This window comes from Callorhinus ursinus, unplaced genomic scaffold, assembly GCF_003265705.2.
Source record: "Callorhinus ursinus isolate GAN/ISIS: 27379988/994484 unplaced genomic scaffold, GSC_fseal_2.0 scaffold10, whole genome shotgun sequence".
In the NCBI taxonomy this organism is placed as follows: domain Eukaryota; kingdom Metazoa; phylum Chordata; class Mammalia; order Carnivora; family Otariidae; genus Callorhinus; species Callorhinus ursinus.
The window spans coordinates 77356242-77419144 of NW_027397072.1; the positions used below are offsets into that span (position 1 = coordinate 77356242).

General features: G+C 46.1%; 4 protein-coding genes across 4 annotated transcripts; 2 read left to right on the plus strand and 2 right to left on the minus strand.

Annotated features, from left to right (window-relative positions):
- The first annotated feature begins 6278 nt into the window (after window positions 1-6278).
- On the plus strand, window positions 6279-8100 carry COX5B (cytochrome c oxidase subunit 5B). Its single transcript, XM_025868952.2, has 4 exons — window positions 6279-6435; window positions 6981-7054; window positions 7227-7326; window positions 7902-8100. The coding sequence occupies exons 1-4, from the start codon at window positions 6333-6335 to the stop codon at window positions 8012-8014; spliced, it is 390 nt and encodes a 129-aa protein (XP_025724737.1). The 5' UTR covers window positions 6279-6332; the 3' UTR covers window positions 8015-8100.
- Window positions 8101-14680: 6580 nt separating this feature from the next.
- On the minus strand, window positions 14681-23537 carry ACTR1B (actin related protein 1B). The gene is made up of 11 exons (XM_025868954.2): window positions 23323-23537; window positions 21172-21236; window positions 19824-19899; window positions 18629-18754; window positions 18160-18284; window positions 17710-17926; window positions 17481-17573; window positions 17218-17392; window positions 16152-16213; window positions 15856-15896; window positions 14681-15694 (listed from the first exon to the last, which is right to left on the minus strand). The coding sequence occupies exons 1-11, from the start codon at window positions 23368-23370 to the stop codon at window positions 15592-15594; spliced, it is 1131 nt and encodes a 376-aa protein (XP_025724739.1). The 5' UTR covers window positions 23371-23537; the 3' UTR covers window positions 14681-15591.
- Window positions 23538-34592: 11055 nt separating this feature from the next.
- Window positions 34593-34974, minus strand: LOC112821495 (large ribosomal subunit protein eL43). The gene has a single exon (XM_025868764.2). The coding sequence runs from the start codon at window positions 34945-34947 to the stop codon at window positions 34669-34671; it is 279 nt and encodes a 92-aa protein (XP_025724549.1). The 5' UTR covers window positions 34948-34974; the 3' UTR covers window positions 34593-34668.
- Window positions 34975-39076: 4102 nt separating this feature from the next.
- On the plus strand, window positions 39077-59744 carry CUNH2orf92 (chromosome unknown C2orf92 homolog). Its single transcript, XM_025868958.2, has 7 exons — window positions 39077-39170; window positions 41873-41956; window positions 47125-47229; window positions 48166-48249; window positions 56115-56219; window positions 57508-57658; window positions 59317-59744. Exons 1-7 carry the CDS (start codon window positions 39110-39112, stop codon window positions 59450-59452), a joined length of 726 nt encoding a protein of 241 aa, XP_025724743.2. The 5' UTR covers window positions 39077-39109; the 3' UTR covers window positions 59453-59744.
- Window positions 59745-62903: the final 3159 nt, after the last annotated feature.

A 62903-nucleotide genomic window follows, 5' to 3' on the forward strand; every position in this document is an offset into this window, starting at 1 on the left:
GCAAAAGATAGATAAACAGTTGTCCTGGGTAATGCATCCATCCATTCGGTAGTCATTCAACAAACACTGAGCAGCTATCACGCATTGGCTGCCTAGATGCAAAACACACACAAAAAGGTAATTACGCTGTGTAATCAATCCCCTAATGGAACCAGGCCCAGTACTCTAGCAGCACACACAAGTGGGATAACAACCCCATGGGTAGAAGTCTGATGACCTCACAGGCAAGATAACATTTGCCCACAGTCTTGGAGTTGGAGTTGGAATACCAACTCATTTCCAAAAGAAGGAGAAGCATTCAAGGAAAAGGGAAGAGAATGTGCGAAGGCATGAATGTAAATGGTGTGTTTGAAGACTGGATTGTCAGTGATCAGTGGGGAAGGACAGAACTCGTAGGTGACAGCCAGGCTGAGGAGAACCTTGAGGGCCATACAAAGCGTTTTCTTGGCAGGATAGCTGATTGAGTACTGAAGGAACAGAGAGAGGTGGAGATGGGGGTAGGCAGTTTAGCTGGGGAGGGCGGGCTGGGAGTGGAACGAGAGGGCTCTGGTAAGGCCTGAATGACAGAAATGTCCCTGGAGATCAACCTCCAGTGGAGGAAGAAGAGCCAAGAGACTGAAAGGCAAAGTAGAGGAAGCTTAGTTTGAGTGAAGGCAAGGACAAGGCAGCTAACAACAGGAAGATGTCTAAAAGAATGAGGTTATAAATAGAGTCTGGGGGTTGACAAATGGGGGGCCAAGGGTGAACTTAGCAACAGAATTTCAGGGCACAGTGGGGTCAAACAGTAGGTTGGGTGACATCGTAAGTGGTCACTGAAGAGGTAGACACAGGGAGGGAGCCATTCTTCCAGAAGTCTGGAAGTGGACGGAAGAGGCACTGACCTGAGGAAAGACTTGGGTCTCAGCATCCTTGAAGCCAAGGGAAGGGGCCTGATGCAGGGAGAGGGTGAAGAGCCCAGCAGGTGAAGGGGCAGCCTTGGGGAGGAGAGACCCCGTTCCTCCAAGACCAGGGGGAAGGGGATGAAGGGAACGGAGGAGGAGGGTGAAGAAGAGGAGGGAAGGGAGGCTGACTCTCGGTGAAATACAAGATGGGCAGGGCTGGGGCTCAAGGACAGTGAAGGAAAGAACCAAGCTCCCAACATGGAGGGTTCAGCCAAGAGTGACAGTCACAAGCCTCTCGTGGTGTACGATTTTCTCTGGCAGTGCTTGCCAACTTGGAAGAAGGGACCCAGAAAACAGATGGTTGGGCATATTTAGCATTGGGTACCATGGACAATGGAGCAAGGACCTGGGAATGACAGTGTAGTTGAACCATTGAGCAGGACATCATCCCAGGCAGAGACCCATGCTGATCACTCTCTGTGTGCCCCTCTGGATCCCCCTCCACCCCTGCTCTTCGCCTGGTGGGCTGTCATCCATGGGCGGCATCAAGGGGCTCCCTTGCCCTCTGGTTGCCAGTTAGGGTCACTTTGCTCCTCACCTCCACCCTACCCTCTCTGCCAAGGCTCTAGCAGCTCCTCCTGCTGCTCAGCACTCCCCAGGTGCAAATACCATCGGGCCCAGGGTGGCCGTCCCTGGTTCTCAAGATCGCTGGGGGCTGCCTAAACTCTGCCACCCCTCTGCAAACAGCCCTTTACTCATTTCTTCTGTGGGGGTCATTGGGGCCTGACTGACCCAGGAAGAACAGATCCCATGGGCCTGCCCAGCAGGATGGTGATGGAGGGAGATGGAAGGAAGAGGGGAAAGGAAGAGATGGCATGGTGGGGGAGAGGAAGATGAGGATTTCCCAGGTGGAGCTTATGTTCCTCTCTGGAAGAATAAAGGGGGCTCCACGGAATGGGGCAGAGGGTTATGGGATGAGAGAAGGGTTCTGGGAAAGGAAGGGTGGCAATTCACATTTGAGCCTGGACGGCCCCACTGGTTGACCACAACCAGTGCTTTTGTTTCTTACAAAAAAAACCCATCCCCCCCACGCCCCCCCACACGCATGCACACACACACACACACACACACACACACACTTAAAGAATAATCCTCCTTTGATCCCTCTGAGCCCCAGCGACCGCCAGGCCTCCTGCTGACTGCAGTTCCAGGTGACCCATTTCGGATTTGTGGCATCTGCACAAAAACGTTTCATTTGTTCTGACCTGGCTTTGCTGCCAGAAGAGTCCTAGCTCCCAGCAGGCTGCAGGAGGTTCAGCCACTTTATCACACCTTCCTCAGGCCTCCCTAGGTGGCCCTTGAGGTCTGGGCTGTCCCTGGCTGAAGCAGGATCCCAGCAGGCCTGCACACAGCAACTGTCTCCCCCTTACCCCACTTGTTATAATTAAAAATTGGCCCTACACATGCCTTTGTAAGTGGTCAGGGTCTCTGTGGCCCAGCTAGAGCAACAGAAATGCAGATTAAGTCCCTTTTATGACCCCATTCTTTCAGGCTTGTGAGCACTCTGCCCAAACCAAGAACAAGTCCTCACCCCTTCCACTTTGTTGTGATCGATTCGAAGCAGCAGCCACGTTTTACTCCCTCTGAATAGGGACCAACCTTGGCCCATGGAACGGACTCAATACAACCTCCTTAACATTCAAAGAGTCTCTGCAAGTCAATTAAGATAAAGGACCTCCTCTAATAAGAATATGAATAGCCAATTAAAAAATGTTTTCTTCATTTCTGGATAGGTGATACATTTTATGGTAATATATATTTTTGTAATTGATATTCACTTATATATCTGTATATTTTAAGAAACATCCCTTAGGGGGCACCTGGGTGGTCAGTCGGTTAAGTGTCTGCCTTCGGCTCAGGTCATGATCCCAGGGTCCTGGGATCGAGCCCCACGTCGGGCTCCCAGCTGAGCAGGGAGCCTGCTTCTCCCTCTGCCCCTTCGCCCTACTCATGCTCTTGCTTGCTCTCTCTCTCAAATGAATAAATAAAAAATCTTTAAAAAAAAGAAACATCCCTTATACATGCATTTGTTTGAATATGTCTATATGAGCATGGAGCAGTGATTCTCAATCAGGGTGATTTTGCCCTCCAGGGGACACATGGCAATGGCTGAAGACACTTTTGGTTGTCACCACTGGGGAATGCTAATGGCAGAAATGCTAAAAATCCTACAATGCACACAGGACTGCACCCTACCCTGGAAAGAATTATCCAATCCAAAATATCAATAGTGTTGAAGTTGAGAAACCCTGGCATAGAGAAAGGAAAAAAAAAAAAAAGGAAAAACAAACCATTAATATTGAACCTTTTCCTTACTCATCATACGTTTGACTTATTACAATCTGTATTTTGACCACTAAAAATTATCCTATAAAAGTAAAAATATAATACTCAGTGAACGTTTCTTATTTTGGCAAAGACAATGATAGAGCCAGAGTAAGGGAGACTTTCCCAAGGAGACATTAGGGGGCAGGGGTGTGAGCAGAGGGTGGTGGGAGCTGGAGGCAGCAGGGCGTGGGTGGGGATGCTTAAAGACTGGTCCGACATAGGAGCTCACCTGCAAAGTCTGAAGAATCCCAGGTCTTTTGTGAGCTGAATAAGGACTTGCAAAAATGTCCTATGATTAGGCATAAATACCTTATTTCCATTTCATAGACTGGAGTGAACCAGTCTTGTGGTCAGGCAGCAGGGAATCATAACTCATCACAACTGCATTTCTCACTGGCCTGCTGAGAGTTGGGTTAGGTGCTTCTCAGCAAAGAGGGGTCAATGAAGATGGAAAAACTCTGGCTTAAACCACAGGTGAATTAAACAGGATTCTTTGCCGCAGGCCTAATCAGAGCCTTTAATGTGCTAGAATGTGCATCTCCAAGAGGGAATTCAGTAAATGCAGGACTTCCCAAGTCCTTTTTACTGACAACATCTCCTGAGACTAGGTTTCTGGGAAATACTGATCTAGTCTAATCAATTTTACTGATGAGGAAATGGGTGGCCAAAAGAAAAGTAACTGGCCAGGCTAACTGGTGTGGTTCCATCCCAGGACACCTGTATTTCAGACCAATGCTTTTTCCCTAGCATTAAACATTTAACCACAGGTACAAATCAACTCTAGATTCTTGGGGAACGTTCCTAAGATTTATGGAATTTTTTTTTTTCCCAATTTAATTTGGAGCGGTTGCACTGGAGGTTAAAAGAGAAGGGAGTAACACTGGAAGCCATTCAAGGCAAAACCCACCTTTCAAGAGGATCAAGAGATTCTTTGCGTCAGAAGAGGGACCATTTCTTGCTTGGTGGAGGGGGCACCCATGAAGACCAAATGTGCTCCTGTGAAGGAATGCTCCACCAGGTCCTTTTGAAAATATAACCTGCATGGTACAGATGGAAACACCTGGGACTTCAACCCTCCCCAGTGTACCTCAAATTGACCTCACTGGGCCAGGAGAAGTCCTAGAAAACTTATTCTATATAATCTCTCCAAGAAGTAAAGTGACTAAAATTTACTTGCTCCTGTTACATGCCGGGCCTCTAGAAGGCACTTGAGGATTCAAAGATGAATAGAGCATAATTCTTGCTCTGAAGGGAATCTCCATCTGGTAGGGAAACATATTCCATGGAGTCAGACTGAGATAGGGCTATACTGACAATGTAAACAAAGTCCTAGCAGCCGATGAGGGGCAGTGTTTACAGTTTTTAATGCCCACCCTTCTAAGAAGCTTGCACACCTCAGCTTGCGGGCAATGGGAGCTATGGAAGATGTTTTCAGTTTTAACCAAAGAACTCTGGCCCAGGTACCTTTGGTGACTCCATTTCCCATTATCAACTTCCCTTCTTGCTCCCCTATTTTGTTTGGGGCAAATTATGCTCAGAGACTGAGACTGTCTTTACTAATGATTTATTTAATACAGGTTCATTGAGGGAATTAAAATTTATAATATTTCACAAGCCAATAGCATAAGGATGTCTCTTTATAAGCTAATAAAGAAATAACATACTTCAAACCAGCGACAGGTTAATTACGCTATTGTTCCAGGCAAAGGGGAGATGAAAGTCCAAATTTAGTTGAGGTATACCTTTCCACACTGGGTAGGGTCAATCCTTCCAACTAAAAGCTGGATAAAGCTTCCAGCTTAGGTTCCTCACTCCTGGAGCACCAGTGTTGGCAGGAAGGTGTGCTGCTTCGAAGAGATCACTAAACGGATTGTGTCACTGCCTAGGAGTGCCAAGGCTGGGACAGATGCCCCTTCTCTAAGACTGCTGCAGGGTTTAACACCACAGCTGACCAAAAGTAGCCTCGCTAGGGCAGGAGAAAGTGTCTCAAGATCTTCAGAGAACTATTTAGATCAAGAAAGAGTAGCCTTGAACACTCTCGAGGTGTCGGTCAAACCTCTTAGTTTTTAATATTTAAAAGTCTGTTACATGATGGACCCACTGCTGTTACAATGGTGTCAAGGACATAATAGTCCTCTCCACGCCAGGGGCGAGAGTTCATTAAATCCTAATACCCAACTTTTGAAACAAGTTCAAACCACAAACAACTTTGTCCAAAACAAGCTTTCAAAACATGGATCGGAAATCATAACAAGTCAGGACACAACAGCGTCCCTTAACTTGTTTCTTGGTTAATAACCTCCGGGTGTAGCCCACCCCCTCACTCCACATCACCAAAGGTCTTGGTCCTGGGAGAGGCCCTAAACCTGGCCCAATCCTCCTTCCCCTCCCCGGTCCCACCTCAAGCCTGGACCTCATCACCCACAACGACTTCATCATCTCAGCGCCACTGTAACAGGAAACTGATGCTAGGACTGCGGGTAGGTCCTGCTCAAGTTCTTACAGACTGGGCCAATGCAGCAAGTTCGCGATGCCTCACACTGCCCGGCGAACCCGCGTAACAGTTAACACAGTGGCCTTCAGGAGCCCGCTCCTACATGTAAGTCATCTGGGGGAAAAAGAATAAAATAAATTTAAATCATTTGGGGGTCCAGCAAGTCTCTTGACAGACTCGGGCTTAACAAGTTCCATCAGGATGCCTCCTAGCAGGAAAGCCGCACAGGAACTCCACTGTGGTCGCCTCATTCTATGGAGGAGGCCACGGAGTCCCAAGGGCGCAAAACGAGCTGCCCTCGCGTTAGTAAAGGGCAAAGCCTCAGAAGCCTACGTTTCATACCGAGAGGGCCCCGGGGCCTCTGGGACCGAGCAGCGGAGGATGGCAGCGAGAATCAGGCACGCGCTGACTCTCCCGGCCTCCTGCCAGAGTCACGTGACTGGGGCGGGCTCGAGGCCCGGAGGAAGCGGAAGTCCGACACCCGGTTGGGGGGGGGTAAGCCCTCCCCCGGAAATCACGCCTCTTTCCGGAGCCTGCTCCCGGAAGTGCTGCTGTTTGTAGCGGGCGTGATGGCTTCAAGGTTACTTCGCGGAGTTGGAGCGCTGGCCGCGCAGGCCCTTAGGCCCCGCGGTCCCAATGGAGTCGCCGCGGTGCGCACCATGGCATCTGGAGGTACTCGGCCCGCTCGGCGCGTCAGGGACCGGCGCCTCTGCCCTCCCGGGGTAGTGCCAGGGCAGCGAAGCGGGGCGGGCCGTTCAGCTCCTCGGGGCCCCAGTGACTGCTCCGGGTCCCTGAGTGCCTCAGGCTCGGCGGGCGTCTCCCTGTTATTCCTGGCCGCTTGTGCTGCCGCCCACCGAACTGACCCCCGCTGCGGAAGAATCCTCAACTGAGGTGCCGGGTGACCTTGGGGGACAGGGGTTGCAAGCGGGATGCGGAGAGGCCAAGCTGCGCTTCAGACCCGCGCTCACATCAAGTTGGATGAACCCCACTAGGACTCTGACTTACTTTTAGAAAAAATGTGTAGAAATATTGGTCTCCGTGGTTGAAGGAAGAAAAGATTACTCTGTGCTGCCACTTTGGAGATCATGACAGTGGTTCTTAGGAGAGTGTGTTTGAGTAGCCCTTAGGAGCTTGTAAACTGTATGTAAACATTCGTGTATATGCATTTTTCGTCTTGATAATTCAGACAACATCATAATTCACGTTTTTTCCTTTAGGTGGTGTTCCTACTGATGATGACCAGGCGACTGGGCTGGAGAGGGAGGTCATGATAGCTGCACGGAAAGGACTGGTGAGAAACTCCTTTCTGCGCCTTCTCGGGAGTTCATGGTCTTGGATGATGGAATCAGGACGGTCTCCTCTCTGGTAGCATTTGAGATAGGGAACCTGACTTGTGTGGGAACGGTACCACTAGCCTTTGGAGGGTAGGGATCATTTGGCATAATGGCTTAATTCTTTTTCAGGACCCATACAATATGCTAGCCCCAAAGGCAGCTGCAGGCACCAAGGAAGACCCTAACTTAGTCCCATCTATCACCAACAAACGAATAGTGGGCTGCATCTGTAAGTACCTCACCACTATTTTTTTGTCCATTTGTTGAATATATTCTATACAGGATGTCAGTAAGATGTTTCAGATCTTTTGTGTGTATGGGGGGTGTGTGTGTGTAAAGGGGATATATGTGTAAATGAGTTATTCTCAGGGTCCCCTGGCCCTTTCAGACTTCATTAACCTTCATTAATTAAGTAGGTTGTCCTTACTGTAAAGAGGCATAGAACATCAGTAATACCAGCTCACTGGGGATGCAGCATGAAGGAGTATTCATCCAGAAGATATTTATTGTACTTCCTCTTTGCCAGATACCATTTTAGGCACTAGGGCTATATATCAGAATGGACTATGCTTTGGGATTCTACATAGACAGAGGAACTGCTAGAACCTAATAGTGACTCTGATGTGAGCCCATAAGTAAACTCAGGGCCTCATTTCTTCATCTGAAAAGTGGGGAAGGAGAGAGCTTGAATTGATCTCTTTTAAGATGTCAGCCATAACTGTGTCTTAGAGGTGTCTGAGGAGGTTAATATTGGAAGTCTCCACTTGTAGGTTGGATGGCCTTCAACCACCTTTTCCCTTTCAGGTGAAGAGGACAATAGTACCGTCATCTGGTTCTGGCTGCACAAAGGCGAGGCCCAGCGATGCCCTAGCTGTGGAACCCATTACAAGCTGGTGCCTCACCAGCTGGCCCACTGAGCCTTTGCACTAACTTACTCAAAATGTGCTGTGAAGTTTCTTCTTTCCAATAAAGACTAGCCATTGTGTTGGCTCCTTCTCCCATAGTTGGCTGGTCTTATTTCTATCCTTTATTTTTTGGGAGGCATGGATTCTTACGTTGGGAATAGCTATCTGTTAATATTATTTTGCCATCCACGTGCTTGTGTATGCTGAGATTGACAATCCCATAATACAATGATTGGGACCATCTGCCATAGCACATAGCACATAGCACTTTCCCATAGGGAAAGCATGGGCTATGGTGTCAGGCCGACTGCACTTGTAATATTGGCTCCATCATTTAGCTTTGTCACTGGGAGCATGCCCTCTGAGGGTAGGTTACATTTTCAAAAAAACCAAACCTTGTGAGGTGTTAGAAGTAATAAATATAAAGAGCCTGGCAGATGGCTCACAGTATTGTTATAAAATAGGGTGACCTTGTGACCAGAATCTTGGGGGCTTTGAAGACTTGAGGTTCAAGGTATGGTTCATGGGGATACCATCAGCAAAATCCAGAATATGAGACAATTCCAGAAACCAATGACCAGTTTCTTCAAATAAATTGCTGTGAGGAGGGGCACCTGGCTGGCTCAGTTGGTAGAGCATGCTACTCTTGAACTCAGGGTCATGAGTTCAAGTTCCACAGTGGGTGTGGAGCCTACTTTATTTTTTTTTTTAATATTTTATTTATTTATTTGACAGCGCGAGCAGGAACACAAGCAGGGGGAGTGGGAGAGGGAGAAGCAGGCTTCCCGCTGAGCAGGGAGCCCGGGGCTTGATCCCAGGACCCTGGGATCGTGACCTGAGCCGAAGGCAGACACTTAATGACTGAGCCACCCAGGCGCCCCTGGAGCCTACTTTAAAAAAATAGTTTAAAATTAAAAAATTGCAATGAGTGAAAAAAGAGTAGGGAGAACCTATCAAGTGAAATGGATGTGAGGGAGAGAACAAGAGCAAAGCGTGGACCTTGTTTGGATCTTTATTTGAAGAAATGCATCTGTAAAGAAAACAAATTGAATAATTTGCACTTTGGGTATTTGACATTTAGGGATTTATTAAATTTTAGATGTTAATGGAATTAACTTATGCGTTAGAGATTCTTGGTGAGGTCCTTAGGGGTGAAGTATGTCTGGGATTAGCTTTAAAACAGTGGGAAGAAAAGGAAGAGGAGTTTGGGGTAGGAATGAGCCATTGTAGCCAGGTAGAAGAATGGTCATTATTCTACTCTTGTGTATGTTTGAACTTTATCATAATAAAAAAAATAAGAGTTGAAAGAAATTTTAGAAAGTCCATTTCGGCTACTTTATATTTGTGACAGCCTGGACAATTAAGTTCTCAAAAGCTGTTTGTAAAATGGAACTGGTTGGTACCTTTCTGTTTCTGTTGGGATTAGCCACAGAGGTGGCTTTAGTTACTTTCTCCACAAAATTGGTTCAGACTAGGTCTTTTTTTTTTTTTTTAAAGATTTTATTTATTCGTGAGAGACAGAGAGAGAAGCAGAGAGAGAAGCAGGCTTCCTGCTGAGCAGGGAGCCCAATGTGGGACTCGATCCCAGGAGCCTGGGATCATGACCTGAGCCGAAGGCAGACACTCAACCATCTGAGCCACCCAGGCGCCCCAGACTAGGTCTTTGAGCTGAGCTGATGATGGGGAGCTTTAGGGAGAAAAGCCCTTTCCCCCAGTGTTGCCTTACTTCCTCTTCAAGGTATAGTCAGAGCTGCTGTTTCTATTCTTTGCTGTCATTATCTTTGGTTTCCAGGAAATGCTAGAGCATTTGTCTGCCATTCAAGGCCATTCCCTTTGGGAAGGGGAATACCTAGCCATCTATTAAATCTACCCATACCACTCCCACCTCAAATGCTGTTCTAAACAAGAGTTTACTCCGTACCGCCACTCAGCCCTTCTGTCTGGCCTACCTCCTGCATTCCCCCTTCCTTTTTCACTGTCTTCCTTTCCACCCTTCTTAGGGTGAGCTTTTGACTCCCCATGTCATTAATTGGATTTGTCTTCTCCCTCCCTCAATTTCAAGACCCTCTGCTGTTTAAAACTGTACTCAAGGGCGCCTGGGTGGCTCAGTCGTTGAGCATCTGCCTTCAGCTCAGGTCATGATGCCGGGGTCCTGGAATCAAGTCCTACGTCTGGCTCCCTGCTCAGTGGGAAGCCTGCTTCTCCCTCTCCCACTCCCCCTGCTTGTGTTCCCTCTCTCCCTGTGTCTCTCCCTGTCAAATAAATAAAATCTTTAAATAAATAAATAAATAAATAAAACTGTACCCAATTCTCAGGGCGCTTAGCTGGCTCAGTCGGTGGAACATGTGACTTGATCTCAGGGTTGTAAGTTTGAGCCCCAGGTTGGATGTTGAGATTGCTTAAAAAAAAAACATATTCTCCCCTAAAGAAAGAAAAATCCCCAGTACCTGTCCAGACTGTGGTAGGCAGGATAATGGCCCCCCAAAGATGTCCATATCCTAGTCCCAGAATCTGTGAATACATTAGGTAATGTAGTAAAAAGTTATTAAGGTTGCTAATCAACTGACCTTAAAATAGGGAGATTATCCTGGATTATCCAGGTGGGCTCATAATTCGAGGGCAGCAGCAGAAGAGAGTTGAAGGGAGATGTGACTGTGGGAGAATGGTCAGAGAGATACAGCATTGTTGTTTTGGAAGATGGAAGAAGGAGGCTAGAATCGAAGGAATACCAGGCAAGGAATGCAGCCTATAGACTCGAGGGAAGAAGATAAGCCTCACTCTGACGGTATTAAACAATCTGCAAGTACAGAATAAAGAACTTGTTTCCTGGAACGATTTGAGTGTGAGCTGCTGATCTGATGCCCCATCGCACTTCAGTGTATGTTTTTTACAAAGACATTCTTTTATATACCTATAATATGACCATCAAAAATCAGGAAGTTACAATTTACACAGTTCTGCCATTTAATCCTCAGACCCTATTCAAGGGTTGCTAAGTGTGCCTATAATATCCTTTATAGAGCCAGTTCAGAATCCTATGTTGCCTTTAGTTGTCATGTCCCTTTAGTCGTCTCCCCTCTGGAACAGTTCCTCAGTCTTTCCAGGCTTCTGAAAATTACACCAACTCGGGTTGGTCTGATGTTCCCCCAGGACTGGGTTCAGCATTATGCGTCTTGGGCACGAGCACTGCAGAGGTGACGCTGCACTCTTCCTGCTAGGTGTGTGATGTCGCCTTGTCCCACTGCTGATAGGATTTACTTTGGTCACCTGGTTAAACTAATGTCTGCCAGACTTCACTGTGCAGTTGCTCCTTAATAAGTATCTTATGCGGGCAACACTTTGAAATGTCACTTGCTCCTCACCAAGACTTTGATTTATATCAGAATGGACTCATGCTTTATTATATTCAGTGGATTATAATTCGTAACTATTATTTAGCTTCTGATGTTTAATTTGTTCCAAATTTGGCTGGTAGGAGCTTCTTCAAGTTGGCACCTGTGGCCTTTTGACATGTCCCTACCATTCTTTGAGCACTTTTTTAATTTTCTGGCACAAAATGATCTAGGTTCACCCTTCCAGGCTGTTTATAAACTCATGAGGTAGGTACTCTTATTATCACCCCCATTTTAGAGATGGGGAATCCTAGGAACAGCTCAGGATTATGCAGCTAGCTAGTTGTGGTGCCAGGATTGTGAATGCAGAACACAGCTTGAGCCTGAGCTGTCCCCGCCCCCCACCCTTTTGAGGTAATTTTAGATTTGCGGAGACTGCACAGAGTTCCTGTTTACCCTCCGCCCAGTCTCCCTTAATGTTAACAGCACAATGACTGCAACCAGGAAATTCACACTCACACGGTGCCATTCACTGATTTTGCCAGCTTTCCCATTAAGGTCCTTGCCAGTCCCAGACCTCACATTGCATTTTGCTGTCATGCCTTAGTCTTCTCCAATCTGTGACAGTTGCTGTCTTTACCTTCATAACCTGTCACTTTTGAGTAAGAGAACTGGTCTATTAATTTGTAGGATGCCCTGAGTTTGGGTTTGCTTGTTTGTTCCTGGCCAGACTGAGGTGATGGGAATAGCACGGGTGACACTGCACCCTTAGTGCAGCACCTCAGGAGACAGTGACTAATGACTGGGGAGGCACACTTTGATCATTGGCTTCAGGTGCTATCCACTAGGTTTCTCCACCATAAAGTTACTATTTTTCCTTTTTGTAGTTACTAGTTACCTTGTGGGGAAATACTCTGAAGCAATGCAAATGTCCTTGCTTTTGCTCACTAATGTTTGCATCCATTTTTGTCTACAATTAGTACTGTGGTGTTTGCCTGCCTATGGTGATTTCCATTTTCCATTATTCCTTCTACAGGAATTGAACTACTGTAAGGAACTGTCCCTCCTCCCCCTATGTTTACATCTATTCGGTTTATTTATATCAGAGTGGACTCATAAGTATTTTATTCTGTGGCTTGTCATCCACCACAGATTTGACCACTGGGTGCTCCTTCAAGTTGGTTTCTGTGTCCTTAAGACAACAAGCCCCCTCCTTTTTGGGGCACTTCCTTACTCTATGGTACCACAAGATAGTCCAGGCTCATTTTATACTTTCTCTGCTCTAGATCTGGAATTCCTCCAGATCTGATTCCTTCTACTGAAGAGTGGTATTTAGAAGCACTGTATGTGCCTGTTACTAGGGTGTCACTGTGTCTAGGTCCTCTAAGCAGACACAGCTGGGAAATACGCGCGTATATTCTAACCCCAGCATTCACACACTGCAGCCTATTTATTTCAGCACCTATCTGTATGTGTATTAAAAACCATGAGTCCATACCTCCAATCCCAGTCCAATACCACAAAGTTCATTCTTGCTTTACCACCTTTTTGTCTGTAGCTTTTCTCCAACAGTGGGAAACCTGGCATGACCAGAGATCTGTAACCATACTGTCCCTACTGGAAGAGGGAGTGGGGAGGATGCTGCATTGTGCTTAGCCTTAGAGGATGGGGTTTTGACAGACATGAGGGAAAGTCATTCCCGGCAGAGAGTAGAAGCTGGCGGGCAAAGCATGACGATGTGTGGACCTACAACAGGAAAGGAACAGATCCCAATGGGCCTCAATTTAATGCAGCATGTAGTTCATGAAGGGGATTTCACCTGCGGCACATCAATTCAGTTTTTTTCTGCCAGGCAGTGGAGAACTGCCTGACATTTTGGATTAGGAAGTGGCAGAACCAAGGCTATGTGGGCTTGAGATCCAAGAGCAAATGGACTGGGTGGGGGGGGGAGGATGAAGCTAGCATCATAAGACAGGGTGCTAGAGGCCAGCACAGTAAAGGAGCATAGAAAGGCATAGAAGAACCAACAGAATTTGGTAAATGGCAGAAAGTGGAGAAGGTAAGGAAAAGGAAGGAGTCAAAGTAATAATGCTCCAAACCTGTGTAGTTTGGAGAAAGTGGTACCATGAACCCAACCCCAAAAAGTGTTCTCTGTAAACTGTTTTCCCCTTGAGGGCACGTACAGGCTTAACTACCCTGTGACCACAAAGCCTGGTAAAATACCCTGTGACGACAGGCCTCAGTCAGCTCTCCCTTACTACCTGATCTCAGCTCTCGGCCCTCCTTCAACCCCACCAAATCCAAATGCCTTCAACACACGGCTATGACAACCATCCTTCCATGGCCAGCTGCCCATCACCTAGGACACAGCTAAAAACCCTCTCAAGGCCCTCCACGAGCTGGCCCCAACCTCCCTTTTGGGTTTATCTTGCATTATAACCAGAGGAGGCCACTCACCCTTCCCTGCTAACTTGGCATCACTTGGGTCCATGCCCTCTCAAGCCCCACTGGTCCCCGGCATCCCCTTGAGTTCTTACCTCAACTGGGAACACCCTCCCCTACCTGCCTGACCCCTCCTGAACCTGTGCAAGTCATCCCACCACTTGCTGGGTTAGATGCCCCTCTTCCCAGCCCCACAATGCTACCAAAATGGCCAGTCCATCTTCTTCCCCTAACCCATACGTTTTTGGGGGCAAAGACATGTCTTGTTTACCACTGGCCCCAAACCTGAACCTGTGGCACCTTCCTGGACATACTGCAGGTGTCCAAATCCCTGATGAAGGAAAGGAAAGGGCAGACAGTCACCGATCTCTCTCATGCCTCACTGTACCCTCCCATCCCCCACCACTCAGCTCCTTCCTTCAGAGCTTAGCTCATCAACACAGCCTTCTCCACCTCCCCCCACAGTCTCCTTCCAGCTGGCCTGACCCCTGAGCCCACATCACTGTTGGGTCTGTCAGCCTCGGCCATGTCTGAGCAGGCCAGCAGAGGTGCCCAGACAGAATGGGCGGGTGCGGATGCCCCGAGCCCCAGCCCTGCCTGCCATGAGGTCTTGTCCAGGAATAAGGCTGGGGAAGGCAGCCTTGTTCTCTGCTTCTGAGTTCTCCACTCCTCCTGGCGGATTGCAGCAAGTGGGTAATGAGGCAGGGGAATTCTACCACCAGGTTGAGAGCCCAACCTCCTGGGGCCTCCTGTGCCTCGTTGCCCCGCCAACCACTGAAACCCTCAGGCTTCTGAGCTAGAGCCAGTGCCATGCTGCCTTCTTGCTGGTCCTTTCTCTCAGAGTCCCCAGGGATGGATGAGTGAACAACAACACAAAGAACCACAAGAAAACAGAGCCACGCACTAGGCCTTGTCCATAATTATTACTATAATGATTTACAAAAAAGGTTTTCAGGCAACTGTGTTAAATTATTGTACATATCTGGGAGAGGGAAGTGGGGGTCCTGGCCACAGGGTCAATGAAAACCTCCTTCATGGGAGAGGTGGGAAAAGGAAATGTGCCCCCCTTACTCCTTCTAGGTCTGACTTCAGATTAAGTGGCTTCCTCTCAACAAATGGAAGACCGTTAACCCTTTCCTATCCAGGGCACTAAGGTAAAGGAGAGGGAGCAGTGTCAATGAAGTGCTTTGAAGGGAGACCGCAATAAACTGGCCACCCGGACCCCATGATCCTCTGCCCTGGCTCCAAAGGGTCTGATCCCCCCAGACCCTTGGCTGGGGATGGAAGACTGCCCAGTCCTCAGCCTACACCAAGGCATCCACCTAGGAAGACAGGAGCACTGAATGCGATAGGGTAAGGGATGCCTAGGTGTGGCACAGGAAGCGGTGACGCACCAGTGGGGAGCTGCTGGCCACCCCTCCACCCATGCCTCAAGGCCAGCTACGCAGGCATCCAGGCACTCTGGCTCTGGGTGGGATCCTGGCCTCGGAGCCTGGGGAAGCAGCCCCAGGGGTCAGAACGAGACCCTGCCAGGGGAGACCCCTGGAAAAATCCAAAGCTGGGCTCCTCAATTCCTAAGTTCCAGCTCATGACTCCATCCATGCAGCTAAATGTTACTGTGTGCGTGTGTGCGCGTGTGTGCGTGTGTGCGCGTGCGCAGGGGAGGGCTGCAGGGAAGCATGGCTGCCCCATCTGCCCAGGGTTCAGGGCATGCAGGGGACCCTAAGCCTAGGATGTGAGCCCAGACCGGAAAGGGGTAAGGGCTCTGACTCCCCTTTCCTCCCACTCTCCCAACACGCTACACCTCTTCGGGCACTAGAAGGTTTTACGATGAATAGCACGGGAGCCATCCTCTTCATACTCCTTTTTGGATACCCACATCTTCTTAAAAGTATCGAGCGAGGCCAGGATGGAGCCACTGTGAGAAGGGAGGGATAGACTCTTGTGGACCCAAGGGTTCGGCCATCGACCATTTCTGGGCACTCAGAGCTCCATCTCCTTTACCTGGGAGGGAACCCACCCCACCTGGCCTGGGCCAATGGTCTCCTCCCAGAGCCCTCCCCGTGAGCCCCGCCTCACCCGATCCACGTGGAGTACAGCCGCTCCTGAGGGGCCGAGATCTAGAGGGAACAAGCAGCAATGTAATTGTCCATCCCACACGGCAGCCCCCACCCCAGCCTTGGGAGCCTTTCCCCGAGGGCCCGAGGCCAGGTAGCAAGTGTATCAGCTGGGAGCAGTGGGAGCAGCCGGACACGGAGGAGGTGGCCGAGCTGAGCTGGGAGTGAGAGGGTGTCGAGGTGGCATTTGTCCTTTCCTCCCCCACAGTCAAGGTTGCCTAGCACCCCCATGCCCCCTGGGGCTCCCTGTAACCTCACCTTGATTTTGACATCCTTTGGGGCAAGCTTCTTCACTTCACTTAGCAATCGGTCACCGAAGCCTGTGAACACAAGGCTGGCTGAGCCCAGGGCCCACATCTGAACCCCCTTACCACTAGCACCCCCATCTCTACCCTCTGGTGTCCCCAGCTGCTGCCACCCTTCTTTTACTAGTTCTTTCCAGGATCAAGGAGGGGGGCAAGCGACCCCAAGGGCAGGAAAGAGCACCATGCCTGAGGTGGGCCCAGCTTCCCCAGAGAGCCAGTGTGAGAGGGAACCCCGAGTCACACAGCTCAGTCTGGCTCCTGCGCTCTTCCACCCAAAGCAAAGTCACAGGTAAATGACAAATCAGGGGAATATCTACCATTTCTGCCCATCACAGAGGCAAAGATCACACGCAGTGCTGGGAGGGCCCTGGGGGACTCACTTTGGCGGTATCTACCAGATAACAAGAACCTATGCCCAACCCTCGGACTCAGCAAGTCTCCTGGGATTTCCCCTAGGGATATTCTTACTGCGTGAGGTTGTCCGATGGAGCATCTCTGTGCTTAGAGATGGCTGCAACAACCTCGCAGGCCATCAGCAGGTCAAGGGGGAAACGGCACATCCATTCAGCGAAATGCCACATGGCCGTATGAAAGGGCTCACATGGATGGGGAAAGACCTTCCAGATATGGGGCTATGTGACAAATACATGGTGTGCAGCTCGGGGAGCGTGTTATGATGGGTGTAAAAGCGGGAGCAAGGGGAACGCACTTTCGCTTACACCTGCACCGTGCTGCTGAGCGCACAGCTGAGGAACCTGTACCTGCCGGGGGAGGGGGCAGGGCGACCAAGACAGTGGGGAAAGGGAGACGTCATCTCACACATTTCAGATCTTATGTGAACTTCTCACCTACTTACAAAGTCAATAAAATTTAATTTTAAGCCTTTCTCTTAAAAAAATAAATGGTGAGTACCAAAAAGCCAATAGAAAACGGGCCACGTCCCAGGCTCCAGGGAGGGGGGTGCGGTCTGGGTCCTGATGGTACCTTAGTCTTGATCGCCACCTCCCAAATGGGGCTACCTTTGAAAAGCGTAGAGCCACCCGAAAGCACAATGTTGGCGAACAGCGTCCGGCGAAGGTCCATGTCAGACTTGTGGATGGCGAAGGCCAGCACCTCGTGGAGCCCTTCACTCTCATCGCCTACCAGGTCTGGCTGGAACAGCAGCTCAGGGGCCCGGAACCGCGCTGGCCCCACCTTTGGAACACAAGATTGAGGGGGCCTCTTCTTCCTCCAGATAGCATCGTCACCGCCGCCCCCCCCAGTGCCGGGCCGGGCAACTTACGTCGAGCACGCTGCCGTCTGGCAAGGTGTACTGCACCTTCTCCGCCTCCAGAGCCTCCTCCTTCTGCGGGCTGATGGAGAGGTAGCAGGCTCGCTGCGGTGGGCAGGGACACAGTGCTCAGAAGGCTGCAACCGGGAAACCCACACCCGGGGCTCAGCCTCACGCCTTGGTGCCGCCACCTCCCGCTGCCGCACCCAGCCTGCCTCCACACCCTCCGGCCATCTGTCACCTCTTTGATGGTCCGGACAACCTCGAACTCGGCTGAGGTGTGAAAGTCAACTCCTTCCTTGCGCAGCAGTAGCCGGAGGTAGCGGGAGACATCACGGCCAGCAACGTCCACGCGCATGATGGAGTGCGGCATGGCAAAGCCCTCGTAGATGGGGACGGCATGAGTGACCCCGTCCCCCGAGTCCAAGACCACTCCCGTCGTGCGTCCTGTTGCATACCTGTCACCAGGTCAGCATCCCTTCACCTCAGCCACTGAGGCACGGGGCCCTCCTCACCCCTGGAAGGGACCCTGGGACATGGGCATTATCGGGTCTGAAATAGGGACCTGAGGAACTCCCCAAAGGAACAGTTACCAGGGGGCTGTTTCTATGGGCAAGTGAGACATGAGCAGGAGGATGGCCGCAGGGAGGACGGGGACCCAGGGGACCCCCAGGGCTTAGGGAGCACTCACAGGCTGAGCACGGCCTGCATGGAGATAAACAGGGCTGGCACGTTGAAGGTCTCAAAGAACACCTCTGCTGCCTTCTCCCGGTTCTTACTTGGGTTGAGTGGAGCCTCCGTTAGGAGAACAGGATGCTACAAGAGATGGCAGGGTTTAGGCACGCGCAGACAACGTGCTAGGCCCTAGAAGGATCTTCCCAGCCGGCCAGCCCCCCGCTGTGAGCACAGGCTGCTTCAGCCTGCCGTCCTGCCCGAGGGCAAGAGCCCACTGTCTGTCAGCAGTTCCCCTTCCAAAGATCCCGCTTTCTCTGGAGAACTCGACTTGGCAGCCACCGACTGTGCGGACCCGCATCCACGCCACGAAGAGGCAGCAGGTGCTAATAAAATCCAGAGGAAGCGGGGCAGCACAACCAGGAAGGAAAGAGCAGTGAGACTGCAGAGCGAGGGCAGAGTGGGGAATTCGGGGCTGCCTGTCACACCTCCTCGGAGAAAGTCTGCAGCTGGTCCTTGGAGTAGACGTACTGCCAGATGCGCTCCATGTCGTTCCAGTCCCGTACCACGCCGTGCTCCATGGGGTAGCGGATGGCCAGCAGCCCCCGGTGCTCCTGTCGGGGAGGGTGGGAAGGTCAGCCGGAGCGCCGAGCCCCTCTCCAGCAACCGCTTTCCGCCTTCCTGGAAGCCACCCCTTCATCTGCCCTGAATAGAACCACCACTGCTTCCTGGGTGTCCCCAAGCCTGGTGGCAGGTCCTGCACTCAGCACAGCCTCCTCTGTCCAGCAGCAGCTTCTCAGGCCCTCAGGGCCCAGTCAGCTTCAACTGGCAAGGGACAGCGAGGGTGGCGACGTGCTCCCTCCAATGCTAGTCCTCCCCTTCCTCCCCTGGCTGTGCTTCGGGGGCTTCTCTACTTGCCACCAACATGTTCTCCTCTCTTTTCCCCTCACACTGCCCAGTTTCCTTCCCACCACTCTGCAGTGACTGCTCTGGAGCCAGGAGCCGCCTTGTGGCCGATCCCACGCTGTTCTCTCCTGTGGTCACCTGTGGCTCACTGCTCCTTCCAGCTTTTCAGCCACTGCTCACACGTCCTGCACGGACCTGCCCTTCGGTGGGCCCCCAGAGCGTGCCCCCTTTCACCAAACACCACTGGACCGCTCTCACCCACAGCCATGGCTCCTACCGACCCCACCTCCTGAGAGGCCCGCATCTCTGCACCCCTGGCTCAGCCCCCCCCACACTGTGTCCCCCCGGTGCCTAAACTGCACTTGCTGCTGCCCCCCTACACCTCCGCTCCTCCCCCCGGGGCCTCCTCTGGCCATGCAGCATTTAGACAAGCCACCCCACCTGGAGTGTAAGAGGTGGCCCCATGACACTCATTTCTATCAGTCATCAAGTCTGAGGGATCCAGACTCTTAAGTCACTTTTTAATCAATTCTTCCCTCTGTAGCTTCCAAATCGCTCTACAAGACAGGGCATGAAGTAGTCTGTTCCCCCATACAGGAACCCTTGTGCCATCTCAGGGTGTTTCCGAGCTGAAGCCTTGAGAGCCCAGGAAGATACCAGACAGATGGCCCCAGAAAACAGATTCCCTCTCGGGAGGTACAGGTCTGACCACGAGCTCATGTTCCCGGGATTATGAAGACCCCAAGCCCAGGCAAAGGCAGGCTCCACAGGTGTTACCTCTGCTTTTGGTCCAATGAAGAGGTCCCCCTCCAGGGCTCCAGCCATCACTCGCATGTGCTTAGGGCGCCCGACACTGCAAGGACAGGTCGAGTCAGCAAGGTGGGTGGGGGGCGTGGGTGAGCCCACGTCCAGGAAAACCAAAGTCTAACTCTTGTGGTCAAAGGGTAACTGCTCCAAAGCATCTGGACGTGGCCACATGGCAAAGGCCAGAACCCAGGCCTAGGGGATAGGGGCCTACATAGCAGGCCTTGGCAGGATGGCATGCTCAGGGTCAGAAGAAAAGGTATCCTTTCCATTCCTCACCCCCCCCCCCCCAGAGAGGGCGGAGAGCTCTGGAATCTCGGCCCTTCATGGTCCAGCCCTGGCAGAGGGTCAGCTTCTGTAGCCACAATGACTCAGCCCACACTCTCAATTACAGAAGGGCAGGGCTGCTGCCACTGTCTACAGGCCAAGGTCCCAAAGTTGGGTCATGGCTCCCTTGTGCACCTCTCTCTCATTCATTTGGTCCTGCCCCTGCCCACTGCCAGGGCTTTCAGAATACAGATTCAGTTCTTGGAAGACTGGACGGACGACCTACCATTCCAAAATTTGCCCCAAGTTCCCTGCACATCAATAGGAACTTTTAATTGTACCGAAGTGGGGTTCAGAAAAGAAAGCTGAAGCCCTACTGAGTGCTTGGTGCTCCAAGCTGGCCCTGTCCCCAGACCAGGGGTGGGGTTCTTGGTATAGCCAGCCACTTTGGGGCCCCCCAGTGCCCCCACTTAGGCTAATCCCTCTAAAACCTCCAGGATTTGAGAAGAAGCACCACCCAGGGAAAACTTCCCGATGGGCTACAGTAGCCAAAGGAGCACTCCAGGTTTATTCCGTGCTTTCCCCCCTTACCCCTGCTGTCACCGGCTCTATTCAGGGAAACACTCCCCTTGACTGAAACCCATTATTTTCTAGAGTTGGAAAATAAACAAGCCCTGAAAGAAACATTTCCTGGGAGGAAAGGATGGCTGTGCATTAATATTCCACTCTTTCTCCTCTGTATTTGGGTTTTTCTCCCAGAGCTGTCTCCCTTCCATTCTTGCTGCTGCTATGCCACCCTGTTCCCAACAGAATGCTGGTGGCTTCTCCTTCCTTCCTGGCTCAAGGAGGGACCAAATGAGACTTCAAAGAGGAGGAAGCCCAGAGCACTTGTCTTGTCCTTCCAGAGCCGGTAACAGCATTAGCCTCACAAGTCTGATGTTTTCCCTTATAGGTGGGGGGCAAGAGTTGGCTTCAAAGAGAGCTGTGACAGAGAGCCAATGTTCTTCTAGGAATCCAACAAAAAGGTTAGGGCTGCTGCCTGAGCAACACTTACTAGTTTGGGAAACAGTATTTGGGAATCTGGTCTCCTGCAAAGCCAGCCTTGATCACCCCCGAACCCTGCAAGGAAAAACAATGTTTAGCTCCTGACATACACCTCCAGATGAAGGCAGTGCCCTGCAGTAGAGAGAACTGGCTGCTCCATCATGGCAGCCCGGGGAGGAAGTCTGAGATCCTGCCAAGAGGGCAAGATCATTTACAAGGACACCAGGGATTCACAACTCGGGGGTTATTTTGCACCCCTCCTCCCAAATGTGACAATGTCTGGAGACTGGGGAGGGGAGAGCAGGGGGAGAGGGCTACTGGCACCTAGGGGGTAGATGCCAGGGATCCTACTAAATATCCTACAATACACAGGCCAGCCCCTCACACACCAAGAATTATTTAAAACTATCTATCTACGTCAATATTGTGGAGATTGAGAAAGCATGAACTACATCCTCCTCTGCACACTCTAGGGTCAGTTCTAGGCAGGAGGAATCCCTAGCAGCATAAGCTACTCCCCAAAGTCATCTAGAAGCAACCTCCAAGCACAGTTTTTTTTCAATAGCCCCTGGCCACCCCCACCTCCCATCCCAGCAGACATTGACCACATACAGGACCCACCCGGGGAAGATCACTGTGTACACAGTGACAACTGGCACCTCTCTTCAAGTGGCTTCTCCAAAGACTACAGGTAAAGAACTTGGTCCCACCACTGCTCCAGCATGGAAACTAGACTTAGGATCTTAAAGGGAACCTGGTATCTAGAAACCTCCCACTAATGAAGGAATCAGCCTCTCAACCTCACTTCCCACAGATCACTGTCACAACCTTTTGGTGCAGTGCAGAAATAAACATCCTCGCGTTAGAGAGGAGAGGCTGGAAGCCCACGGGGACCAGGAAGGTTGTCCTCTGAACTCCTAAGCCTGTTGGTTAGCCTAAGTGAATGATCTGCCCAAGAAAGGAAGTGTCCTAGTTCCTCCTGTAGCCTATTGGAGAGGACCTCCGAGCCCAGTTCTAGCCTTCTTATTAAACATCCCCTGCTGTGATTCAAGGAGCCCACGTGGATACTCCGAGGGAAAAAAAAAAAAAGCCATTCAGGATTACATGGGGGTCATGTGGGAGGGAGACACATCCCAGTAAGAGGAGTGAGTCATAATCAAAAACTCCAAGGCACACACAGCTCAGGCAAATACCCAGCTAGGGGCAGATCTGTAGATCTCCTGCCTTTCATTTTCCTCCCATGGACTGGAAAGTTCTGAGGTCAGAAATCCTGAGGGCAGCTGAAAACATGCTGAGCCCCATTGCTGAAGGACAAGGCCACAAGGAAGCCAGGCAACTTTTCTCTGAAGCTTCCAAACCATTATCCCAAACTGCTATGGGTCTTGGGAAGAGTGGTCCTGAACTCTCCCCACTGTCCTGCTAGCTGTGGAATTTCTGCTCAGCACCGGCAAGGAGTACTTAAGGAGAGGGTCAAAGCAGCCAAGTGGCCAACCAGGTGATGGTGGATATGTGGTTGGCAGAACTTAAAATATATATATATATATATATATCCCCCCGCCCCCCCCCAAAGAGCCCAGTAGGGCCTGTCCACTCTGGACACTCTAAGAGTTGCAGCCTCTTGGGAACTGCTGTTGTGGAGGTCACCAAGCGAACTCTCCCTGAAAGATCAGACCAGCACTGTGCAAAAGGACAAATGCTGTCTCTCCTCTTCTATGAGGAGGGGCACCCAGAGCCCGAGAAGAGGGTAAAGGGGCTGGGGCCGAAACCTAACCACTGACCCCCCTCTCAAGCAAGAAGAGTTCAGAGTGCGTCCCCAGGCCTGACACACGGGTGCATGGCTGGGCCGTCAGGCTGTCACTCCAGCACTTCCGATGCTGATCAAGTGTCGCTAGACAGATGGATCCCCTGCCTCTCCAGTACCTCCCCGCCGGGCTCGGGGGGGACGGGGGGGGCGCTTCGGGCAGGAGTTCCGCTGCACCGGTGTAGGGGCTGGCCCCAAGGCCCAGGCGACAGAACCAGCTGAGCAGGAGAGCCCTAGGCGGACGTGGAGGGCGGGCAGTGCATGGAGGACTAGTGGAGACTGGCGGGGGTCCCTCCCGGCGCCGCCGCATGCGCCCCCGGGGGCAGGGCGCCCGTCCTCCCCCCGACTGCCGGGCCTCACGTTGTCGATGACCACCGGCTGGTTGGCGATAATGTCGTAGGACTCCATGGCCCGGCCGGGCCGGCCCTGCCCAGCGCGGGGCTGCAGGAGGGACCCGCGGGCGTGCGGACCTAGACCGCGGCCGCTCTAGACACGGTGCCGCGCCCCTCCCATCCCGCACGCGCAGCTTACGCTAGCCCCGCGGGGCTTGGTGGAGGGCGCCCCCCCACCCCGGCCAATCACCGCTCCCATTCGTGCGGATTGACGGCGAGCGCCCCGGGCCTGCTGCGGGCAAGGGGGCGGGGCCTCCGGGTGCTGACCAGCCAATTGAGGCCTCCTGGAAGTATTGCCGGGGCGCTTCCAAGGTAGGCTGCGCCGTGTTTTGGGGGGGGCGGGGTGACGTCATGGCTCGGCTTTTAAAGGGGACCCGGGCAGAGTCTAGGGAGTTCTGAGAGTCACCTGTCCTGGAAGACTTCGTTCCCGAGCGGCAGCACCTGCGACCACGCTACTTCGTGAGCGTGTAGTCCACGAGGAGGCCGGGGCTGGGTATTTTACCCAAGGCATTTCTTTACCGAGCACTGGGGAGAATCCTTTTCCATGTAAAAATTACAGTTCTGTGGTAACTTGGTAGCTGGCGTTAATCGAACACCTGCTGTGTGTTTGCGGAGCACTTCTACCCATTTTACATAGATTATATTAAATCCTTGCACTAACTGTCAGGTAGCTGTATTCTTATTCCCATTTCGCAGATGTGGGGATAGAGGGGCCTCACAACTCTGTGACTAGCCCGGGGCTATCCAGCTAGCAACAGCTGGGGTCAGCATGCCCGCAGCCTCCAGCGCCTCTGGGGTCTGTAGCCGCAACGGTGCAAGGGATCGAGTCCTAAATTCATTTACCAAACTGAGCCATGGTTATTTGCTTCTACTTACACCTTTCCCACTAAACTGTGAGATTAAATTTGGTAAAGGTGAAGCACAACATTATACAGAAAAGTGCAGAAATCACATTTCAATGAATTATTACAGTGTGGGCACACTTGTCTAACCATAACTGAGTTTAAGAAACAGAGCATGACCAGCACCCCAGAAGCTACCCGCTCCTCAGTCGCTGCCCGGCTCCTCCTCCGAGGTGACTGCTTTCCTGAATTGTAACACCAAAGGTTAGTTTTGCCGATTTAGGAACTTTATGCAAATGGAATAATAAGTATGCATTCATAAAATGGGCCAGTGTGCAACCATCAAAAATAATGAAGTTTTATATAATCTCATATGAAACACATCAGGACATAGGGCTAAGTCAAAGCAAAGAAAGCCAGACACAGTGTCCAAAATGTTTTATGTGTGAGAGTCTCCAAAAAGTATATGAGGCAACTTCAGGGCTCACATGGGAAAGGGACCACGGGTAAATGTGGGTGAATGAAGGGGGAATTCTTTTTTTTACAATATAATTTTTTTTTTGCTATTGAATTGTTTTTAACTTGTTCATGTATATATTTTCCCCCCATCTTTTTTATTGTGGCAGAATACACACAACATAAAATTTACCATCTTAACCATTTTTAAGTGTACAGTTGAGTGGTATTAAATACATTCATAATGTTGTGCAACCATTACCATCATTCATCTCCAGAACTCTTTTCATCTTGTAAAACTGCAACTTTGTACTTATTAAACAGTAACTCCCCATTCCCTCTCCCCTCAGGCCAGGACAACCACTGTTCTACTTTGTTTCTATGCATTTAGATACCTCATGTAAGTGGAATCATATAATAGTTACCCTTTTGTGACTAGTTTATTCTACTTGGCATGTCCTCAAGGTTCATCCATGTTGTAGCATGTGACAGGATTTCCTTTCTTTTTAAGGCTGAATAACATTCTATTATATGACCATACCACATTTTGCTTATTCATTCATCTCTTGAGGGACCTTGGGTTGCTTCCACATCTTAGCTACTGGGAATAACACTACCATGAACATGGGTGTATAAATGCCTCTTTGAAACCCTGTTTTCAATTCTTTGGCATATATAGCCACATATAGGGTTGCTGGATCATATGGTAGTTCTATTTTTAATTTTTTGAGGAAGGGCCATGCTGTTTTCCATAGCAGCAGCACAATTTTACATTCCGAACAACAGCCCAAGAGGGTTCCAGTTTCTCCACATTCTCATCAACACTCGTTATTTTCTGGTTTTGTTTTTGTTTTTGTTTTTAGTAGCCAACATAATGGATGTATGGTGGTATCTCATCATCGTTTTGATTTGCATTGCTTTAATGATTTGTGAGGTTGAGCATCTTTTCATGTGCTTATTGGCCATTTGTATATCTTCTTTGGAGCAATGTCTATTCAAATCTTTTGTCCATTTCTGAATCGATTATTTGTTGTTGAGTTTTAGGAGCTCTCTACACATTCTGGATATTAATCCTTTATCAGATATTTGCAAATATTTTCCCCATTCTGTGGATTGCCTTTTTACTCTGTTAATAGTGTCTTCTGATGCACAAATTTTTTGCATTTTCAGGAAGCCCAATTTGTCCATTTTTGTTGTTGTTGTCTGTGTCTTCGGTTTCATATCTGAGAAATCATCACCAAATCCAATGTCCTGAAGCTTTTGTCCTGTTTTATTTAAAAAAATTTTTTTAAGATTATTTATTTATTTATTTTAGAGAGAGCACGCACATGAGCCAGGGGAGGGGCAGAGGGAGAGGGACAAGCAGACTCCCTGTTGAGGAGAGCCCCATGGAGGGCTGGATCTCAGGACCCTGAGATCAGAGTCGAAGTCAGACGCTTAACCAACTGAGCCACCCAGGCACCCCTTGCCCTGTTTTATTTTAAGGATTTTATAGTTTTAGTTCTTATATTTAGGACTTTGACCCGTTTTGGGTTTTTTGTATATAATGTTGGGTAAGGGTCCAACTTTATTCTTTTGCATGTGGATATCCAGTTTCCCAGCACCTTTTGTTGAAAAGGCTGTCCTTTCCCCATTGAATGGTTTTGGCATTTGTCAAAATCGTTTGACCACATATGTGAGGGCTTATTTCTGGGCTCTCTGTTCTAGTTCATTGGTCTGTATGTCTGCCTTTCAGACATATTACTTTTTAAATGAAATAAAAAAAAACTGAAGTGGAAAAGTATCTGCATGACAAACAGCCAAGCATTTATGAAAGAAGTGCTAGGGTTCTGCTTGCGAAGAAACTCCATGAACCCTGGGCAGCAGGGGCAACAGTGCTGGGGGAAGAGTGGCTGAAAAGGGCCCCCAAAGTACACGTTATTGAAGGCTGTAGAGCAAACCCAGCTACAGAGGCAGGAGGGCAGGCTCATCAATTATCCTCTGAGACAACCATGAAGAAGAAGAGCTCAGAAACCTTACTTTGGAGGGAGAAAGGGACAAAGAGAAAGAAAAACCGGGAGGGGCAGGAGAGAGTGATAAGGTGAGAGAATCCCCCACACCTGCAAGGCCAGCCACTCCCTCCTTGCTCCTTCTAGCTCCTCTCAGCATCTCCCCATTTCTTACCTGGATGGCTCCCTAGCTCTTAGATCTTCTCAATTTCAATAAAGACAAAAGTTACCAATGCAGGTCAGTTCTTAGCACGCATGGAAGAACCATCGGATAGGGTCTTTGGGGATTTCCCTGAGAGACAGACCCCAAAAGAAAGACAGAGAAGATGGAATGCTCTGCCTGATGCTACCTCCTCATCCTTTCTACTACAGATACCCAGCTGTGGCCACCAATGATTTGAGAAAAATTAGTTACCAAACAAAACTATTAACGAAATACTGTCATCTAAATTAACTGAAAATTGGATGAGTTCGTGCTGTAGCCTGAGTGCTTCGCCTTTGATTTCTGTTGGATTTCCTTTTAAGATCTTATCTTATTATTTCCTTGGGCACTTAGGATGGAAGATTGAGGTGACCTGAAGAGTAAGATGCCTGGGTGTAATTTACTATCTTCAAATCAGAACCCTATCATTCTGTTTCATTTTTGTGTATCTCACAGGTGAAAACATAGGGTCACCTTGTTATACATTGCATTTTCTTATGCTCTGTGAAATAGAAATGACACACAGTAAACTGCATATATATAAAGAGTACAGTTTAGTGAATTTTGACATATGAATACACCGTGAAACCATTTTCCCCTATCAGGATAATGAAGATATACATTGCCCTGCAGTTCATCAGGCACCTTGGTAAGCCCTTCCTTTCCTCCCCCTTTTGCTCCTTTGTCCTTAGACAAGCACTAGCCAGGACTTTCTGTACTATAGATTAGTTGTCATTTTCTAGAATTCTCTATTGTATATGATTACATGGTTATGCATAATACAGTATTTATATATTTAAATATATATAATGAATTGTAATATAGTGGGATTTTAAATTGTATATAAATAGACTACATAAATGGACTCATCTGTATGTATTTCTTTTGTTGTCTGACTTCTTTCACTCAGCACATGTATTTTGAGATTGCTTCATGTTATTGCGTGTAACATGTTTGTTACTTTTAATTGTTTAGTAATTTTATCTTATTTTAATTTTATCTTATTTAAAAAATATTTTATTTTATTTATTTGACAGGGAGAGAAAGAGAGAGAGAGAGCACAAGCAGGGGGAGCGGCAGGCAGAGGGAGAGGAAGAAGCAGGTTCTCGGCTGAGCAGGGAGCCCATTCAGGGCTCCATCCCAGGACCCTGGAATCATGACCTGAGCTGAAGGCAGATGCTTAACTGACTGAGCCACCCAGGTGCCCCAATTGTGTAGTAACTTTAATTACATGGACATACCACAATTTGTTTATCCATTCACCTATTGTGAGTATTTGGAGTGTGTCTAGCTTTTACCTTTTGCACATAAAGCTGCTATGACCATTCATGCATAATTTTGTGGGCATATGCTTCATTTCTCTTGGGTAAATACCTAGAAGTGGAAAGGCTGGATCGTATAGCAAATACGTGTATAATGTTTTAAGAAAATGCTGTTTTCTAAAGTGTTGCCCCATATTACACTTTCACCAGGAGTGTATTGCTCTACATCCTCACCAACATTAGGTATTGTCAGTCTTTTATTTTTTATTTTTATTTTTTTAAAGATTTTATTTATTTGACAGAGAGAGACACAGCGAGAGAGGGATCACAAGCAGGGGGAGTGGGAGAGGGAGAAGCAGGCTCCCCACCGAGCAGGGAGGCAGATGCTTAATGACTGAGCCACCCAGGCGCCCCTATTGTCAGTCTTTTAAACTTTTAGCCTTCCTAACAATTTTAATGTATATTTCTCTAATGACTAATAATGTTGAGCATCTTTTCATGTGCTCATTTGTCATCCATATGTCTTCTTCAGCAAAGTGTCTTCAACTCTCAATCCCATTTTTAAATTGTCTATTTATTATTATTATTTTAAAAATATTTTATTTATTTGAGAGAGAGATCATGAGAGAGCACAAGTGGAGGGGAAGGGCAGAAGCAGGCTCCTGCTGAGCAGGGAGCCTGATGCAGGGCTCCATCCCAGGACCCCGGGATAATGACCTGAGCAAAAGGCAGACGCTTAACCAACTGAGCCACCCAGGCACCCTGGTTGTCTATTTATATTAAGTTGTGTTCTTTATGTACTTTATTTATTTATTTATTTTTTAAAGATTTTATTTATTTATTCATGAGAGACAGAGGGAGAGAGAGAGGGATAGAGAGAGAGAGAGAGAGAAGCAGAGGGAGAAGCAGGCTCCCAAGGAGCGGGGAGCCCGATGCGGGACTCGATCCTAGGACCCTGGGATCATGACCTGAGCTGAAGGCAGGCACTTAATCATCTGAGCCACCCAGGCGCCCTCTTTATGTACTTTAAACACAAGTCCTTTGCCAATATGTTTTGCAGATATTGTTTCCCAATGTTTGGCTTGTCTTTTTTTTTTTTTTTTGTAACAGTGTCTTTTGAAGAACAAACATTTTGTTTTGTTTTGATGAAGTCCAAATCTAAGGTCGGTAAGAATTCCTCTTATATTTTATTTTAGAAGTTCTAGTTTTAGCTTTTACATTAAGGTCTAGTCTTTATTTTGAGTTAATTTTTCTGCATGATATGAGGTAAGGGTTAAGGTTCATATTTTTTGCCTATTGTTATCAAATTATTCCAATATTATTTGTTGAAAAGAATATATTTTATCCATTGAATTGCCCTAGCATCTTTGTTATTAACCAATTGACCTTATATATGTGCATTTATTTCTGGACCTTCTACTTTGTACCATTGATCTATATGCCAATACCACATGTTCTTGTTTACTATAGTTTTATACATCCCAAAATTAGGTCATGTAAGTCCTTCTTTGTTCTTCTTTTTCAAGTTGTTCTGAACCACTTGAAATTCTTTTTTTTTTTTTTTTTAATTTGACAGAGAGACACAGTGAGAGAGGGAACACAAGCAGGGGGAGTGGGAGAGGGAGAAGCAGACTTCCAGCTGAGCAGGGAGCCCGATATGGGGCTCAATCCCAGGACTCTGGGATCATGACCTGAGCCGAAGGCAGACACTTAATGACTGAGCCACCCAGGCACCCCTGAACCACTTGAAATTCTTGGTCAGTTGTTTTCCATACAATTTTAGGGTCAGCTGTTCCATTTCTACAAGGAACCCTGCTGGGATTTTGATTGGTTTTGCATTAAATCTACCAATCACTTTGAGGGGAATTGAGATCTTAACAACATAATGTCTTCTTTTTTTGTTTTTTTAAGATTTTGCCTATTTGAGAAAGAGAGAGAGCATGAGCAGGGGGAGAGGCAGAGGGAGAGGGAGAAGCAGACCGCCCCCCCCCCCCCCGAGTGGGGAGCCTGCTGTGGGGCTTGATCCCAAGACCTGGGATCATGACCTGAGCCAGGCAGACTCTGAGATCACAACCTGAGCTGAAGGCAGATGCTTAACTGACTGAGCCACTCAGGCACCCCCACATAATGTCTTCTGATCCATAAGCATAGTATGTCTCTCTCCGTATTAGGTCTTTAAAATTTTCTGATTATTATCATTATTTGATAAGGCATATTCTTTAATCCCCGTCACCTATTTCACCCATCCCCCAACCCACCTCTCGTCTGGTAATCATCAGTTTGTTCTCTATAGTTAAGAGTCTGATTCTTGGTTTCTCCCTCTTTCTCTTTTTTAACCTTTGCTCATTTTTTGTTTGTTTCTTAAATTCCACATAAGAGTGCAATCATACGGTATTCATCTTTCTCTGACTGGCTTATTTCTGTTAGCATTATAGTCTCTTGCTCTATCCATGTTGTTGCAAATGGCAAGATTTCATTCTTTTCTTTTTTTTTAAGATTTTATTTATTTATTTGAGAGAGAGAGAATGAGAGATAGCACGAGAGGGAAGAAGGTCAGAGGGAGAAGCAGACTCCCTGCTGAGCAGGGAGCCCGATGTGGGACTCAATCCCCAGACTCCAGGATCATGACCTGAACCGAAGGCAGTCGCTTAACCAACTGAGCCACCCAGGCGCCCGGTTTCATTCTTTTCTTATGGCATATATCTATCATCTATCTATCTATCTCACATCTTCTTTATCCATCCATCTGTCGATGGACACTTGGGCTGATTCCATAATTTGGCTATTGTAAATAATGCTGCAATAAACACAGGGGTGCATGTATCCCTTTGAATTAGTGTTTTTGTATTTTGGGGGTAAATACCCAGTAGTGTGATTCCTGGATAATAGCATAGTTCTATTTTTAACTTTCTGAGGAACTTCCATACTGCTTTCCACAGTGGCGGCACAAGTTTGCACAAGTGTTCCTATTTTTCCACATCCTCACCAACGCTTTGTTGTTTTTTAAATTTAATTAATTACTTTTTAATTTTTTAATTTATATTTTTATTTTTTTTGTTTTTTGATATTATTTATTATTTTAAGAATTTTTTGGTGTATAGGTCTTATATTCTTTCATCAAGTTTATTGCTAAATATTTTATATTTTTGATGCTATTATCAATAGTATTTTTAAAATTTCAATTTCTGATTGTTTAATGTCAGTATCTAGAAATACAATTGATTTTTAAAAATAGATTTATTTTTTAGAGCAATTTTAGGTTTATAGAAAAATGATGCAGAAAGTAACAGTTCCCATATACCTCTACCCCTTACCCTCTTTCCCCTATTATTTTTTTTAAAGATTTTATTTATTTATTTGAGAGAGAGAGAGAGAATGAGAGATAGAGAGCACGAGAGGGAAGAGGGTCAGAGGGAGAAGCAGACTCCCTGCTGAGCAGGGAGCCCGATGTGGGACTCGATCCTGGGGCTCCAGGATCATGACCTGAGCCGAAGGCAGTCACTTAACCAACTGAGCCACCCAGGCGCCCTCCCCTATTATTTTTTTAAAGATTTATTTATTTGAGAGAGAAAGAGTATGTGTGCCCATGCACTAGTGGGGGGGAGGGACAGATGGAGAGAATCTTCAAGCAGACTCCCTGCTAAGCAGGGAGACTGACTCAACTTGAGGCTAAATCCCACGAGCCATGAGATCATGACCTGAGCCAAAATCACTAGAGGGACACTTAACTAAGCCATCCAGGCACCCCTTCCCCTAGTATTAACATCTTGTTTTAGTGTGGTACATTTGTTATAATCTATGAACCAATATTGATGCATTATTATTAACTAAGGTCTGTAGCTTATACTAGGGTTCACTGTTTTGTACATTCTGTGGGTTTTGATAAATACATAATGTCATGTAATCACCATTACTGTATCATACAGAATAGTTTTATGGCCCTAAAAAATCACCTGTGCTCCACTTATTCATTCCTCCCTCCTCCTGAATCCCTGGCAACCTGATCTTTTTACTGTTTGGTTTTGCCTTTTACAGAATGTCTTATAGTTGGAACCATACAGCATGTAGCCTTTTCAGACTGGCTTCTCTCACTTAGTGTTAGACATTTAAGTTTCCTCTATGTGTTTCTGTGGCTTGATAGATCATTTCTTCTTATTGCTAAATGATATTCCATTGTTTCAATGCGCCACAGTTTGTTTATCCATTCATCTATTGAAGGATATTTTAGTTGCTTTCAATTTTTGGCAATTACGAATAAAGCTGGTGTAAACATTCATATGCAGGTTTTTGTGTAAATGTGATTTCAACTCACTTGGGTAAATACCTAGGAGTGTGATTGGTGGATGGTGAACCTATGCTTTTTTGTAAGAAACCACCAAACTTCATTCCAAAGTGGCTGTACTATTTTTTTTTTTAGGATTTTATTTATCTGAGAGAGAGTACAAGCAGTGGGAGCTGCAGGCAGAGCAAAAAGCAGGCTCCCCGCTGAGCAAGCAGCGAATGCGGGGCTCAGTCCCAGGACGCTGGGATCATGACCTGAGCCAAAGGCAGACGTTTAAACTACTGAGCCACCCAGGTGTCCTGTGGCTGTACTATTTTACATTCCTACCAGTAATGAATGAGAATTCCTGTTGCTCCACATACTCACCAGCATTTGTTGTTAGTGTTTTGGACTTTAGCTGTTTTAATAGCTGTGTATGGCATCTCATTACTGTTTTAATTTGCAATTCCCTAATGACACATGATGTTGAGCATCTTTTCACATGCTTATTTGCTACTTGTATATCTTATTGGTGAGGTGTTTGTTCAGATCTTTTGCCCATTTTTAATATTTTTTTTTAGTTTTAAGAATTCTTTGTATATTTTAATTAATTAATTAATTTTTAAAGATTTATTTATTATTTTAGTTAGAGAGTGAGCAGGGGGAGGGTCAGAGAGAGGGGGAGAGAATCCTGAAGCAGACTTCCCACTGAGCATGGAGCCCAACATGGGGCTCAATCCCAGGACCCCAAGATCATGACCTGAGCCGAAATCCAGACTTGGCTGCCTAACCAACTGACCCACCCAGGCATCCCTATTTATTTATTTTTTAAGTAGGCTCCATACCCAGTGTGGGGCCAAGATGGGGCCCAAACTCACTACTCCAAGATCAAGACCTGAGCTGAGATCAAGAGTCAGATGCTTAACCCACTGAGACATCCAGGTGCTCCAAGAATTCTTTGTATATTGTAGATACAAGCCCTTTATTACATATGTGTTTCAAAAATATCTTCTCCTAGTCTGTGGCTTGTCTTTCCATTCTGTTAATACAATTGATTTTTAAGTATTGACCTTGTATCCTGCCACCTTACTAAACTCATTTTTTCTTAGGATTTCTTAGAATTTTCTACGTAGATGATCAAGTCAACTGAGAATAAAAACAGTTTTACTTCTTCCTTTCTCTTTTTTTTAAGGGGGGAGGGGCAGAGGGAGAGAGAGTTTCTTTTGTTTTGTTTTTTGAGAGAGAGAATATTAAGCAGACTCCACACCCAGCCTGGAGCCCCATGTGGGGCTCTATGTCACTACCCTGAGATCATGACCTGAGCTGAAATCAAGAGTCTAACACTTATTAACCGATTGAGCCATCCAGGTGCCCCTCCTTCTTCCTTTCTAATTCATATGCCTTTCATTTCTTTTTATTGCCTTATTGCATGGGTAGACCTTTAGAACAATGTTGAATGAAAGTGGTGAGAATGACATTTTTGCACTGATCCTGAGATTAGGGAGAAGGCATTTTGCTACGATATATGTTACTGTAGATTTTTTATAGATGCCCTTTATCAAACTGAGAAAGTTCCCTTTATTTTACATCAATGGGAGTTTTATCCTAAATGATGGTAGATTTTGTCAAGTGCTTTTTCTGCATCTAATGTGATGATCATATGATTTTTCTGTTAATGTGATGAATTACAGTTACCTATTTTTGAATGTTCAAGCAGCCTTGCATTCTTGGAATAAGCCGCACTTAGTTGTGGTATGTTAGCCTTTAAAAAATACTGTTGGATTCAATTTGCTAAAATTTTGTTAAGAATTCTTACATCTTTGGGGCGCCTGCATGGCTCAGTTGGTTAAGTGTCTGCCTTTGGCTCAGGTCATGATCCCAGGGTCCCAGGATTGAGCCCGACATCGGGCTCCCTGCTCAGCGGGAAGTCTACTTCTCCTTCCTCTGCCCCTTCCCCTGCTTGTGCTCTCTCTCTCAAATAAATCAATAAAATCTTTAGAAAAAAAGAATTCTTGCATCTTTTATGAAAGATATTAGCCTGTAGTTTTCTTTTATTATAATACCTTTGTTTTGGTATTAGGATAATGCTGGTCTCATAGAATGAGTTAGGAAGTATTTCCTCAGTTTCAACTTTTCAGAAGAGTTTGTATAGAGTTGATGATGTTTATTCCTTAAATATTGGTAGAGTTAACCAGTGAAGCCATCTGGACTTTGAGTTTTCTTTTTCTTTTTTTTTTTTTTAATTTTGTTACATAAATTAACCCATTTATTATAGGCTAGTAATGTTTCAAATGGTGAAGCTTCTACTGGTCTTTCAACTCCTTCAGTCTTCTGATAGCAGACTTTACTGTGACAGCAGAAGTGGTGTTGTAGGTCCAAGCGCCACCAGCGACGGTTTTCATGCAGGAGCCACAATGCCAGATCCCCACAGCTCGTCTTTTCATCTTTGTTTTGCCACAGAAGGAGCAAGTGTACTTGGCGTGCTGGCTTATTTCAATCTTCTTCACCATTTTCCTGAGGGAGGCACCATAACGGGTCCCGTATTTACCCACGATTCCGACCTTCTTGGTGCGTTTAGCCATACCGCCGCAAACTATGTCCGAGCCCAGAGAGCTGGACTTTGAGTTTTCTTTGTGGGAAAGTTTGTACCCACAAATTCAGTTTCTTTAACATAGAGCTTTATCTTTTTAAATTTTTTTAAAGATTTTATTTATTTATTTGACAGAGAGACAGCGAGAGAGGGAACACAATCAGGGGGAGTGGGAGAGGGAGAATCAGGCCTCCTGCGGAGCAGGGAGCCCGATGCGGGGCTTGATCCCAGGACTCAGGGATCATGACTTGAGCTGAAGGCAGACGTTTAACCGACTGAGCCACCCAGGTGCCCCAAGCTTTTTCTTTTTTAAAAAGAAAAACAATTTCTTTTTTGTAGAGCTATTTAGGTTATTTTTTTTTCTTGAGCAAGTTCTGTTTATATCTTTCAAGGAATCTGTGCATTTTATCTGACTTGTAGAATCTATTAACAAAAAGTTGTTCATTATGTAACGTCATTTTCCTTTTAACATCTGTAGTATCTGTAGCGATGTCTACTCTCACATCCCTGATATTGGCAATGGGTGTCTTCTCTCTTTTTCCTCATCCGTCTGGCTAGAGGTTTATCTATTTTACTGATTTTCTCAAAGAACCAGTTTTTGGTTTCATTTTTATTTTATTTTTTTATTTTTTTACTTTTTTAAAAGATTTTATTTATTTATTTGAGAGAGAGAGAGAGAATGAGAGAGAGAACATGAGAAGGGGGAGGGTCAGAGGGTGAAGCAGACTCCCTGCTGAGCAGGGAGCCTGATGTGGGCTCGATCCTGGGACTCCAGGATCAAGACCTGAGCCGAAGGCAGTCGCTTAACTAACTGAGCCACCCAGGCGCCCCTCATTGATTTTATTTTATTATGTTATGTTAATCACCATACATTACATCATTAGTTTTTGATGTGGTGTTCCACGATCCATTGTTTGCATATAACACCCAATGCTCCACGCAGAACATGCCCTCCTTAATACCCATCACCAGGCTAACCCATCCCCCCAACCCCCTCCCCTCTAGAACCCTCTGTTTCTCAGAGCCCATAGTCTCTCATGGTTCATCTCCCCCTCTGATTCCCCCCCTTCATTTTTCCCTTCCTACTATCTTCTTCTTTTTTTTTTTTAACATGTAATGTATTATTTGTTTCAGAGGTACAGGTCTGTGATTCAACAGTCTTACACAATTCACAGCACTCACCATAGCACATCTCCTCCCCAATGTCTATCACCCAGCCACCCCATCCCTCCCACCCCTCACCACTCCAGCAACCCTGTTTGTTTCATTGATTTTTTTCAGTGGTTTTTACGTTATTAAAAGATAACAGTAGGGGCACCTGGGTGGCTCAGTCAGTTAAGCTTCTGCCTTCAGCTCAGGTCATGATCTTGGGGTCCTGGGATTGAGCCCCACCCACATCGGGCTCCCTGCTCAGCAGGGAGTCTGCTTCTCCATCTCCCTCTCCCTCTGCTCCTCCCCCCTGCTCGTGCTCTTTCTCTATCTCTCAAATAAATAAATAAAAAATCTTTTAAAAAAAGGTAACACCAACAAACAAAGAAGAATATGTGACAGAGACATATGTGGTCTGTGAAGCCTAAAATATTTTCTATTTGACTTTTTATAGAAAAAGTTTATTGACTCCTGCTCTAGACCTGGATGACTGCATAATTATAGATGTTTTCCCTTCATGCCTAGATACTCAACAAATCTGCCTGGAAATAAGAGAAATGAGGCAGAAAAAGGCTAATGATCACTTAAATGTAAGTGCCATAGGGTGCACTTAGGTTGCAAAGCAGCCTGAATTCTGTTCCTCTGGTGATGTGAGCAGATGGAAGGGAAGGGAAGGGGTAACATGGGAGAGGAGGTGGTAAGTATTCCGGGAATAGGACTTCCTAGGATTCAGTAGTGGCCTGAAGAATGTTAAGGGGACTTACCTGGCCTCTTATTTCATCAGCAGTAAAATGAAGGTGATGCTGGTGTAGTCCCCACAGGGACAATGGAGGTGGGGAAGGTGGCCAGACTTGGGGATGTGTGGGAAAATCGAACAGAGAGGATTTGTTCATGGACTTGATGTATGGTGAGAGAGAAAGAGAGGAGTCTAGGATGAACCCTGGATTTTGGCTTGAGTGCATGGAAGGATGGATTTGTTGCTGAGATGGGGAAAGTAACAGGAGTGGGCAGTGGGGATCAACAGTTAGGTGGCTGTGCCTCTTGAGTTTGAAGTTAGCTTATTTTTTCCATTGCCTTGGTTTCTACAACCCTCAGCACTGTGTGAAGTCTCCCCGGTAAAAGGCCCCCAGTGGACTCCATTTCCACCTCACACCTAGCCCACACTCAGCCCTTTCCAAGGTTTTGCTCCACTGAAGCTTCACCCATCTCTTTTCTCATGTCTTTTCCACCCCTGGGTATTTTTTTTCCCATCTACCAGGACACATTATTGGTATTTCCACACATAGGGTAGGTTTACTCTTTCTGGAGGAGATTTTAGACCATCTTGGGCTGCTGTGTTTTCTCACAACAAGGGCAAGTGGCAGAAGTGAGGGAGTCAGTGCCTGGAGTTAGTGTTTATTTTTCTATTTACTGATAATTTGAAGTTGGACATTTTCTGTCTTTTGGGTACACTGAGGGTGTTGTTTTATATGTTGCTTTTGTTCTATTTTTTGTTTTTGTGAAGATATTTTAGAGAAGTAGGTTTTATGGGGCTGCCATTACCTAATGTTATGGGTTGAATTGTATCCCCCTTCCTAATGTTATGTTGATGTCCTCACCCACAGTACCTCAGAATGTGGCTCTCTTTGGCCTGTCTTTACAGAGGCAATCAAGTTACAGTGAAGTTCTTAGGGTGGGTCCCAAGCCTGTATGACTTGTATCCTTATAAGAAGAGGAAATTTGGACACAGATACAGATGGAGGAAAGATAATGTGAAGATGTAGGGAGAAGACAATCATTTACAAGCCAAGAAGAGAGGCCTCAGTAAGAACCAACCCTGCTGACACCTTGACCTTGGACTACTAGCCTCGAGAACTATAAAACAATAGATTTCTATGATTTAAGCATGCCTCCCCTTATTTTGTGGTGCTTTTTTATGGCAGTCCCAGTAAGCTAAGATGCCTGAGTCACTCAGAATTCTAATATATAACTTTTTGTGTAACTTTTTGTCCCCTAAAGATCTCTTCAGTCCCCGACTGCATACAGTGCATGAGCCTAAGGGCTAAAGGGCAGGGCTGGCTACATAATTTGTGGGATTCAGTGCAAAATAAAAATGTGGGGAAGAATGTACAGTTAAATGTGCTATAATATAAAGATTTTACCTTTAAAAATAGTTATGTTTATAAAACATAATAGGGGAAACAGTGATACACATGTGACAACATTAACTTTTGTTTGTATTTTCAGAGTTATAATCATATATATATTTTTAGATTTTATTTATTTATTTGAGAGAGAGAGTGAGTGAGAGAGAGCATGAGTGGGGGTTGGGGAGAGGGAAAAGCAGACTCCCCACTGAGCAGGGAGCCTGATGTGGGGCTCAATCCCAGGACCCTGGGATCATGACCTGAGCTGCAGACACATAACTGACTGAGCCTCCCAGGCGCCCCAGAGTTATAATCATATGTAATACAATAAATAACAATACTATCGTAATGCAATATCTTGATTTAGCATAAGATTTTTCTGACTACCCTAGCTACTTCCAATTCACTTAAGCTGATTTGTGTGTGTGTGTGTGTGTGTGTGTGTGTGTGTGTGTGTGTGTATAATTTTTAAGTAATCTCCACATCCAACATGGGGCTCAAACTCACAACCCCAAGATCAAGAGTCATATACTCTACTGGCTGAGCCAGGCAGGTGCCCCTCACTTAAGCTGATTTAGTTGATTGTTCTGTCATGTACAACTCAAGAGTCCTGGTTAATATCCTACCATCTTCAGGCTGCAGTGCACACAGAATGGAGGAGGGTGCTGCAGAGCCGAAGGGGTGGGTGGAAAGCCTGTTTCCTCAGGGTGGCCGGTGGCCCCTTCTCGTCCCTCTCCACAGACACCAGGCCCTGCCCCCTCCCCCTGTAGAACTGCCCCCCACCTTGCTTCCTGGTGTGACTTCACAGACCGTCTGGTTCCACAGTATCCTGGAGCTCGAGGCCATTATGGCTGAAGGATTTTAGGAGAGATACAGACTATGGCAAAGAAGAGAGGAACAGAGACCCTCTTCTTTGTTCTCTTTCTGGACTGTTGGCAAGGTATAGAGCTCTACCCTCTCAAAGGTCCTGTCACAAGTATAGTGTGGCAGATACCCAAGTAAGAGACTCCCTGTGAACCTAAATCAGGAGGAAGATGGTGTTCTCCTCCTGCAGGTGGAAATGGTGAATGCAGGATTTCTCCCCACCTCTACCTTCCTTACCTCCCTGAATCTACCGTAGGGACTTCTTGCTCGGAAGCGGGTAACTTTAACATTTTTCCTGACTGAAGCTTTCTCAAAGGACCTCTGTGGAAGGGTAGCCCACAGGCACACTGTTTGTTACAAAATTTTTCAAACATATACAAAAAGAGGAAGAGTAGTATGAACCTCTGTGCACTAATTAGGCCAATCTTGTTTCATCTCTCCCCTCATACACACACACACACGCAGACACACACACAGACACACACACAGACACACACACAGACACACACACATTTTAAATAACAGCTTTATTGAGATATAATTTGCATAACATAAAATTCACCCTTTTAAGTATATAATTCAGTGGTTTTTAGTATATTCACAGAGTTGTGAATCAGCACCGCTTAATTTAATGTATTTTTTAAAAGATTTTATTTATTTGTCAGAGAGAGAGAGAGCACAAGCAGGGGGAGCGGCGGGCAGAAGGAGAAGCGGACTCCTCACTGAGCAAGGAGCCCAATGCGGGACTCCATCCCAGGACCCTGGGATCATGACCTGAGCCAAAGGCAGATGCTCAACTGACTGATCCACCCAGGTGCCCCAACACTGCTTAATTTTAGAACAATTTCATTACTCCATAAAGCACTATCACACTCACTAGCTGTCACTCCCCATTCCCTCTTTCCCACAGCCCCTGGCAACCACTAATGTACTGACTGCTCTATGGAGTTGTCTCTTCTGGATATTTCCTATATGGAATCATACAACGTGTGATCTTTTGTGACTGGCTTCTTTCGTGTAACAGGTCTCATGGTTCAGCCACCCTGTAGCCCATGTCAGTATTTCAGTCCTTTCTGTGGCCCAACAATATTCCCTTGTATGCATAATGCCACAGTTCGTCAATCCATTTATCAGTTGGTGGACATTTGGGTTGTTACCACTTTTTTAGCTATCTGAATCATGCTGTTAAGAACATTTTAGGAACATAGAATTTTCAAAGTGAACATTAGATTTACATCCTCTATTTTTAGGGTTTTACTGCATTTGGAACCACTTTTGCTATTTACTAAACTAATTGGCCGACAGCATTCTGGCACATTCTCTCAGTGTAAAGATACTCGGCCTGTGGAGCAAAGCAAAAAGGACAGGAGGTACATTATACAAATCAAAACATTATACAAATGTCAGGGATGACATCAGGACAAGGGGAGAATGTGACTGTTCTTTGTCAGGGCACTTTAAAAAACCAAAGCGTTTTTGTGAACAAACGTTCTACTGCCTGGGCTTACTTCCACTTTCACTGTATAGATTCTTAATGATTCACTATGTCTTAGCAAAAGAGAACTTTTTATTTCTTTCATTTACCAGAAAGCCATCAGAACTGGAAGCATTGTCTGTGTACTGTTAACTACTTGATTACCAGTTTTCCTGTAGAGTGGAAAGCTGCCATGAGCACACATTACTAACGGCTCTGCAGATTTTCTGTCAGGAAACCAAGTGAGACTCGGCATTGCCACTGGTTGTAAGAAGTTCAAATTCTTGCCCATACTTTATGAATGCTGTGGCACTCAGTAGGTGGGTGTTATGGCCCTAACAACTCTTCATGAGGGGGTAGGTATCTCTTCCTTGGTGGTTTGCCCACTCCCCTGGGGCTGGAGAAAGGGCTGGCCTTGACCTAGAATCAAGACATCACAACATCTGTAAAGAGAAAAGCCTGAAATATAGTTCAAAATTCCACAAGTTGCTACAGATTTTTTTGTTTTGTTTTGTTTTGTTTTAGCACAGTCAATCCATATCCTTGACGTGGCCACATGAGTGTCAGCAGAAGGCTTGAAGTCAGTCTACGGCATCCTAGGGGAGACTGTTGACCCAGTGCTTTTCCATTTATACCTTCATTTTTGTATTTGTCAGTGACAACATCAGGAAATCCTTGTGCTTATCAAACAGATCAGGTAGGGGTGGCCTGAGGCCCTCCGAGCCCCCTCCAAACGTAGACCCTAGTGTGGATTAGTGCAGAGCATGCAGCAGTATTGTTCTCTGCCCTCCAAAACAAGAAGGCATCCCATTTCCAAGATGGTCAAAGTCATGGCTTGTTGGCATCATTTCCTATGGAGGGGAAAGTGTTGAGAAGACACTGAGATGTGTGTCCATTTGTCTTTTTGCTCCCCTCCCACACTGAGCACTGAGCATAACCATCCAGTGCCCCTTCTTGCCATTCATAGTAGATACTAACACTGGGATGTGATAAGGGGAGAGCACTTTTCCATCTACAGATGACATCAGCACATTTCATCTCAGCCCATCCTCACAGGCCTCTTGGGGTTGACAACTTTCCCACCAGTCTCAGATGGGAAAACCAAATCCCTCAGAGCTTTACTGCCCAAGATCACAAGGCACTCAAAAGGTGGACTAGAACCCAAGTCCAGTGCTCTTCCTCCTAGAGCAGGTGAAGTGCGTGGTGCTCCTCTCAAAACACCATGTAAAAAAGTATTGATTTAAAAAGATTTCATGTAGATCCAATGAATGATTTAATCACAGCTAAGGTTTATTTTCCCATAGGTTATCCTCAAAAAAAGAGCTTGAAAAATATTGAATTTGTATCAAGTTCAAATAAACGAGGAGAACATTTGTCTAAACTATTCAGTAAGTAATTTCCTCATGTGAAGCCTCCATGCTGTTTTAAAGAGTGTCATGCTTTTCCAGGGTTGTCTGTCAGATAACCCAATGCTTTGGTGGGAGGGAAAGTGCTTGCCTTGAGGCTAGAACCAGTTCTTTGAAGTGTCAGAGTCCCAGGAAATTAGGCAAAGTATAGACAATAAACACTTGGAAAGGATTCTTCTCCTCAGAGAGGGGTCCATGCAGCAGAACAGGGGCACCGTGTGGGAGTTATTGCAAGTGCTGAGTCAGACCCTGCCTTAGACCAGCTGCATCACATCTGCCTGACAAGGTGCCTGGGAGATTTCTCCAGCGGTGGGATGGTGAGGCCCTGAGGCTGAGGTAAACCTTCTCCCCAGGTCCTTAGCCCTAGTTGAGAATGAGAATCCCCTGGAGAGATTGTTAGAAAGACCCCTGATCGGATTCCCTGGCATAGGATGAGATATTTGCACCAGTAGTTTTTAAAGCTCTCCAGGTGATTCTAGGCTGGGACTCATTGATCTATTCCAAGTCTCTCATGTAACATTTGAGAAAACCAAGGCCTGGAAAGAAGATGGTAGGAAGCTCCAAGAATATGTCACAACTGAACTGCCAAGAATTATCTTAAGCAACTATTTTGGACTGTTGGATTCTAGTTGAACACTTGCATCGTCCAGAGGAATGCTTAATGAAGAGACTGGTAAATTTTAGTGATTCATGTAGATCCTACCATTCTCCTTCCCCCAGCCCCATAGCAGGTAGCCAAGTAGTCGGCAGCCTGAATTCTCAGTGTAGTTTGCTGGTGCCAGAATGGGCAATAGGCACCCATCTTCAGTGTGTTTATTGTCTTTGATGACTTAAGGAAATGAGAGAGAAAGAACTTAAAGAAATCAGGAAAACAATGTTTGAACAAAATGAGAATGTCAATAAAGAAACAAATTATAGAAAGGAACCAGAGATTCTAGAGTTGAAAAGTACAGTGGCTAAAATGAAAAATTCACCAGTGGGATTTGACAGCACATTTCACCAGACAGAAGTAAGGATCATTTTGAACTTGGACAATTGAAATTGTCCAGTCTGCAGAGCAGAAAGAAAAAAAAATGGGCAGAGGATAAGGGACCTGTGAGGTTGCGTCAAGTGTACCAACATACATACACATTACAGAAATCCCAGCAGGAGAAGAGAGAGAAAGGGGCAGAGAAAATATATGAGGAAATAATGGCCAAAACCTTCTCAAATTAGATGATTTTACACATCCCAGAAGCTCTAGAAACTCCAGGCATAAATGCAAATTGTTGAAACCCAAGACAAAGAGACAGTCTTGAAAGCAGCAAAGGAAAAACTACTCATTGTTTACAAGGGATCCTCAATAAGATTAGTGGCTGATTCCTCCTCAAAAATCATGTAGACCAGAAGTGATGACATATTTAAAGTCCTGAAAGAAAAGTACTGTCAACCAATAGTTTTGTATGTGACAAAACTATTCTTTGAGCATAAAAGATAAACTAAGACATTTCCAGATAAACAAAAGCCAAGAGATCTGCCCCTTAAGAAATGCTAAAGAGAGTACTTCGGGCTGAAATGAAAGGACACTAGACAGTCAAAAGTTTGAGAGTAAAATGAACACTGGTAAAGGTGACTACATAGGTAAATGTAAAAACCAATATTATTGTAATTTTGGTTTGTTACTTCATTCTTTTTTACAATATGATTTAAAAGGCGATGAATGAAACAGTGATTGTAAATTTATGTTCATGGACATACAACGTTTAAAGATGTAATTTGTGGCAATATAGGGGAAGGTAGAGATATATACGAGCAGAGTGTTCATATACTAAGTTGGTACTATTCAAACTAGGTTGTTATTAGTTTAAAATGTTAGTTGTAATTCCCAAAGTAATCATGAAGAAAAGAACTAAAACATATACAGAACAGTAACAAAGAAGGCAATTGAAATATAACATTACAGGGCGCCTGGGTGGCTCAGTTGGTTGGGCGACTGCCTTCGGCTCAGGTCATGATCCTGGAGTCCTGGGATCGAGTCCCGCATCGGGCTCCCCGCTCGGTGGGGAGTCTGCTTCTCCCTCTGACCCTCTTCCCTCTCGTGCTCTCTATCTCTCATTCTCTCTCTCTCAAATAAATAAATAAAATAAAATAAAAAAAGAAATATAACATTACAAAAAATTGGGGTGCCTGGCTGACTTAGTCTGTTATGCATTTGCCTTCAGCTCGGGTCATGATCCCAGAGTCCTGGGATCAAGCCCCACATCGGGCTCCCTGCTCACCAGGGAGTCTGCTTCTCCATCTCCCTCTGCTTGTGTCCATGCTCTCTCTCTCTCTGTGTCAAATAAATAAATAAATAAAATCTTAAAAAAAAAAAACTCCCACAGGAAAGCAGTAATAAAGGAACTGAGGAACAAAAAATTTATAGGACACAGGAAACAAATAGTTAAATAGCAGAAGTAAATTCTTTTTATTAGTAATCACATTAAGTGTAAGTGGATTAAACTCTTATTAAAGGGCAGCGATTAGCATATTGACTAGAAAATCCAGTTTTCTTGTTGGGAATGTAAAATGGTGCATCTGCTGTGGAGAACAGTATGGCTGTTCCTCAATTAAAACTAGAATTACCATATGACCCAGCAATCCCATATTTGGTTATGTATCCCAAAGAATTGGAAGTCTCAAAGAGGTATTTGCCATGCGTATAGGAGCATTCTTCACAATAGCCAAAAGGTAGAAGCAACCCAAGTGTCCATGGATGAATAGATTAACAAAATGTGGTATATACACACAATGGAATATTATTCAGCCTTAAAAAGGAAGGAAATTCTGTTGCATGCTACAACATGAATGTTGTAGCATAACCCGGTGCTTTCTTTGCCAAATTTAATAAGCCAGTCACAGGAAAACAAATATTGTATGGTTCTACTTATAAAAGATAGCTAAAGTCAAATTCATAGAAAGAAAGTAGCATGGTAGTTGCCAGGGGCTGGGGTAGGGGAGGTGGAAACAGGGAGTTGTTGTTTAATGAGTATGGAGTTTCAGTTTTGCATGATGAAAAAGTTCGGGATATCTGTTATACAACAAGGAGAATAAACAATACTACTGAACTATGCTTAAAAATGATCAGGATGGTAGGAGCACTTGGCTGGCTCAGTCAGTGGGGCATACAACTCTTGATCTCAGGATTGTGGGTTTGAGCCCCATATTGGGTGTAGAGATTATATAGAAATAATAAGATCTCAAAAAAATTATTAGGATAGTAATTTTGTGTTATGTGTTTTTTACTACAATTAAAAATAAAACTTATTTGGGCGCCTGGGTGGCTCAGTTGGTTAAGCGACTGCCTTCGGCTCAGGTCATGATCCTGGAGTCCCAGGATTGAGTCCCGCATCGGGCTCTCTGCTCAGCAGGGAGTCTCCTTCTCCCTCTGCCCCTCCCCCCTCTCATGTGCTCTCTCTCTCTCATTCTTTCTCTCAAATAAATAAAATCTTAAAAAAAACTTACTTAAAAATTTAACATCCTTTTGTGATAAAAACACTCAATAAACTAGGAATATAAGGGCACTTCCTCAATGTGATAAAGTCCATATATGAAAAATACCCAGCTAACATCATAATGATGAAAGAATGGAAGTTTTTCCCCTAATATCAGCCATGAGACATTCTTGCCAATTCTTTCAACATAGACTGTGAGTCCTAGCAGAGAAATTAGGCAAGAAAAAGAAATAAAAGGATCTAAAATAAATCCATAAAGAGTTCACAAAAATTGTTAGTGCTAAAAAATTAATTCAGATAACCATTAGTTTGTTCTCTATAGTTAAGTCTCTTTCTTTTTTTAAAAAAAGATTTTATTTATTTTTGAGAGAGAGAGAGTGTGAGCACAAGCAGGGGAGAGGGGCAGAGGGAGAAGGAGACTCCCCCCCTGAGAAGAGAGCCCAAAGTGGGACTTGATCCAGGATCCTGGGATCATGACCTGAACCAAAGGCAGATGCTTAACCGACTGAGCCACCTAGGCACCCATGTCTGTTTCTTGGTTTGCCTCTCTCTCTTTTTTTCTCTTCTCTCCTTTGTTTTGTTTCTTAAATTCCACACAGGAGTGAAATCATATGGTATTTGTCTTTCTCTGAACGACTTATATTTTGCTTAGTATAATACTCTCTAGCTCCATTTGAAAGTTTACAGGATATAAAAACAACACAGAAAAATCGTTTGTATTTCTATATTCTGATATGAATAGTCCAAAAAAGGAAAAGAAATCAAGAAAACAATTCTATTTACAATGGCATCAAAAAGATTAAAATACTTAGGAATACATTTAGCAAAGGAGGCAAACAACTTGTACACAGAAAGGGACAAAACATTGCTGGAAGAAATGAAAGAAGACCTAAATAAATGGAAAGATATCCTATGTTAATGGATTGAAAGACTTACTGTTGTAAAGATGACAAGAGTCCCCGAAGTGATCTACAGATTCAATGCAAACCCTATCAAAATTCTAATTGCATTTTTTGGAAAATAGAACTCATTCTGAAATTCCTATAGAATCTCAGTAGACCCAAAGTAATCAAAATAATCTTGACACAGAAGAACAAATTTGGGGGACTCCTGGGGGGCTCAGTCGATTAAGCCTCCCACTCTTGGTTTCGGCTCAGGTCATGATTTCATGGGTTGTGGGATTGAGCCCCGCATCAGGCTCTGTGCTCAGTGGGGAGTCTGCTGGAGAGTCTGTCTCTCTCCCTCTTCCTCTGTCTTTACCCCCTCCCCTCTCTCTAAAATAAATAAATAAATCTTAAAAAAAAAGAACAAAAAATTTGGAAGAATCTAACTTCCTTATTTCAAAACTTACTACAAAGTGGGTCAGAATGACAATTGGAGCAAGAAGGAAGGTAATGACACTAATGTCATGAGATTTGGGGCAAAATTTCAAGCTGCCTATCTTTTAGTGGGAAATAGCTACTGCTCAAGACATCTAGTGCAATCACACTTTTTCAGAAATGATTGTAGGAGTTAGGATTTCCCTTCCCAAGGCAAGGTATTTCAGAGTATAATATCATATGTCCACTGAGCTTATATCATTGATTTACTGTATTTGTAGACTGCTTTAGGTACTTGCAGAGAAAAATGTCAATCCCCCACGGCTGGTATTAACATGCTTTTTTTACTTCACTTGAGATGAAATTCTACAGCAAGTGTTTTACAAGGTTCCATATGGGACACCATTTGATGAAGCAAGAACATCAAGCAAATCAATTACAAAGAGAGACATGAATTCAGAAAGTAAGTATATGTCTTTAAAACTATAGGTGCATCTATTCCTATAGGTCTATGTATCGTATTATATATACAGTGCTATCATTTCAGCATTTGTTAAAACAGCTCCCTGGGTGGCAAAGACAAATTGAGAAACGAAGGACAAAATTGTCTGAAAACCTCTCTATAACCTTCAAATCTATGGTCTAAAATGTGCCTATCCCTCTATTTTGCCGGGGGAGTGGGGATCCATGGAGTTCATGTGTCAAGTAGGTTCTCACTTTCTGGAGGCTATTCAGAAGACAGGAACTGGAATTGCAAGTGGTGTTTACCTTTCCTGACAACAGGAATCCTGAGTAATGTAATAACCTTGTCTTGCACACGCTTTATACTTCCTGTACTTCCCCGTGCATAGTTTGATACTTTGGTTAGCCCTTGGGGAGAGCTGGTGCAGTCATTAGTACCCCCATTCAATGGGATAAGACCCAGGCCAAAAAAATCACTTGCCCTAGGCACACCAGTAGAAATAACAAAAATGAAAAATAATTTCTGATACTTCCCAAAAGCAGCTTCAGATTTTTTTTTTAAGTAGCAGTTTGAGAATTAAGACAGTTGTTTGATCATAGGTTTGTAAGGATAGAATTGTGCATCAGAAACTTCCAGCAGTACAGGAAGGTGCCCTGGGCAACCGAGTAATGGGCACTGTGTTGGAATTTTGCATACAGATGTGAATTTCAGTTCCTGAGGTTGGTTTCCCACAATATCTGCCTGGGCTCCAGTCTCTGTAGTCAACAGCTAGCTGGTGCCTCGCTCTACATTGACATGTAAACTTTCAAATATACATTCCCAATACAAGTTGAATTCTATATTAACATTGTAACACTTAAAACAAAATACAGACCCAAAGTGCTCGGAAGTGTGTACTGATACAAATTTTTCTCTTTCATTTTTTTCCCCCCATAGTTTTCATCAAAGGAACCAGTGTTCCTGGGTATTCTACTGCACCAAGGTTTCTCCTTGGCAGCATGGACAGAATTTCTATTAATGGTAAATGCAAATGGATATAATTGGAGTTGGGGGCCAATAAGTAATACCTCAGGCACAATACCTTGTGCCTGAGTTTAGAGCCAAATGTGAGACTGAGCTAAGGATCTGGCAGATGGAGCTCAGACTATCTTCTCTAGAAAACTTGGCTGGATAATGTGGGTGCTTCACTTTGAATTAGGAAGAGTGCCTAATCACTGGTGAGGTTTAGGGTACCTGTGGTTTCCCCAAACCCCCACCATGAGAGAGTTTGCTTCTGTAAAATTCACAGCATAGAGGAGCAGTTCAGAATATCTGCTCTCTGGAGGCAAATGGATGCGAGAGAGAGAGAGAGAGAGAGAGAGAGAGAGAAAGAGGAGCTGGCCATAGGTACCTGAATCCTCTTCCCAAACTTACCTGTGAAGTCCCTTTCTCCCCCTGGGGGCGGGGACTGGTGAGGGGCAGAGCACATTCTTGAAGTGATACCCCAGAGGAGTTCTCTCCCTCCCCACCACGAGGAGTATGGGAAAGTGCTCCCCTTTAGCTGATGAGCAAAGGCTCATCTCACAGACCCAATTATGGTGGGGGCAGATTGGCTCTGAAGACAGGATGAGGAACTAGCATCCTATGAAGCATTTCTTCCCTAGGCAGATAGAAAGATTTCAAAGGGAAAATAGGCTAATTATGTCACTGTCCAAGCTGGCAAATATGTGGTCTTTCCTGGGAGTAAGAATATGAACTAGGTCAGTGGTTCCCAACCCTGACCATGCATCAACCATGGAGTAGAGGATGAGAAATGGGAAGAGATTATAAACCCTTATTTCTGGAACCCACCAAGAGTTTCTAAAAGTGGAGTCCAGGGTTCTGTACAATTATGCCTATTTTCCAAGTGATTTGCCTACAGGTAACATTTGGAACCATTGACCTAGATGGTTTTTGGAGATTAATTTACCACAGAATTCTCTTTAAAGTGAATACCTCTAATATTCCTGAATTTGTCCTATACATTTCCTTCTGTGAATTTCATGATAATCATAAATTCAATGTAGTTGAGCATTTCTTTGGTACCTAGGTCTACACCAGGAGACGTGAAAGGATGATTTTATACTGAGAACCACACACGGGTTCGAATGATTTCATCAACACAGTCCAGGTCATGCCATTTTTCTCTGAAATGCTACACCATTTATTAAAAAGTCCATCTATGCTCCAGTGATCTGAGATACCTCCTTTTTTTTTTAAATTTTTTATTGTTATGTTAATCACCATATATTACATCATTTGTTTTGGTGTAGTGTTCCATGATTCATTGTTTGTTCATAACACCCAGTGCTTCATGCAGAATGTGCCCTCTTTAATACCCATCACCAGGCTAACCCATCCCCCTACCTTCCTCCCCTCTAGAAACCTCAGTTTGTTTTTCGGAGTCCATCATCTCTCCTGGTTTGTCTCCCCCTCTGACTTACTCCCCTTCATTCTTCCTCTCCTGCTATCTTCTTCTTTTTCTTTTTTCTTAAAATATGTTGCGTTATTTGTTTCAGAAGTACAGATCTGTGATTCAACAGTCTTACACAATTCACAGCGCTCACCATAGCACATACCCTCCCCAATGTCTATCACCCAGCCACCCCATCCCTCCCACCCCTGACCACTCCAGCAACCCTCAGTTTGTTCCTGAGATTAAGAATTCCTCATATCAGTGAGGTCATATGATACATGTCTTTCTCTGATTGACTTATTTCACTCAGCATAACACCCTCCAGTTCCATCCACGTCATTGCAAATGGCAAGATCTCATTCCTTTTGATGGCTGCATAATATTCCATTGTGTATATATACCACATCTTCTTTATCCATTCATCTGTCGATGGACATCTTGGCTCTTTCCACAGTTTGGCTATTGTGGACATTGCTGCTATAAACATTGGGGTACACGTACCCCTTCGGGTCCCTACATTTGTATCTTTGGGGTAAATACCCAGTAGTGCAATTGCTGGATCGAACGGTAGCTCTAATTTCAACTGTTTGAGGAAGCTCCATACTGTTTTCCAGAGTGGTTGCACCAGCTTGCATTCCCACCAACAGTGTAGGAGGGTTCCCCTTTCTCCACATCCCCGCCAACATCTGTCGTTCCCTGACTTGTTAATTTTAGCCATTCTGACTGGTGTGAGGTGGTATCTCATTGAGGTTTTGATTTGGATTTCCCTGATGCCGAGTGATGTTGAGCACTTTTTCATGTGCCCGTTGGCCATTTGGATGTCTTCTTTGGAAAAATGTCTGTTCATGTCTTCTGCCCATTTCTTGATTGGTGAGATACCTCCTTTATCTTATACTAAATTCCCATATGTCCTGGGTCTCTTCCTGGGATTTTTTTTTTTAAGATTTTATTTATTTATTTGACGGAGAGAGACACAAAGGGAACACAAGCAGGGGGAGTGGGAGAGGGAGAAGCAGACTTCCTGCCGAGCAGGGAGCCCGATGCGGGGCTTGATCCCAGGACCCTGGATCATGACCTGAGCCGAAGGCAGATGCTTAACGACTAAGCCACCCAGACACCCCTCTTCCTGGGCTTTCTATCCTAACCACTGACCTACTGGTTTCTGTATACAACAGTACCACACTATTTTAATTACAGAGGCTGAAATAGTATGTTTTAGTGCCTTATGAGACTAGGCCCTTCTTTGCAGTTTTTGTTTGTTCAGTGTTTTCCTGGCTATTTTTGCATGTTTGTTTTTGCACATGTATCAACTTGTGTAACTTCATTAGAAGCCTGTTGATACTTTTATTAGCATCACATTAAATTTATAATACAATATTCACTCTGGGAAAACTGATGGTAAATCATTCTGTGCTGGAAATGGGGATGTCTTTCCATTTCTTCAAGTTTACTTTTGGCTTTTTCAGTGTGTGATTTTTCTCCCTTGTAGGAACTTGACTCAGTGCTCGGAGTATAAAATGGGTTTATTTTCCTCTACCTCCCCGGACCCCCAGCATGTACAGTGGCCAATTTAAACTAGATTTGGAGGCCATTCCTTTTTTTTTTTTTTTAATGCACAAAGCATCACATTACAAATTGATCATTACACTCATCTTGATAATCCATGATGTTGAGTTTTTAGGAGTCTCACAATTAGAAGATTAGAAAACTTCCCTTGGAACTATAATGTCAGGTTGAATCATTTGAACTTAATGTTTTTTTGTAGGTCAAAAGTGGTTGAGGGGCGCCTGGGTGGCTCAGTCAGTTAAGTGTCCAACCCTTGATTTCAGCTCAGGTCATGACCTCAGGGTCACGGGATTGAGCCCTGCGTCAGGCTCTGTGCTCAGCAGGGAGTGTGCTTGAGATTCTCTCTCTTCCTCTGCCCCTCCACCTTGCTCTCTCTCTTTAAAAGAAATAAATAAATCTTTTTAAAAAATGGTCAAATAGCTCATTTCATATGGTTCAACCTCAACATGTGGTTCAATCATTCAGGCGTCTCTGCTTAATGGGTTGGGTCACATACCCAATTCCAGGCTTCCTGCAGAGTGTAGATCCCTTTGTAATGGTGTTACTTCTCTCCATCCACAAAACCTGAGGTAGCTGATTCAAATCCTTATGTTTATATGGACATAAGCAAATATTTCCTTTGTTCAGCTGTCTTCCTTGGAATTTCATTTCTACTGTGGTTTTAAAATAGGTCCACAAATTCTTTGATATCCGTCCCCTTGAGTGTGGGCAGGACTGAGTGACTTGCTTCAAATGAATAGAACGTGACAGAAGTGATGGTGTGCTACTTCATAGATTAGGTCATCAAAGACATTGTGGTTTCTGCCCGGCTATCTCTTGAATTGCTCACTCTGGGGAAAGTCAGTTGCCATGTTGTGAGGACATTCCAGCAGTGTCCACTGACTTAAGGAGAGGACTTTGTGGTGAGCAACCGGGCCCTCCTGCCTCCAGCCAGTGGGGAGATGAGGCCTTCTGCCAACAGCTCTATGAGTGACCCATTTTGGAAGCAGACCCTCTGGTGTCAGTCAGCCTTCAAAGGACTGCAGCCTAGGCCAACGAATCAGGCTTAGCTGGGTGGTTCTGGCTCAGAGTTTCTCATGAGGTTGCAATCAAGAGTCTTCAAGATCCCTTCTCTCACTCAAGACCTAGCTATTGATCTCCTACTCGGTGAGAGGTGCTGTGCCAGGAGTAGAGAGCTGAACAAGGCCCTTGTGTCCTCCAAGAGCTCACTGCTAATAGGAAAGTCGGTGTCATCCGTAATTATTAGCTATAAGTATGCTAAAATGGAAGGTGCTTAACAAGTGCTTCAGGGTGGCACTGTTGGTTAAGCGACTGCCTTCAGCTCAGGTCATGATCCTGGAGTCCCGGGATCGAGTCCCACATCGGGCTCCCTGCTCAGCAGGGAGACTGCTTTTCCCCCTGACTCTTCCCCTCTCTCCTGCTCTTTCTCTCTCTCAAATAAATAGATAAAATCTTTAAAAAAAATGTGCTTCAGGTTGTATTTGCATGGAGCTTTGAGAGGACAAAAGAGAGGCAGGTCTGCTAACTAAGGTTTTTTGAGTAGAGAGAGTGAATTAAGAAGAGACCCCCCTGCAGACAGTAGTAGAGGTCACATGACACAAGAAAAGGAAGCTGACCAGGCCCCTCTTCAGAGGCCAGGAGCTGCTCTGAAGCTATTCTGCTACACTAGGAAATCCACAAATCTTCATTAGCAGCTGTGACCATTTCCCCCTCCCCCCCCCCGCAAATTAATGGTAAAAAGGGCTGGGTAGGAAGAGGGCTGAGGAAATGATTTTTTTTTTCTTTGAGAAGTGACGTGTCTTGTTAAAGTGTGCACAGGTGTGCAACGAGTTCCAGCTATTATTGATTTAGCTCTGCTGAAGGGAACCTAGGTCTTAGTTAACAGTGCAGCAGTAGGGTGCTCTTAATAGAAGCAATCAAAGTCTTATTTCAGTGATAGTCTCCTAAGAGGGAAAGGAGAGAGAGAGAAATTATGACATAAGACTTCGACAGTTTCCTTGAACACAAAGCCCAAATTTCTTGGTTCTGGGCTCATTTGACACATTTTTACCAGGCCCAGGATGTGACTGATTGGCACTTGAATTGAGTCTACCTCATGGATGTGGGGCTTAGCTTGTTGTCCTTGCTCCTGTAATGGGCTACTGCTTCTCTCATAGTTAATGGTTTTCTGTAGTTGAAACGATGTTTGGAAACTGACTATATTTGGCAAAACTCGGTAACTGTGCTTATTTTGTCTCGCCAAAAAAAATCCAACAAATGATCAAAATCACAACCCATATTGATGGTAAATGTAGACAGTGGCTTCTAATTCTGGTTTTGTGTTTGTGGTACAGAGACAAGGAGGGTAAAAATTTGTGTTCAAGTGATGAGTCTATCTTTTCCACACCTCTGTGAAAGAGTAAGGCCAATGTAACCCCTTAGTGGACTAACTCTGCACTGTTCAGAGTTTTCTGTGTATCTGTGCTTGTTAATATCTTGACTGATTTGACAAGCTGGTGTTTCTGAAGTCAGGTAATTATGATTCATGTTAAGTTGGAAATTTTCTCTCTTTTCTAAGTCAAATTGAATAAGGAACACATTTTCTCCTTCCTCAGAAATAATTAAGACCTCAAGAGGCTGTTGTTTGATACCATAGCTGTGTTAACCACATTGTCTCATTCCCACCTCTTTGAGAACTAGGCCAAGGCAGATACACCAAAGTCACGCCAAAGCTGCCACTCAGCTCAAAGGCATCTGGGCCTGGGGGCTCCAGCCTTGAGGTGTTCTAGGGACAAAGGATTCATTACTTCTCACTCTTCCTCATTCCCTTTTTATTTATTTATTTTTTAAAGATTTTATTCATTTATTTGACAGAGAGAGGCACAGTGAGAGAGGGAACACAAGCGGGGGAAGTGGGAGAGGGAGAAGCAGGCTTCTGGCTCAGCAGGGAGCCTGATGTGGGGCTCGATCCCAGGACCCTGGGATCATGACCTGAGCTGAAGGCAGACGCTTAACGACTGAGCCACCCAGGCGCCCTCCTCATTCCCTTTTTATTTTTATTTATTTATTTTTTTTAAATTTATTTTATTATTTTTTATTATTATTATGTTATGTTAATCACCATACATTACATCATTAGTTTTTGATGTAGTGTTCCATGATTCATTGTCTGTGCATAACACCCAGTGCTCCATGCAGAACGTGCCCTCTTCAATACCCATCACCAGGCTAACCCATCCTCCCACCCCCCTCCCCTCTAGAACCCTCAGTTTGTTTCTCATAGTCCATCATCTCTCATGGTTCCTCTCCCCCTCCAATTTCCCCCCTTCATTCTTCCCCTCCTGCTATCTTCTTCTGCCCTTTTTTTTTTTTTAACATGTAATGTATGATTTGTTTCAGAGGTACAGATCTGTGATTCAACAGTCTTGCACAATTCACAGCGCTCACCATAGCACATAATTCTCATTCCCTTTTTAATAGCCTTACTTTCTAACTGCTAACCTCAGTCCACACATCTCACTGGATCTCCTACCCATTGGTTCTGGTTTGCTCCTGGAACTTCTCAGAACATCTCCCAGCCCCTTTCCAGGGCCATTCTTGTGTTGAACAAAGACAGATCTCCTGGCTTCCCAGTCTTCTTCACGCTAACCTCACTCAGGCCCTTTGACGAGGTCTCATATACAAATGAGTCAGAGATAGCCAGTGGGAGAGTTAGGATGCTAATATTTCTGATTTTCAACCCCGCCTGTTTCTACTAGGCCATTCTATAGCCCCTCTCCCAATAAATGCATATGTCAGTGTAATTCACTCTCCTGTCTTGCCCTTGCGATTTAAGAAAAATTTTTATAGTACTTCATGATTTTTAAATTGTTTCCACAAATACTATGCTATCTGTGAGGTAGGTCTTACTATTTCTATCTTACGCTTGTGGAGACTGGGGTCAGAGGGGCTCAACAACTGACTGAAAGATTCTCTCGAGGTCCTCTGAGGTGGTCCCTGACCAGCTCATTTGGCGGGAGGGAGGGTAGTCTGTGAGAAATACACATTCTCAAGCCTCCTCAGACCTACTGAATCAGAAACTCTAGGGTGGGGCCCAGCGGTCTGTCTTTTAAGGCCTCCTGGTGATTTGGATGCACACTCACGTGTGAAAACCACAGTCAATCTATGGGTGGGTCACCCAGGAATTTGTTAGATTAAAAAAATAATAACAAAACACTGATGTACATTTGGACTTTTCTCCAAAATCCTCCCTAACTCCTCACTTTGATTCTAGAGGAAGTTATTTTTTTTAAGATTTTATTTATTTATTTATTTGAGAGAGAGAGATCGTGAGCAGGGGAGGAGCAGAGGGAGAGGGACCAGCAGACTCTGTGCTGAGTGTGAGCCCACCTCGGGGCTTGATCCCATGGCCCTGAGATCATGACCCGGGGTGGGGGGGGGGGAATCGAGAGTTGGACCTTTGACTGAGCCACTCAGGCACCCCTGGGGGAAGTTATTTTTATCATAAAAATAGAACTAATCAGGGGCGCCTGGCTGGTTCTGTCATTAGAGCAGGTGACTCTTGATCTCGGGGTTGTAAGTTTGAGCCCCACGGTAAGTGTAGAGATTACTTAAAAATAAAATCTTTTTTTTTTTAAAGATTTTATTTATTTATTTGACAGAGAGAGACACAAAGGGAACATAAGCAGGGGGAGTGGGAGAAGGAGAAGCAGGCTTCCCACCGAGCAGGGAGCCGGATGCGGGGCTCGATCCCCGGACTCTGGGATCATGACCTGAGCCAAAGGCAGACGCTTGACGACTAAGCCACCCAGGTGCCCCTAAAAATAAAATCTTAAAAAAAAATAGAACTAATCACAGACCAATGGTTGTTTTTAGATGAACTCATTTTGTCTTTTGTCTTCTGTAGGTCACAATTCAGAGAAGAGGGATAAAGAATCCTCTCTCTCCAACAGGGATGTAAATGAGCCATTTTCTGCTATAGATAAAGAAACACTTGAAGCAGTTAGGACAGGTAATAAGCTATATAGTGTAAACTAAGTAAGACACTTAAGTATAGATAACCTCAGAGTGCATCTGTGCCTCTCATGGTATTTTAACAAAGGAGATGTCAGCATGCCTTTAATTTACCCACAAAAGCATACAATCTGCTGGTAAAATGATGAATTAAACTAACTCTGGGAATTTGACCACCCTTTTGAAAAGATGCTACTTTTTAGTCATTTCTACCCAACCAGGGTCATTCCTAACATAGGCATCATCTTCTGAGCCTCTGCCATTACTGCACACTGAGGCTTTCTAACAAGTAGGAGGGAGTAAATCCAAATATTAACTAGTACTGGATCTTCAACCTTGGATGACCTGAGCCTGGGCCCATTCAGAATGGGTAGAAGCTTGCCCATCCTGGCAATGTGCTGACTTTTTCCAAGAGGGCCCTTGGAGTTGCTTGGTGCTGCGGCCTCTTGCTGTAGCTTAGATCGAAGTGGCAAGTTGGACATTTCCAATTTTCTTCCCATAACCCAAGATGGCCCTTGGCCAGCATCCCCCTACCTGCACTGCTAGCCCCCCCCCCTCAGTGGTTCTCCACACCAAACCATCCAGTTCCTGTTATGGAATGTCTGTGCCCCATTTCCTTGATTCCTGCTTTTGTCACATTACAAATGGAGTGACAGAAGCTCTAGGAGTCCCTGATGTCAGCTGGGGTCTCCAGCTAAGATTGCCTTGTGCTCTAAAGCCCACATTTGGTGGCATTCCGAATCTACCCTCAAGATTTCTGCAAGTCCCTACAAGCTGTAAGAGCTCAAGTTCATCTGGCAGCATGTTTACCCTTGTGCATGAAATTCCCCCAAACTTACGCACTTGAGGCAGATTATATATATGGCAGAACTTCCTGAAGCTGGGAGGGTGGGGTGATGGGGGCCAGCTTCAAACTGAATATTTGACTCCATTGTTTTTAGTAGTCATTGCAGAACTTGCCACCACCTCTGTGGCTCCTGATGCTCTTTCCATCTGACCTCTCCCCTATTCTCCTCCTGCAAACTGTGCCTTGTTGTCTCTTCTTTTTGGTTGCTTTGCTGCTTGCTGGCTCATACCCTCAGCTTCTGACCTCCACCACCAAACAGCATCCCATGTCACCGCCAAACAGCTTACGAGTGTATTTTCCTAAACAAAGCCTGTTTCGTCCCCAGGAGGACTTCTGGAGCCAGCAGCTAAGTTTCTAAGGTCTTCAGTTCTGGTCGTCCCTGCAGATCTGTATGGGGCTGTCTCTTTCTGTTTACATTGCCATGTTTCTTTTCATTTAGGTGTTCAAAATAAGAACGTACCATGTGCGCAGCTTCTGCAGTTCCTCCAGAGGAACATCATCATTGCTGCTGCCTCAGTGGCAGGAGTCCTTGTGGTCACAGTGTTGCTGCTGCTGGCCTTGACCACATGCATCAGGAGGAAACAACTATCGTGAGTGGCTCTTAGCTCCCGCCTTCCTTCAAAGGACTTGTGGGTATTTGTGCCAATGTGGCCCCAGAGCTTCCTGCCGATCCTGGAGTTAGGTTGTGTATTCATAGAGTACAGATCGCCCAGGCTAGGAGTTTTTAAGCCCTGCCTTGGTGGTGATGCACAGCTAGGTTTGGATTTCCTGGCTTGGACCATGCTTGCCTCTAAAGAATCCCTTAGGTTAGGCCATACCTGTTTTCTTTTTTCTTTCTTTCTTTCTTTCTTTTTTTTTTTTTTTAAGATTTTATTTATTTATTTGACAGAGAGAGACACAGCGAGAGAGGGAACACAAGCAGGGGGAGTGGGAGAGGGAGAAGCAGGCTTCCTGCAGAGCAGGGAGCCCGATGCGGGGCTCGATCCCAGGACCCCAGGATCACGACCCGAGCTGAAGGCAGATGCTTAACGACTGAGCCACCCAGGCGCCCCCACACCTGTTTTCACACTGAGGGCCACTTAAAAGAGGAGATGGTACAGCCTCATGCTGAAAGATTGGAAAATAGGACAATGAGGTCAGGGAGGGATGAGGCCATGGAGGAGATGAGCACAGGGCTGATGTTTGGATTGTTCACCCTGGGCAGTAGCCCTGATTGTTAGAATATTGAAAGATCCCTCTACTGGTTGGTAAACAGCAGCTTCCCAGGACCTCCCACAGACTTTCCAGTCTTCCCCAGGGTCCTGCCAATGAAGGGTTCATGCCTGGCCCAGGAATGGCCCTTTAGGGCTGTGCTCTTGACAGTGGCCACGCTGACGAGTCAGGGGCTGTCTGGACCACTTGCTAAATATGTCCGTTATCCCCCTGACGAGAGGGCTCCAACACAGCGGCTATAACCATGAAAGGCACTAGAAAGTAAATGGCTTACAAGACTGCATTTGCAATAATTGCATCTCGAAATTATGTGCCTCCATCTGCATCCCTTGAGACACACTTCTTAATCACAGGGAAGAGCAGCTTCCCAAGGTCCCTCGGGTCTTGCGTAACTCAGCTTGTCCACAGAGAAAGGGGGCTGTGGTGTGCCATGGAGGGTGAAGTGTCCCTCCCCCCCAACTCGGAGGCTACGGTACTTAAATTTGCCCACAAGAGTGACATTGCTTTCCCTAAAGGAGTTCTTTAAAACACTAAGATTCCTGAGACTGGTAAGCTATTCAGGCCAGCCACCACTACCTCATACCCAGCTTCCTCCTCTGAGACAGGACTGGGTCCCCTGAAGTGAAAGGGGAGCCCGGAAGGTGGCAGAAGTTAGAGATGGAAGATTTAAAGAGCTTCTGGAAATAAGCTTGAGCCACTTCACAGTTCTGACTGGGGCTTATCCATTGGATTTGTCATTTCCCTTCTGTGCCTCTTAGAGATGTCAGAAGAAGTGATCAAGACTGTGGCTCCATCCCATAGAGGCAAATCGAAGCTGTGGAGAGCCTGTGTTATCAGAAAGTGGGGGGAAAGGAGTTTCCCAGAGGCTCTCTGGTGCCCAGAGGCAAAATGAGTTTCACACATGACAAACCCTCCTGATGGGCAGTAGACTGCTCACCCCTCAGAAACATCAGCCTCTGTCACTCCCCAGTGAGTAGACAGTAGGAATTCCTATACACGGCGTTGTGCAATATGGTTTTGCTATATTTTATTTTAGACATTCTCCAGCGAACATGACATATAATATTTTTATTCTGAATGGGAAGACTTGGTGGCAGAAGTTTCAAGAAAAGAACCCCAGAAAACACAGTGATAAACAGAAACGGTTGTTGAAGAGCAAATCCCGTGTCTAAGCCAGCTAGTGGGGCCAGCCAAACCAGGACTGGAAGCTGTGAGGCCAGGCAGTTCTCCACCTGGACACCACGGAGAGGCATTTGGATTTCTGGCTGTGAGGTGTGCTCTACAAAATGTTGACCTTCTCCTGTCAATCTCAAATGGACCAAGACACAAATGTTGTACCACAGGATGCTTATAGTGTGGTATGGCTCTAATGGCTAGTGCAGGAGACACAGTACATTTACCCAAAGACAAACCTGACCAACTACCGATTTATTTATTTATTAAAGCATCGGTTCTCTGATTCAGCCGTTCAGGGAGCAGGTATTTTTTTTTTCCACCAGGCTAACCCATCCCCCCACTCAGGTATTAATTGAACACCTAATATGTAGACAGTCTCACACATGAGGCCACCAAAAGTATTGGAAGCAGGCCTGGTCCTCGTAGGTTTCTGAGGAGAGGGCAGATAGCGGGCTGAAGCTTTTTGGTGGTGTTCTTAGGTTTCTGAGCTCCCATCTGCAGGGGTTCAGAGGGGAGAGTGGTGGGGGACACCCAACAGCCCTGTCCCTGAGCTGGAAGGCGGTGTCCAGGGACGCCCGCTCTCCTGGGATGGGGACGTAGAGGTTGTGCCGGGGCTGGCGCAGGGGCCCTTGGAGGCTGCAGCCGCCCCTGGGTCCGAGCGCCCCAGCTCCCACCCTCTGTGGCTGCACACTCTCTGCCGTCCCCGTGGGGGCCGCGGTGGGGGCGCTGGTCACAACGGAAGGGCGAGGACGCGAGCGACAGCGACAGCGGCGGCGGTCGGGGAGGGCTGTGGCTTTGGCAGAGGGTCCCTGTCCAGGCGGGCGAGGATGCGCGCGGGGCCTGGCTGGAAGGCGTCTGGGGGTGGGTGGTTTCGCTAGGGAGTGAAGTGGGCTCTAGGGAGGCAGGTGGCCTCAGGAGGGCAGGGGGCACATCACCTGCAGACCAAGGGCAACCAGTGCCCACGGAGAACCCCGGGCGTGTCGGGGGCCGGCGTGGACTAAAAGCCGGAGGCGCATTGGATGTTCACCCCCACGGAAGGAGAAGGTCCCCTGGGCTGCTGCTGGCCGGCCACCACGGGCTGTTGCTCAGCTGCTTAGAGTCTCCCCAGGTGCAGGCCCAGGCTAATCTTCCCTCGGGCTGGAGAGAACCCCGGCCTCCTCAATGCTGGCCAAATCCTTCCAAGCTCTGAGAACCTGGAGTTGGATCAATGGCTGTAGGAGGGGACCCTTCCAAAGACAGACTGTGAGAGGTACCTGCTCATGGCAGGTTTTGTGGGCTTTCCTGGGGGCAACTGATAGCGCTGTCTGAGGGCGAGGGAGCTCATATATACCCAAAGGTGGCTGGCGGTCTCATGTGGGCAAGGAGTCCTGGAGCTCTGGGAGCCCTGGGCCCATCTTGTGCTGGCCTAGGCATCATCTTCCCAAGCCCCCAAGAGTGTTGCCACTGAGCAGGGAGGGAGGAAAGGAGGGAGGGACTTCACAAGTCCAGGCATATCCCACGAATGGTCCCCTGGGAGGCTGGGCCCAGCTGGACTCCAGTACCAGTCCTGCCTCGACCATCTCTGAGGCTCAGTGTCCTTATTTTTGCCATGGGGGTAGGCATTTACCTCCTTCCCAGGGTTCATTCAGCAAGAACCATTTATTAAGCATCTGCTGTATGCTAGGCACTGTGCTGGGCTGGGTGCTGGGGACACCATGGAGAGTTGGTAGAACAGCTTTCCTGTCAGTGGGTTGCTGGTATCCCCTTGGAAGCTTGGGAGGAGATAAGGCTGTCAGGGCTTAGGTATACAGCAGGCACACCATAAATACCAGACTCTTCCTTGAGCTACTGATAGGTTGCACCCCTACCCTCATCCCATCGTCATCCCAACCTCTTGGAAACCTAGAACTGAGAGGCAGCCCTCCTCCTGTTGGCTTCCCACCCCTACCTCGGGCTTCCATTTGAAGAACAAGTTAGGGCCAATGACCTCTAGCCTCTGCCAGTGGTCTCTCCATTGCCTATGGGCCCACTATGAGCCTCCCCTTGCGTCTTCCTCTATCCAAGAGATGTCTCCCTGTGTTCTTAGTCTGCTCTCATGCTGGGGGCTTCCACCGTCAGCTCCGTGGTTGGTCTAGCCAACCTGACCCTGGCCGGGTGAGGAGCAGACACCAAACAGCACAGGGGATTTCAGGATCGAGCCCTGTGGAGGCTCTGGGCTCCCAGCCTCTGCCTTTCACTAGCTGTGAAGTCTCAAGCCTCAGTTTCTTCTTGGCCTCAATTTCTCTATCTGTAAGATGGGGGCTAACCTACCTTGTGGGGTTGTTGTGAGCATTGCACCTTTGCTGGGGTCAACATACAGTAGCATTCAATATAAAGGAATAAATAAATCTTAGCTCTTATGATTATTCTGCAACACTTTGGCTCTTTGCCTGCCCAGCATCCTTTCTCTCTCCTTCCAGCCATAGCTTCTGACTTCCCTTGGGTTCTTCTCCTCCGTCTCAATGTGGTGTGCTGAGGCATGTGACCTAGTCCTAAGCCACTCTCACATCCCATCCACTGGCTTCAGGGACTGGTTGGGGGATGGACATGTGATCCACTCAGCCAATGAGCTGTGTTAGAGTTTCTGCTGGGAAAATTGAGAGATAGGTTCTTTTTTCTTCCCCCTCCTTCTTTTTTAAATAAATGGTAGCTCTCTCTATATGTATTTTGCAACATTTTCCAAATATAAAATATGTCAGTGAATCATATCCCATTCTCATAGTTTTAAAGATCTCACAGATTTTTACTCAAGATTCTTGCTTTTTGAGTAAGATCTGCTGAGTCACTATGTCAGACCACAGAAAGAAAAGTTGTCTGAGAATGAAGTCTTCAAGTGGAGGAGGTAACAACCTGGAACCATCATTTGAGCCCTTAGCAAGCTTTTCCTAAAGGCTATACCTGGGATTTTTGTCCATCCATGCTATATTTAGTGACCACTATTATGTGCTAAGTGTCACTCCAGTTGTTGGCAACACAACCAGGAACAAGACAGTCCCCACCTCACAGTGGTCACCATCCTGCCCCAGGGCCTTTTCACTTGCTGTTCCCTCTCCCCAGAATGCTTTTCCCTGATCTCTCCATGGCTCCCTCCTTTACCTCCTTCAAGTCCTAATTCACAGGTTAGCACCTCAGCGAGACCTCTCCTGACCTGTCTGTTAAAAATCACACACCCACATACCTCTTCTACTCTCTCCTGATTTATTTTACTCCTTAGCACTTGAAACCACCTGCTATACTCGATAGAATACTTATTTGTTACTTCTCTGTCTCCCCCCGTTGAACATCACTTCCACAAGGGAAGGGATTTTCATTGTTCGCAGCAGATGTATAGTGACCTAGAGCAGGTGCTCAGTGTTAAATAAATAGGGAGCCCAAAAGGACTATCTCAAGACGTTAACACTGTCATTGTGATTTGAATGTTTAAGAAGG

Coding starts and splice junctions, on each gene's coding strand:
- COX5B (XM_025868952.2), top strand. CDS start 6,333: ATGGCTTCAAGGTTACTTCGCGGAGTTGGAGCGCTGGCCGCGCAGGCC. Junction 7,055..7,226: donor TAGCTGCACGGAAAGGACTG/GTGAGAAACTCC, acceptor ATTCTTTTTCAG/GACCCATACAATATGCTAGC. Junction 7,327..7,901: donor ACGAATAGTGGGCTGCATCT/GTAAGTACCTCA, acceptor TTTCCCTTTCAG/GTGAAGAGGACAATAGTACC.
- ACTR1B (XM_025868954.2), bottom strand. CDS start 23,370: ATGGAGTCCTACGACATTATCGCCAACCAGCCGGTGGTCATCGACAAC. Junction 19,900..21,171: donor AAATACTGTTTCCCAAACTA/GTAAGTGTTGCT, acceptor CTGTCCTTGCAG/TGTCGGGCGCCCTAAGCACA. Junction 15,897..16,151: donor CAAAGGATGTCAAAATCAAG/GTGAGGTTACAG, acceptor TGTTCCCTCTAG/ATCTCGGCCCCTCAGGAGCG.
- LOC112821495 (XM_025868764.2), bottom strand. CDS start 34,947: ATGGCTAAACGCACCAAGAAGGTCGGAATCGTGGGTAAATACGGGACC.
- CUNH2orf92 (XM_025868958.2), top strand. CDS start 39,110: ATGGCAAAGAAGAGAGGAACAGAGACCCTCTTCTTTGTTCTCTTTCTG. Junction 47,230..48,165: donor GAGAGACATGAATTCAGAAA/GTAAGTATATGT, acceptor TTCCCCCCATAG/TTTTCATCAAAGGAACCAGT. Junction 48,250..56,114: donor GGACAGAATTTCTATTAATG/GTAAATGCAAAT, acceptor TGTCTTCTGTAG/GTCACAATTCAGAGAAGAGG.